General features: G+C 38.8%; 1 protein-coding gene across 1 annotated transcript; it reads right to left on the reverse strand.

Annotated features, from left to right (window-relative positions):
* Positions 1-18135: 18135 nt before the first annotated feature.
* PLPPR4 (phospholipid phosphatase related 4) lies at positions 18136-49146 on the reverse strand (the record flags this gene model as incomplete). The annotated part of the gene is made up of 7 exons (XM_082483936.1): positions 18136-19473; positions 21470-21643; positions 22942-22999; positions 27577-27772; positions 29487-29616; positions 34465-34650; positions 49069-49146. The coding sequence occupies 7 exons, from the start codon at positions 49144-49146 to the stop codon at positions 18136-18138; spliced, it is 2160 nt and encodes a 719-aa protein (XP_082340062.1).
* Between the last annotated feature and the right edge of the window lie 22943 nt (positions 49147-72089).

The raw sequence follows: 72089 nt of genomic DNA on the forward strand, positions 1-72089 counted from the left end.
CAGACCTTCTTTGATACTGATTTACTTATATTTTGAAATCTGAGGATTTCCACATGGTCTCTCAGTACTCACGATTTCAATCTTACAGCTGGAATGGTTGGTGTTGATTTAGCACAGCCAAATTATCATGAATCATGAGTCAAACCAGGACACATAAGAGTGGGATTAGGTTTTTAAAAGAGCAAACTCCTACCCTTCTACTTGACCAATGTAAAGTGACTCGGGCAAGAGGAAGACACATTTCGTACTCTTGGATTTTAATGTTAGATGTTTCTTTCTTGTGTGTTGGCTTTAGTATTTGCTAAATTCCATCTGATAGAAATGAAAAATAGTTTTATCTTCCAGCTGACAATTTCTTCATTGTTTCTAATTTAAAAACCTGAGTAATTTATGCATGAAAGACAATTAAGATTCGTTTCTTTAAAATGTAGTGACATCTTTAAAAGCTTCAAGAAGGTTGAAAATAGAAATATTGCAGCTGACTTCAGTAAGCATAACCCAAGAGAAGTAGAATAAAAACATAATAGCATAATGATTATTACTGCTTAGTAGATATCTATGCTACAGTAGCCCCTAGAAGTCTCAATAGACTCATGGACTCATTGTAGAAATAGAAGACAGGCTCTGTTCATGCTTGCTCAGAATCTAAGGACTTAACTGCAAAGAGATCTTTACACCAAAGTTCCTGTGCCTTTGCAGAGCCCCTGGATATGCACAGAGTTCCTCTGGTGGAAATCCAGCTGCAGGGTCAGAGTTTCATGGCTCAAAAGCAAATCCAAGTTCAAATGTAAGGTTTGACACAGACAAATCAAATGTTGGTAACTATGGAGAGTTCAGCAATGCTAATGAGCAATGCTAAAATACTGGCCCTGTGATGCACCTAGACATTATAGTTACGTGAATGGGAAATTAGTCTCTGTCCTATGCTTCAGATGCTGCTGCTGCTTGTCTTACTATACTTCAGTGCTCATTCTGTTATATTTATTTTGTCTCACTGCATAATGTTGAATGTATTTTATTTAATTTTCCTATACCATAAATGCCAGATCTAGACTTTTATTTCATGGATGTTTGCTTTTGCAGGCAACCTAGACTTTAAGACCTACAGCTTTCTCTCAAATCTATGTTCCTCCAGGGTTTTTTCTTGGTTTGTTTGTTTTTGGTTTTTTTTTTTGTGTGTGGGGTTTTTTTTTTTTCACCTTCATCCCAGTCTAGGGTTTTAAACTGGCATATGTCTTGCAAGTGTCACAGGTGGAGTGGGTAGTGAAAAGAAGAGGATGAGGCTAAGTCCAGAAGTTTCTGCCCAGTTCACTTGGTTTTTACCTCCTTATATTTTAATGATCGTTTTAAGTGAAAGGAGCTATTAATTTTAGAATTTTCATCAAAAAGGAAAATTTATTTGCAGAAAAGGTTGCACTGAGTTTCTGCTACTTTAAACTGTGCCATGTGCCAGTATCTTTCTGCACTGCCACTTCAAGCTGCCATTCTCTTCTCTGTGTAGCAGGTTATAGTGACTTCTTCAGCAGAATTCAGAACTCTGAATTAGGTAAACTGCCTAAGGCTTTTCAGTGTTAGCTGATGAGCTGCTGTGGTTATTTCTGCATGTCCTTTTTTCTTTTATTGGGAGAGTGAAAACCACCATTAAGTTGATGAGTAATGATTTGAAAAAGCGTGGCACTAAGTTCCTAAATTGTTAGGATGTAAGACAACTCAGAGTGTGGTGTTCAGTGGTAGGAAGCCACTGTGTGGCCAGTGGTACCGGATTTTTAAAAAACTTTTATATCAAGTACAGCTGACATTATACTTGTGTGAAAGGTAAGCCTCTGAACTGCAGAAGAGAAATTAAATGATCAGAGGTCTGAGAAAATCCCGTAAACATAGAAAGCCTCATAGCTCTTTCTTCCTGTTTATTATCTATATATTATGTATATAGCGGTATAATGATCCTTTTTTAGCTCACCACTGTGCTGCAAGGATCAAATAATTATGCTACACCGGTGCTTTGAAGATGCAATGTGCTATAGACATTGCTACATGGAATTAGTCTGCTTTCATATGTGACAGTGTGCTCCTCTCAGTCAGTGTGCCCTCTGTGAGCTCGGAGTGGCTTAATTTGTGTAAAGCTGTCAGTCGCAGACAGCACAGATTTTCTTTAGTGTTTTTGTTTCTAGGGTTTATCTAGAACCAGTCTAGGGATGCAGAGGAGTTTTACACTGTGATCCTCAAGGTTAGACAGATATTTAGGTAGTTACTTTGGTAAGTATTAAGCTTTCAGTCTTTTGAAGGAGGATGTAGACATTAAGATTTCTTTATTTGGGGAGGAACAGTGTGAATAGGGGAACCTTTCTGCCATCAGTGAGCAGGAACGGATATTGTGGCAGAGATCTCGGATACCAGTACCACAGTGAAGTCGTGGGTGAAGTGAGGAAATAAGCTTGAGATTGGTGCTAAAATTAGCAAATGTGGGATGGAGATGTCAAGTCTGGAGTCGCCGTACTTCTCTGTAAATAATTTAATCCTGAAGTAACGTCTTCTGTCTGAAAACAGTTAATTGGCTATTTTACAGCAGCAGACTAACCTATTCAGAAATAGAGAAGTTAGGTTTTTTTACTATAAAGTAGGTGACTATATACTCTTTATGTATGTGTGTATGCTGGAATTAAAGTATCTAGACACTTAATGAAAAGTATCCTGAATAATTTTCCACCTTTTGACTTTCTCAGAAGGAGTTTAGAAACATAAAATGGAAGAGTTGCTAATATAAGTGAAAGAACAGATGGAATTCTGTTATGTAAAACCAACTTGAGTTATCAGCTCTTACGCTAAGGGGGAAATCAGTGCCATGTAGGCCAGGCTTGGGGACCTCTTGTAGCCAGTAGATACCCAGAGTCTTGTTCACCCCATCATAGGAGGACATTCAGACAGTTGAAAAAAGCCATGCCATGAGCTGTATTTTTGTTTTGTTTTATAACCAGAGATATCAACAGAATAAAACTTCTGCTGTTGAAGGATAGTAATTGCAATAACTGCAATAAACTTATATGAAAGTCTAGGACTGAGCACTAAATAGGAAATTGGCTTTGGAATGGGGAATTTGGAACAGAGATAAAACAGCCTTTGAGCTGCTTATGAAGAAACTGATAGGATATCTATTTCAGCTTCTATTTCAGCTATTTCAGTTATAGATGTCAACATTCTCCATCACATTAGAATAAACCTTACTGCAGATCTACATGAAATAAGTCCTGTTTTGAGTTTGATATTGTATTTAAGAAATAATTGGTTACCTGCTTCTCTCTTCATAGAATCATAGAATAGTTTGGGTTGGAAGGGACCTTTAAAGGTCATCTAGTCCAACCCCCCTGCAATGAGCAGGGACATCTTCAACTAGACCAGCGTGCTCAGAGCCCATTCACACAGGCCCACTTCTCGAGCTTGTCCAGGTCCCTCTGGATGGCACCCTGTCCCTCTGGTGTGTCAGCTGCAGCACTCAGCTTGTCATCTGCAAACTTGCTGAGGTTGCACTTGATCCCACTATGTCATTGATGAAGATATTAAGCAGTAGTGGTCCCAATACAGACCCCTGAGGGACACCACTTGTCACTGATCTCTCTTTTTTTGGCAAAAGCATGCTTGTGACCTTAACAGTAATATACTCATGGCTGAAGTATTCCTCTGCCTTTGTCTGTACAAAGCCCTCTGCACATCAAAGTGATTGTGCCAATGTAAACAAGAGTAGAGTCTACTTCATTCTTGATTTAATAGGAAATGCTCATTGCTTAACAGGAATTTTTTTCTGTTTCTCCTTTGCCACTACTCTGCTAGTAAATGAAGAAATTTGTATAAACGAATATAAAGAGTAGCCTTATCAGCTGTAGTGAAATAAGGTACTCTGAGATTTCCTATATTGCTGGAAGAAAAAATTGTTAAACTAGACTTTATAGACTCTTTGCACTGGAAAACAAAATACCATTATGAAAACTCGTAATGAATAAAAAGACAGAACTAACAAGTTATAGGTAGTAATATGTCACCCAAGAACAGGTCTATGTCAGGAGTAAAATTACAGAATCTTGGTCACATTATTGTGGGCATAATTGTATAAGAATTCCCATGGATAGCAACAATGTTACTTCTACATGCAAATATTTGGTCTATTGGGCTGCTAGTGAAGTGGTTCCTGTACAAAGATTGCATCTGAGCTTTTGGCTTTGTGGTAAGACAATAATGGGGTTTTTAACAAAAGCCACCTCTTTTGCATAAGATCTGTATGTTTGGTCTAGTGCTGTAAGAATACAGTTTTGTGGGTCCTGAGAGCATTAGCATTCAGCTGTGCCTTTCCATTACTGGTGGAACAAAGTGAGGTTGTTTGTATTCAATGGGATTTTCCCATTTTTCATGTTCTCCCTCTCAAAAAAACCCACAGAGTTATGGCCTAAGGCCCTAGGACCAGGAAGTATTAGCCAAATAATTAATAAATAGCAGCCATCAATGATACAAAAATAAAGTTGGTAAATAATGCTCTCAAGGACAATACCTTTTAGTTTTGAGAGTAAATTGAGCCAGTTTGTTGTCTTATCCTTGTTGCTTTCTTTGTATTTATGTGGAAACACAGACCAATTTACAACTGAATTTGCTTTGCAGTGTCTACCTCATCCTGAGCACTGGCACTTGGACTTCACTCACATTACTTCATCCCATGAAGCAGCTTCCCTTTCTGCATTTTTGATGAGCCAGTTCTCCAAACCAATTGAGCTCTTTCCTCCATCAGCCAGCTGTGTATTTTTCGTCATTCTGGGATGCCATATGTTACCTGTGCTTACCACCTGTCATCATGTTTCTTCCACAAGGTAAAGTCCAGACTATGATGTGCCTTGCAAGTTTCCCCTGAAATCAACTATAATGTCTCCTTCTCTGATCTTTTCTAGAATTGCCTCAATTGAAGTCTATTCTTGTTTCTAGTCTGTAGCTTTAAAGGACAAGGGAGCAAAAATGGGCAAGACTCCTCTTAAAAACGCCCATGCAAAAGCTCCTGTTGCTGAATTCACAGTAGCCACACAGTGAAGCTTAGCTACCTGTATTCTGTTGACAGGTTATATGTTATTTCAGCTCAAACTGATTTCTTCACAAACATGGAACAGAAGCCACTAAAATGTGAAAGGAGGAAATTCTGGAACACAGATTTTTTTTCTTCAGTGTAGTTGGAGCCTGTTTCCATTTATTTCAGTGGCTTTAGATCAGGCCCTATTGCTAATTTCTGTTCCATTCAGTTTCCCTGGTAACGTTTTATTTTTAGCATCATTATTCTTCAGAGATCTGGCATGAAGGGTTCATTTTGAATATGAACTATTGTAATTTTATTTCAAATGTTGAATTTCATAGGCAAAAATGGACTTCCCCCCCCAGCTGTTCCATAAAATAAATAAAATATCTGTAAATATCTGAAAAATGTGGCCATATCACATGGTTAAAACCTTTATTACTTCCTCCCCCACCCCCTGGCTTCAGTGGAAGATTTCTGGAAGACAGGTTGTTATGCATTCATGTATTTTTAAATCTTTTAAAAAAATCATTATCCTTTTGTACTCTAGAGGTGTGTTATTCTGATTTTTCAGATCTGCTATCATAGCAGGCCCCAAACTGTCAGCAGCACAGTAATTCTAAAAATAATTGGTCTGGCGGAAAAGAAATACTTCTCTCATTCGTCTTCAGCACTAGTCACCTTCTCTCCCTGCAAACTGGCAGGACAGAAGTAAAGAATCTCTGGTGATTGTATCTGTTTCCATTTCTAGGTTCTATTTAATGACAAATACTTGCATAGTCATGGAAGTGCCTTGCCTAAAAATTTCTTCAGTCTCTGTAAGGAATGAGACTAACTGAAATTCTTAGTTCAGAGACTCCAGCAATTATTACATAATGGGATTATAGTGGGAGGTTGCAGATTTTTTTCTTTTTTCTCCAGTATTACCTACTTGTTCATTTGAAATCGTCACAATGACTCTGAGTAAAGAGCAAGTGTAGCAGTTGTTAAGAAATGTTCGCTCTCATATATTGGTTTAATGAATTAACTGTGGTTCATTTTAACCCTTTTTCTCCACTAAGAGAGTGGCCAGCCTCCCTGACAAAAAGCAAACCTTGAGAACTTAGGCTGAATTTAGTGGGAATGAAAATAACTCTACTAAACATTAACAGGGTGAAAAAGTAAAAAAACATACAAACAAATAAAACCCCCACAGTTCCATGTCAATACAATGTTTAGAGTTCAGTGATACTACCTTACTGACAAAGAGAAAAATGTAAATTAACATTTTAAAGCTTTCAGTAGTTTTCAAGGTAGTTTGGATTTAGAGTGCTATTTGCCATTAACAGATAAAGGACTTTCTGATTATGTCTTTCACTTAAATTGCGTAGGAAAGATGATCTGTCAGAATTTATCAGCAGATGAATAATTATTTATCCTCTTATGTAGGTTCCTATTTATAGTATTTGTCAAGCAAGTTCTCTCCTAGGGAGGGATTATAATATGAGGACTACATGGTGTGATGAAAGCCTTCCCATACCTCAGGCTTTGTAATTTCCTTTTATCTGAAATAATTGCCATAATAAGGCATAAGGTCTAAAAAGCTCTTAGGGTTTTAACTGAAAGTCCTGTGCTATTCAGAAGGTGCCTTGGTTACAAGCAGATGCTTCTATTTTCCAGCAATCCTGAAATCAAGGCTCTTCTATAAATGAAAAAGAACCCCTCATTTTCTCTGTTGCTAGGGAAATGGTAAGAGAGAAATAATCCTTCCTCTTCCTTGAAGAAATGACCAATTCATGTCATAAAATGTGTCATTCTCAGTATTTTTTAGCTCCATAGCTTCATCTGTCCAAACAATCTCGACTAAGTCTGAGATAACATAGTCTGACAAGACTTAGATGCTAATTGGGCCAATAAGATCCCATCACTGTCTCTTAAGAGGTTAAGTAAAATGATGAAAGAGGGGCTAGTTATGGCCATTGGCCCATCCCAGCTGCCATACCCAAGAGTAGTGCTAATGGAGTTGATGGGATGCTTTCTGCCAAATTTACTTGTTCTCTTCACACAGACACATTTTTTTTTGCCTCTTACAGTGACCAGGAGTGAAAGGCTTTCTAAAAGACGGAATTACTGGAGCTTACATAGTACAAAGGCTCATACAAATTGCCTGTCAGTCAATTGGATTTGATGGGCAGCAAAGACAGATTGGTGAGAGGGAGGGTTAAGACATTTGTTAGGTTCCAGCTAGAATATTCCTCATTTCAAGGTTTTGAATTTTAACACTAAGAGGAGAGCGGAAATGCTGCTGCTCTCATTTGTTAGTGTGGGTTAATAATTAGCCCCTGCTCACATTGATGGTTCTGTTAGTGCTAATTATTTGATCTGCTTTGGAAGACACTCCTGTTTTGAAAGCTACACGTGATGGGTCTGCACATTGTTTGCACTTCCCTTCTGTAGAATCTTTTTGTCCTTTCTTAGTAGGGAGAGAGGAAAGGAGGGTATTAAAAACAGGTATCTTGAAGCAGTATCAGCCTGCCAGAACTGTGTGTCAGTCAGCTTTTGTTTTTGTAGACAAAGGGGTGTAACACTCCCAGTGATTCATACTGCCAATAGAGTAGGGCTCAACACTGTCTCAATGGGCTGTGGTATAGCAGTTTATGTTGGGTTATGCAATACCTTTCCTGGTGTCCTGACTGCTAGCACTTAAATACCTAGTAGACATTAGCTTTTAGGGTCACTTTTTAACATATATATTATGGCCATCTATATAGGTTACAATCACTATCTTTCTTACTGTGTAATGACAAACACAGGGATAGATTGTGCTTCCCAGAACAAGGGCAACCTAAGGAAAAAGAAAAGTAATGATAGGGAAGGAAGAAATGGGTAAACAGAACCTATTGTATGGAGTTGTAGTTTTTGTGAAAAAAGAAGGGTGAGTAGTAGGACATGGCATCAGTACTATGGTGAGGAGTGCTAGATATTATAAAATGTAAAAAATACCTGGATTTCCACTTTTCTAAGAGCATTAAAGGAGAATGGAAGAAACTGGAGACAGCAAAGGTTTCCAGACTTTGTTGTCTTCCCCTCTTGTCCTTGTTCTGTTGCTTGTTAGCAGTTTCCATGCTGGTTAATCACCCCTGCTACTAGTACCCCAGGTTTGTCATTTCCCAGGCTCTTATTGCTAACAATTTTCAAAGCCCAAAGCCTCACACAGACTACTTATGCTGGAACAAGGAGAGCCAGGGCTGCACTGAGCCTGTGTGAATCCACATGTTCTACGTAGTCATACATACATATATAGCGCATCTAGTTTCTTAGTGGCAGTTATCAAATAATTCTGGTCATTTCAAGGGAATGTTTATTTTCATTTTTTTAATATTTTAGAAATTAATTTAATACACCTATCAACCATATAAGTGTCCATGTTTGTGCTATATTTTGACATTAAGTCATGTCAGAATTGCTTACCTGGGCAGAGCTGTAAGTGCTAGAATATTCCCTGTTAGATTTCAACATATAAGGTTATTTAATCTTGGGTTGAATTGACAGTATGCATTTTCCCCATATTTATCTGTTTCGAGTCAACTCAGTGGAATTCAGATCCTGGAAACACTGAGTGATGACGTTAGCTAACACAGAGTTGCAGAAATTTTTAACATTCGCTATGATAGCCAAAGGATCTTTTTCATTGTAACTAGGTCTTCCCTGTTCCAAGAGTCACTACATTTTTTTTTAAGGTGGTGCAGATGACAGTTTGAAAAGAAACAGCATACAATACCCAAACTTTCTGTCCTTTTGTCTCACATTCTTAATTAGCACTCATTACTCTTATATATACAAAGCACTCTCAGGCAGTTAGGAGCAGAAGACTTACAGATTTGAACTTTGCATTTAGTGCAGAGACAATACAGTCAACAGAGATATGCCATGATACATTCCTAGAGACCAACACTGCAGAGGCAGAAGGCAGTCCTTTTCTCAGCAAGGTGAAGAGTCACCAGAATCAACTGGATGCTCAGCAAAACATCTAAAAATGTGTATTGCTTCCATATTTGGAAAGTACCTGTCTTCTTAAAAAGACATAGATTGAAAATACTTTCAGCATTTTTATGCTTAACGTAATAGATCTGTGATATTCATATCCAGAGGCTTCTGCTTGCACAGGCTCTTCTATGTTATTGGTACCAGAGATGTGTAAACATTGCAAATATCTGAACTTTTGGATTAACAGCCTCTTAATTCAATTAAACTTCCTGTGCTGGAAAGATGAAAGATCTTTTCATTTATGCAGGAAGCAGTTACTGCAGTTTATATAAGGTTAATTCATGCTTTTTAATACAAAGCAGCATTACTGTGTAAGCTGCTGCCACTGAGTACCATTACGCAGTGAAATCCATGTAGGAGTGCATTTAAATGGAACACCTTATTTTGGTCTCACAGAAGACAGCAAAACTGAATAATTTTGAAACATATCATTTTTTTCCCATTTAAGTGATATCATCAGAATTCTACCAGGAACTGGCAGCACTTAGTAAAGATTAATACAGTTGCAGGAGATGATAACATCTGCCAAATATCATCTTTGTGCCCTAAATATAATGCACATAACAGATATTACATCTCTCCCTGTAAGTTCTTATACTATTAATTTGTTTGATGTAGTAAAATGCTTTCAAGGAAGTGAGAATCAGGTGAACTCAGATTTCAATGTATCAGCTATATATCAATGCTAAACTCTCTCTGGATAATCTAATGCTGCATGGTACCATAATTTTAAAGTAGAAATACATTTACACTTCCCTATAGGATTATGAATTAATGAGGTACTGACTACACAGAAAGAACATTTCAGCCTTGAACTGTTGTCATTATAATTTTTTCTAAAAGTAAACTTTAAAGTCCAGTTTCTGCAGTGATTTAGACAGCGGCTTATTTTTATTTGTTTATTGATTCTACATAAAGTAATTGGACTTTAGGTGAAACAGGCTGATTAGTCTTTACAAGACTGGTACCAGGCTGGCTATGATAGAAGATGAGATGTGCAGTGTTGTGGTGTATGGTTCTGGCAGTTGGATTCCTTATGTACAAGAAAGTAACATCAATTGAAATAGGACAGATGGTCTTGCATTAGAAAAATCTAATTTGAACTTCATTCTGTGGGAAATAGGTGCAAAAACTGCACAAGTAAACTACCCTGTAACTGGCACTATAGATTTTTTCTTTTTCTGAAGATGCAAAGTGCTCTGGACATCAGACTAAAACATCTGAATGATATTTAATCCTTAATTTTTTAGGGTTTTCATCTCCAGTTTTCCACTAGTTTTTAGGTCCTGTTAGAAAGTATGTCAAGTCTGTGCAGCTGTGCTGTATTACATAGAATAATTGATCATCATGTAACTGTGTCAGATTTTAAATTCTTATTGAACAAAGCAAGTTAGATGCAGTTCGTGGTATACTGCTGATCCATGGTTTGTCCTTAGTGTAGCAATGATGCAGTATATCTAGCAGCTACATTTGTTTCTGTGGCAGCATACCTCATGCCATGTCTCTCTACAGGTTTTTCTTTATAACAACAGACCATTTATGCAGTCTAATACTGCTTAGTGGCACACAACTGCTACTGCCCAACTCACCATCCTTGCTAAGAATCCACTCTGTGAGCTTGACCTAGCAATATGCCCCTCTCGTGTGTTCTGAAGTATTTTAGTTGTTAGTTCCATGTCCAGTGTTGAATTAGCTACTCTTCTTCCTTGTTGTCATTTACCAAATTTTTAATCTTAAATCTCATAAAGTGCCCATGCAGCTCTTGTATCACTTCACAGATTAAAATATGCACTCATCAGTTCCTTTGGTTCCTCCCTTACCCTGTCCCAATGACAAGAGCTTGGGGGGGGTTGCAAACTAGGCACATTTTGTATCTTAACTATGGAGGAAATTAATTGTTTTACAGTGACCCAGTCCTCAATTATTTGATGTATAATTGAAGAGGGATTAAGAAAACATTGTATTAAGTATTAAGGATTAAGAAAACATTGATTATCTGCCTACTCTGCTTGATAAACATCATGTACAAATTTACAAATGATGATATTGTGCTTTGTTAAGTGTTGCTTAATCTTAATCTTGCCCTGATCCCGGTGCAGGACCTTGCACTTGGCCTTGTTGAACCTCATGAGGTTCACCCAGGCCCACTTCTCAAGCTTGTCCAGGTCCCTCTGGATGGCACCCTGTCCCTCAGGTGTGTCAGCTGCAGCACTCAGCTTGTCATCTGCAAACTTGCTGAGGTTGCACTTGATCCCACTATGTCATTGATGAAGATATTAAGCAGTAGTGGTCCCAATACAGACCCCTGAGGGACACCACTTGTCACTGATCTCCATCTGGACATAACTGTTGACCACTACTCTCTGGCTGTGAACTCCCAACTAATCCCTCATCCATTGAACGGTCCACGCATCAAATCCATACCTCTCCAATTTAGAGAGAAGGATGTTGTGGGGGACTGTGTCAAAGGCCTTACAGAAGTCCAGATAGATGACATCTGTAGCTCTTCCTGTGTCCACTGGTGTAGTCACTCCATCATAGAAGGCCACAAGGTTGTCAGGCAGGACTTGCCTTTGGACTTGCCCTTGCATCATAAAAATGGTTAGTGAAAGGAGGACTGTGTCATAAGTCTCATTAAAAGTTAAATCATTTTGAGGAACCTCTTCCAGTAGTCTGCCTTGGTTTAGCAGATTAGATAAGTCTGCAATCTGTTAAGCTCAGCACTTTTGTTTTGTAATATGAAGCAGAATGTGATATATAAAGCCTAAGTTATCCTGATCATTTAAACCACATGCTTTTCTTCCATTTTACTGTTCATTATTAAAAGGTGGAAACCTGGTCTCTGGTAGTAAATCAAGGCATTAATTTGGCATCAGACCCGTGGTAGTTCTCAGGAAACTAAAACCTAGAAGTGGGCAAAGCCTATGCTGTTCCCCTGCCAGGCTGGCACACTCTCAGTGTTGGGAGATACAGGTTGCTGGAACCACTTCTATGAAAACTCTCCTCTCTGATGAGTGAATATAACTGTCTCATACTATACAGAAAGATAAGAGGTACCAGAGGAGACGGCAACTGATAATGTGCATGGGTTTTAGCTAATATTTCTTTTGGGCCTGGGAACAGATTTTCAGCCCCTGATGATGCTCTGCTAAAAAAAGTGCACACTTGGCACTCTGCTAAGTATCCATACCTATTCTGGTCTAAAACAAACAAGTCCCAGGGTGACTGGCCCTCATGGTGAATTACATAGCTCAGGTAGTCAACATCACATTAATCTGTATATGAAAGTACACAAAAAGAATGAATACTCAAGACTTTGATAAACATAGGCTGTACTAATTGAAAAAACATTTTAGCTAGTTTTAGGGAAAATTCAAATATGGCTATTTTTTGCAAAGCATTGATTATATTGCCATATACGTTACAGATTAAAATGAGAAAAGCTATTGCTCCCAATTGTGTGATGTTATTCTCTTAGCAGAGCTAGTTTTCTGGCCCCAGTACAGTTCAGGAACAGTCATAATCAACAAGCTCAGCTTGAAGCAGGAACAGAAATAGGAAAAGAATCACATCGCTCCCAGATATGCTCCGGTCTCCTGTGTATGATACGGTGAGAGAGCAGAGCTTTCCCTTATGCATCATTTAGCAGCTGCAGAGAGTGGACAGATCCACAAATCCCCATGACTCTCATTCCTGTCTGAACATCACTGGAAAAGTAATATAGTTGGAAAAAGCTGAATGACAGTTGGCCTTTGAAAGAAGGGAGATTTTTTTGGGGGGGAGGGAGAAAAAAAAAAAAAAAAAAGTTGTATTTTTCTTTTCTTTTTTTCCTCAAACATAAGAAGTGCTTTCTAGGTCTGAGCAGACTTGCCTGAGTTCTGGATGACTTCTCATCTTAGCTGTTTTTTTTTAGCAGGGCTATGCTGGTAAAGCCATGGGATGTGCAAGTTTCCTATTATCCTTTATGGCAAATAGCTGGAAGAACATATTTCTGCTATGGGAGGTATAACCAAATCATGCCTTTCTGCATATTTGGAATGCAGATTACTGCAGGCAAAGCAGAAAAATTTTAGAAACATTATTTGCAGCCTTGTCACAATTTGTTCCTCAATTTAAATTATCTGTTTAGCTTTCCCTTTCTAAAGCCTGGCTTGAATACGTTAACTTTGTGTTACTAGTGCCTGTGTATGCACATGTGTTCAACTGGAGTTGCCTTACTTCCATTTTGAATGTGCAGTATGTAGACACTTGATAGTTTTGTCCAATGCTTGATACACTCTGTGCTATAAGGTTTGTTAAGAGATTTTATTCATGATTTTATGAAAAGGGGTTGTAATGCCTTTAAAATATTCCTGCCAAATTAGCTGTGCACTGCTCTGTCATATACAAGGTCTTCATAAATTTGTATCAAACTGATTACGGTACAGTCTTGTCTTATGTGGGTTCTTATTTCAAGACCTCTGAAGCTCTTTAAAATCCAGCATGAAATGGATTTAAGTTTCAGTTTGATCACTCATACCTTTGAAAACTCCTTTGCATGGTTAGATACAGTTATCAATCTGGATCACAAGCAGAGCTCCTTCAGTCACCACAGAGGGAGCAGTATCACAACTGTATGTACATTTCCCTTTCTCTGAGAGACAACATGCTGCTTTCTGATTGTCTTTTGCCAGAGGGCCCCCATCTTAAATTGTCATGAAAGTCCTGGGAGAGGTATTGCCAAGTGACCCAGATCTGCACCACAGCTTGGGGTGACAACAGCCAACCTCAGTACAGCAGTGCCATCAGCTGCCCAGAGCCGAGGCAGGTCACCTGCTAGGACATGCAACTACAAAGTGGCAGCCTACACAAAGGCCCAGGCACGCATGAGAAAGCTTCTCCTTATCAGTTTGATTTGTTGGTGTGTATTGCAGGGCCCCTTCTAGTCCCTGTGGTCCTTGTTATGCCATTGGCAATGTCCATGCATGCTTCAGTTACAGCAGTGTCATCCATTCCAGGCACTTAGGGCCCTGCCTTTGCCCTGTTTCAGGGTGTTTCAAGACAGGCTTGGAAACACTGTTTGCTGTTAGATACCTTGTGCGGCTTCTCGATAAGGCAGTGTTTTTGATGGTGTGCTGCTATACATAATGTTTTTCACTGTTGCCAGCAAAGGGTGTATGTCACCTGATGACTCCTGCATCCTAACTTGTTCTCCTGGGGAGAGCCCTCTCTCTCAGGTTTGCTCCTTACATCTGCCCTGTTCTAGTTCACAAATCCAAGGTGGGCCTCACTGTGTCCAGCAGCTCTACCCAACTCTAGCAAAGTGGTTAAGAGGCATTAGGAGCTTAGCAACGTAGCTGGTCCTGCTGAATGATCTAACGGACATGTCCTCACAGGGCCTAAAGTTCCCAATTCACTTTCTTTTTTTGTTAAATCATTTTTGGATGGAGACAAGCTTGGTTGGACACTGTTCCTCACAACTTCTTACAACTATGCAAGGTTTTGAGGTTTCCCACTGAAACCACTTTTACGTGTCATGAGATACCTGATAATGAAAAACAATTTGGGGTGAATGAGACTTTGATTCACCACAGAAATGACTGAACTTTAATGAGGAATTTTATCTTTATTTTCATGATGTTAGCACAATAAACTCACACAGTAGCATTTATCTGTACTTATTTAACAAAATACATTTATAGCAATTTACAAATTCTTTTCCATTTGAAAACATTGCATAACATTTTATTAAACACAATACTTTATATAGAGAATTCTCATTTAAAAACATATTTTAGAGTATTTTGTTTTTTCAGTAAAGCACAGCCTAACAAAGAAATTCGTGCCTGTTAGCAAGTAAGAAAATCAGAACACTAAGAAGATGTCACCTGTCAATTTATTTGATTAATTTTAAATTAAGGTATCAGTGGAATGTAAACAAAGAGTAATTTTACAAAAGGCTCCTTATCAAATATACATGCAGAGGTCTGAGTTCCAATGTATATATTATTATATTTCTGCTCTCTAACGTAATATAATTTGATAAGCCATTATTAAAAACAGTAGCCTTTGGCACTTTGAGTAAAAAAGAATATATCAATATTTATGTAAAGAACACAATTTCAATGATTACACAAGAGCTTTAAAATCTTTTGTTAAGAAATAGGAAACCTTAGGAAAAATATCACACTGCACTTGAAATAGTGCAGCAAGTTTTAGAGTAATAAAAGCAACACATATGCCAAGTTATATCAGACTAAAACCAAGGAATAAAGAACAAACACTCCCACCAGGAATCCTGCTGTTTCCAAAACAGCTAAATTGCCAGAGGGAACATTTTCTAATCTTTGCTTTATTGCCATTATTCTTCATTTCAATTTTCCATTATTTCCAGGTTCATCTACTTACGTTCTTTCCCCCTGCACTTACAAACTAACAAATGATTGCGTCTTATTTCCCTGCATTGATAGGCCAACAGTGATTGTGTCTTACCCATTCCTTTAAAGCTAATGCTACCTGCTTTATCATGTATCTAGACTAAACTTAATCCAAAGGGCTTTGTTCATGACAATCCAAGTGTTCATAATTCCTAGGAACCTTGTACAAAATTTGATATTAAATACCAAGGACTAAAGATTCATCCTTTTCAAAGGAAAAAAAACAAATCCTGACTTGTAAATACTAGAGTCTGAGAAGATATTTCTAAAAAATTACTCTTTTTTTTCTCCCTGGCATCTATGATTATTTTTTCCCAGCGAACGTACCTTAAAGTGTGTCTTCAACATACTGTATCTTTAAAATACACGATATTCTGCAACCCTACTGGTTAGTTTCTTTCGTGTAACCTGCAAAATACTTCCTCCCAATCATCAAAATGTATGATTGGGTCATCTTCTATGACTAGCAGGAAAAGTGTTGCCATTTTCTTAAGGACCAATACTCTTCCACAACACTGGGTGATGGGCAGGTGAGGGAAGCATTGCTTGACAGGATTGGCTGACAGCACTCACCTGAGCCTGGAGCACCTGCATAACTGAGAAAGTATATAGAGCTTTCCATTGACTCTTAATCCCTTCTTGTATACAAATTAGCAAACACCATCCTCATACTTCTGAAATTATTTAGGATGGGGGTTGGGTTTGGGATTTTGTTTTGGTTAGATATTTTTTTGTGGATTTTCTTTTTTTTTTTTTCTTCCTTTTTTTGGTCTGTATGTGTGTTGTGCTATTTATCATCTTGGGATGGGATGATTCTTCCTTCTGCCTCCTACTTGGCTGGTGTAGGGTGGGCTTTTCCTCAGAGTTCTGTGGGGTAGAGTCTGTAGACAGGTTCTGGCTATGTAGTATTTATCTGGTTCTCTGATACCCTAAACCAGAAGGGGACTTAGAGCAAAACAATTCTTTCAAGAAGCCAGAGAACAGACCTGATCTGCTACTACTTATTCAGTGAGGGGACTGCTAAACTATTCCCTCCCCCTCCTAGCAGAGGAGCTGGGAAGTGTCTGATACTAGTTCTCTTTCAGGTGGAAATAATCTAGGAGAGAATGAGGAGCTGTACTGGGCAAGCACGGCCCCTGGCTTACTTTTATGGTTTAAGTTATTTAAGTCAGAGCCAAATGTAATGAGGCATTTCTTCTAGCACGCCCAGGATATGCTATGCTTATTCTTTTCTGAGCTTATCCTTTCAACAATTTTTGGCCATGGAGATATAAGTTCTTTCGTTATATTCAAAGCTCAATTTACTAAAATAATCTGTGTTCTCTCAGGTGCAGAGACCCTACGTATTCTTAGGTACAGAGACCCTCCGTATTCTTAAGTGGCAGTGCTGGGAAAAATATAATGCTTAAGAAGGCTCTGGAGGGTGTTTCAAGGGAGGTGAACAGTAGTAGTGGCACAGTGCAACACTCATTCAGTGATTCTGCAATACCAAGGCATTCCATTTTGAAAGCGAAGCATAAATCCCTTAAATGATGGCGACTGGGGTGAAACTTGTGACTGTTCTTGTGGCATGCTAAGCAAGTGAGGTGAATGACTGCTTCTAAGTGTGAGCTATGGTATTAATTACTGTCTCCTTGGAAGCTGGTCAGGAAAGTGACCATTTATTTTTATTTACTGATGGCTCACCTTTCACATTTGCACGTCTTGCAGTTATTGGTGTCCTGCATTATACGGTTAAAAACTAATAGAAAAATGGAAGGGTTGCCGTTTTAAAGAGGTTTAAAAATGTAAAATCTGAATTACTTGTAGTACTTTAAAAGACCCCTTAAAAAACATAATTTAAAACAATCTACAAGTTAGCTCACTAAGAAGCAGCCTCTTCATTAGTAGCACCTGTTCTTAAACAAAAGTTGAGCAGTAGCAGCAAAACTATTGAAAATAGATAGTTATTCCATTCTAATGGAATGTCACCCACACATTTTTTGTTGCAGTAGACATCTTAAAGAACTACACAAAACCTTTGCAATCTTTGAATGTGACAGATCCACTATAACAAAGCTGTAAATATTTCCTACACTAAATGAATGCAGCCAGCATCATCATAGTATTAGCAATATTACTTTTAAAGTAACTGCACATCAATATGTCATGTGTTTGTAGAGTCTAATAAGTATGCCATTTTTCAAAACATCTAAAGTTATCATCAGCACCATCCTGTATTAAAGATTTGGTGCAAATTCTGCAAAGGTGAATATATACCACTGATACAGCCTTTGCTGAGAAAAATTCAGTCAATTTTGGACACAAATATAAATAAAATAAAAAGTTGGCACATTCAGGAAATAAATTGTCTATGTTCAAGACCATTGTTTTCATTGACATCATCACCCTCAGAAAAACGTTTTGAGTCTGAAGAAACAAGTTCCATGAAAATGTTTCACATTAGTTAGGTTCTGGCATTGTGCTTTTCCCCCACCACATGCTTTTCACAGGCTCATGCACATTGCACATCAGCAGTGTTCAACAACAGTTGGGCTGCTGGTCAATAATTTGGCACATCAAAGGTAAATATCAACTCAAACCAAAGAGAGCAGAACCTGTGTCAAGATGTGTTTCCTTTGTGGTGGTACGCACCAACTGATATGTCTCCTCTCATTCCTTGTATGCTCTTGTGGGGGATGTGCCTTTATAGAAGATGTTTCTGGTGTTCTCTGGACTGCTCCCTCTCTCGGGGATTAAAATGATGTTACCTTTTCTTCGAAGTGTTGAGTCCCGGCTAGAAGAAATGGACAGAGTCTCTGAGCCAATCTCACTTCCCTCCACTGGTGTGACTCTTATCGTAGTGATTCCATGATGGTGATGCTCACTGTTATCTATGTTGCTCCTTTTCCTGTCACCTGACCCGTAACTGTCTTTTAAGGAGTCACAGCTCTCAGAGTCTCTGTTAAGATCGTTTAGCTCATATGTCTGACGAAGGGTGACTTTTTCAGGACCTTTCCATTTCCATGACCCACTTCCTTCACCTTCTGATGGCATCTGAATTACAGGTCTGTTATTTTCTGGATGGGCCTCAACTCTGACAATGCTGCTTGGCTCATGGTCTGTCAAGGTTTTATATCTGATGGCTCCTGTGCAGGTGACTGTGCTTCCCTCTGAACTCTTTGGACTGCCCTGAAGCACTCCTTGCTGTTTAGACATGGCTATTACTTGCATGATTCTTGGCTGGCTATTGCTTCTACATGCAACACTCTTCTCAGCAGCTTTCAGCCATTTAGCTCTAGCTGAAGTACTTTTGGGTGACGTGTTCACGTTTTCCTGAGTCTCTTCAGGAATATGCACTAGCTGGGATGAGCCAGGACGTGACTGAATAGAGACCCTTGGCCCACCAGAAAGACCCGAATTGTTACAACCTGGTACGCTGCCAGGTTGAATTTTCAGGTATTGGCTAGTTGGGCCATGATGATCACCATTTACACCCACTCTGGAGGGTTCTGAGCTTGATCTCATTTCGATAGCCCTTGGTGGTGACTGGCCAGAGTCAGTCTCTATTACTTGCAGTGACAACTTTCGACTTTCATTCTTGTTTTTCCACTGGGAAAGCAGCTGCTTGGAACGGGCAGAATCCATCGATGCATGTATTGTTGCATTTCGTCTTGCCGGATCTTCCAAGGATGGTGTGTTGACTCTTGGCAACGTGTTGCTGAAAGTAACCATATTTTCCTTTCCCATTGGGCTTCGTGGTGTTATTATTTCTACATCAGCATTTGCTCTCTTGATATTGGTCAGAGACCCTGAATCTCTGTGGTTTCTATTCAGGATACCTTCTGTACGGTGAGAGACAATGCCATCACTGCTGCTACCATTTTTACCTGGCAGGATTCTGTTGGCATCTTGACTGAGGTCTGTCAAAGACCTCAGAGGTTCTCTGTGAAAACTTGGGTGAAACACATTCTCGTCACTTGGTAAGAAGTTGCCCACAGCATACAGTCCCTGATATTTGAACAGAAGCATCAACAATCAGTTATGGAGAAAAGATATGTTTTAAAGTATTTTAATTATATTCTTCTGTCTTTAAATTAATATTGACTGACAGAATTAGTCCAGCTTAACTGACAAGGTATGCTCACTTTCCTTTCCTCACCAGTATATCCTTATTCCAAATTCTGTGCTCAATCTGGTACATCTAGATATGTATGAAGTATTCTCAGTAGGATAACTAGGGCACATAGTTCATGGCAATAAATAGTTGAGGAAAAGATTTAGCCTCCTTCAGTTTTCTTCATTTTATAAAGCAACAGATACAACTGAAGAAAGAATGTTGTGTTACAAAAATAAAAAAATAAATGTTTGTAGTCTTCTAGGCAAAGCTATTTTACAGCTACACTGCTGTCTCCTCTGATTTACTGAATCTTGTTACAGCTTGAATTGTTCTCTGCCCTGTGATTCTGCCCTTTCTACTGCATAATAACCACGTAATACAATATCTACATGATAGAACAATTTATCAACTTTAAATCAATTGCTTTCCAAGCTGCACAGAACTGTAACAAGATTTAGTTATACAACATTTTTGTATTCAGCAGACTCACTGTAAAATGCTGTAATTTTAAAAAGACTCCACTGAGAATATTCCATGAAAGGGTCAAATGCCTGACTCAATCACTTAGGTCACTTGTTCTTTACACTCCTTTCAGAGTTATTTGTAGTATCATGTTATTTCCCCTGCCATCCCTCTTATTGGCATGTAGTTTTCAGGGCAGATTTACTGACTACTGGGTATCCAGGACAATGTACTCTCTGATGTATGTTGTCATGCAACAGTACATGGAGAAGACCTAACAAAGAACATACTTGTTTGTGGATTTCAAACATGGGAACAACAGCTCCATTTATGACAGTCTATAACAGCTTAATCATTTGAAATAATATTCTACAGAGTGCCTTTCTGCTCACAGTGCAATCATAGAAACTGACTTTAGTAGCTTATGGGGTTTCTATTATCTACACTGGCTGCTGTTTCTTCTGCCACTGTGAAAGCTGTTTTTCCCCCTATCACCTCTGTAGACCATCTGCATGTACCTTAGATTATTTTATCACAGATAAAAGGGGGACAGGAGATGAACTTATTTTAGTATTATACTGAAACTCATCGGTGACTTCTTGGGAGTCTTGGGAGTCTGTTAAGACTCTCATGTTCACCTGCCCACACTGGAGCAAAAATGTTGTCAGTACAAGTTTCTGATTGCTCACAGGCAGCTGGGTTGACACTGTGATGAACAGCTATGGCAGCAACAGTCATGTTGGAGACATACTGAGAGTAGCAAGCAAAAGCAAATACTGACAGATACAACAGGCCTATCCTACATATTCCCTTACAGGACCCTTCCAAGGTGCTCCATCTGTCTCAATGCAGTACAGAGAAAAAGCATGAGAATAACCTGGCTTGGGCATCCTATTTCCCCTGCATAATTTCCCAAGAGCTCCAAAGAATCACCAGGGTGTAATAGTGCTTTTAATTTCTTGCAGGTTCAGCAATTTACTCATCTGAGTTGCTACATATTAATTCAAGCATTTTTTTTGAGATCATAAAGCTAATGTTGGCAATATAAACTCAGGCTGGCAACAAATACCAATGAATCCAGTATTTTTCTTGCATTATGCTTGTAAGTGTGGAGTAGAAAAGATGAGTATCTTTAAGTACTTAATGAAGCACATAATGTTAGAGCTGTTTCTGTATACAATACCAGATGATTATACACCACTTTGTGCACTGTTATGGCACTTTAAATAGAAATACATTATTTTCTTTTTCCTGTTTATTTTTAGTGATTACAACACATTTTTAGTGATTACAACACATTTTCACTATATTTTTATTTATGGCATGTAACCATGATGAAAGGTTATAATAAAAAATACCAGTATTCTTATTATAGCCTTATCAGTTTTATTTGCTAAAACTTAACTACATGAATATTATATTTACCAAATAGAGAGCAATTCCTCCTCCTATGAGAAAGCCACAGTAAACATCAACTGGATGATTCTTATACTGGGTGATACGCGTCAGACCACAAATAATTCCACAGATGATAAAAGCAAAGACTAAGAGTGGTTTCAGAAGTTTTGAGGAGTCTGTTAATGTAGAATTGAAGTACATCTTGAAAAAAGAAAGAAAAGTAGAAGCAGTTGAAGAAACTTAAATTTACCTAAGAGGATATTAATTTCTCATATTCAATGTTTCTTTCACATATAGATCACTATTACACAGTGACACTGAAAATAATGAGTTTAATTTTAATTTACAGCCCTGTTAAAATTTGTTCACTTACTGTAGGAAGATCTGAAATCATAAGGAATGCATTTCCAAAAACATAGGCAGTATTATTTATTGACATCAATTAGGATAAGGATTTTATGCCTAAATACTGTTCACAGTCAGAGCCTAAATGTTCTGTAAATGTGACTAAGGAGCCACTGCTTCTGAAATAGAGAAGCCAGATGTCGTGCCAGATGAAAGCATTAACCTGTTCTAACAAAAGCTACCACCAGATGCTTTAGAGATCCATTTCTCAACTGGGGGCCGTGATGTCAGGGAGTTCACAAAAATTAAGTGGAGATGGTTCATCAGTATCATTGCAAATTTTGGCCTTACTCTGGGCAGAATAAATACTGGCAAGCTCCCAGTACATGCACAATTCCATTATCTAATTTGATTAACTGGTTGCTATTGTTTTCCTCTGATTTTTACAGCATGAGTGATGGAATTACTTTTTTGTTTTTTGTTTGTTTTGGTTTTTGTTTTTTGTTTTTTTTAAACTTCACATCAGTGGTCACTCATACAAACATTGTAGACCATACTGAAGAAATGTCATTGGTCAGATGTGGAAAATCAGCTGGGATTGCTGCAGCGTGTCCTACAATTTCCTGCTAGTTACTGATAGGTTTTATTCACTTGCTTTGCAGTAGCACCTTGAAGGCCCCTGGGAGTGATTGTGCTAGTTCATCCATGTTGCAGTTCTATGGAGGTCAAATGAAACCACATCAAATAAATGTTTGTTCCTTAATGCCTCAAGTTTAAAAGCAGCGAGTCAAGTGAAGACAGCAACAAAGAAAAGGCAGAGCACGTAAAGGTTAATTTGGATGGTAAGTTAAAATATCACCCTGTAAGACAGATAAGCACTGCATTTTATGTGCATAATATGAGGCATCAAATATACTTCAATGTTATACTTTTTGTTGCTTGTTAACAAAGGATATGAAGCAGTTGAATCCTTTCTGTATTCTTAATAGAGCTGATTTTATTTTAGCTGTTAGTAGTTTTATTTTGCTTTCAGACTGGGAGGATAAAAACTTACATCCATCCAGGATATCCAGGCAACACGTCACTTTACAATATACAGCAAAGGATTTTCTGACTTTTGTCTTGTATAAATGAAAATGAACAGAGTTACTCACCGAAATGTACACTGCTGCAAAGGCGGCCAGGGTGGCATGTTGAGAAGGGAATGACTTTCTGCCAAGGAAGGAGACTCAAATTATGCTTCTCAGTTCAAATACACTATGCTAGCATTCGCTTGAAAAAAAAACACTGGGTGGTACAGTCATTTTCAGCTTACACTTCCTAAGCAATACATGATGGATCAGTAACATTTAATTTCTAAATTTCTTTTCTATAATCTGGAGAAAGGACCAATGTAATGAAGCGCCTTTGTTTTGAATTAAATATTTAGCATGAAATTCTTTTTGTGTACTAAGAAAATATGTACTGCGACAACAGTGGGAACGAGCTAAAGACTGAATGTTTGATTGAGAGAAATACCTACAAGTTTATTCCTATAAATAAATTTCCATAATAACTTTTCAGTAAGTACCTAATTATACAATTTATTTAATGCATGAACCTTGACTTTATGATTATTCTCACTGATTTCACTTGGACTCTACAGAGGCCCTGCTTTGTTGCTCTAATAATGGGGGGATGACAGGGTGAACTTCTTCTCAGAGAGGCAAACTACATCTTTATTTGCTATGTCTTCACGTTTATTTTTAAAATTTCAGCACCTTGTAAGATGACAGAAATAAATGGAGCACAAGAACACGGAGAGGGCATTTTAAGTTACCAGGCCCCTTTGTGAATCCCAGAACAAGAGGGTAAAAGAAAATAGGTCCAAACTGTGTGAGACAGTAGGCAATACCAGGTGTATTCTTGAAATTGCTGAGGGCCTTCTGCTTCCATTGGAAATTACTTGAATGATGTGGACTGGGTCTTGAGTCAGAAACTACAGATATGAAAATTGAAAGTGACAGCTTAGCTCCTATTTCTCTGACCAAGAAAAGGAGGGTTTGTGTTAGTAGCAGCTACACAGAACCATCACATGAGGCCCTCTGACATTTTAACATTATTCTTCTTATAGACCCATTTCATTCCTCTAAAAACAACAAAAGAAAAGTGATGTGAACATGAAGGAGACATTTTTACACAGTAGAAGGAAAAACTTAGCTGGGGGTGGATTCAGTAACACCTGTTCCATTACAGACAGCTAGTTCATAGCTTGTAGAAGCCCTAAAAAACTTTTATGACCTCTGAGCTCTAGAATTGAGTAAGATGCAGTGAAGATATATAACAGTTTATATCTGTACATTTATCTCCTTAAAATGGCATGGACATGTAATGTGCTGGCTGTCTTGGTGAAGAAGGGTATGTCTCTCTCGCAGCCACAGCAGCCCCTTTCATCTGAGAAAGCTCAGCTTGGGATAAATACTTGAACAATCATTCAGCTTGCCACCCTAACCGGGCTGCACGTGTAGCCATTTTCCTAGCAACACCTGGGTTAGCTACTTTAAAATAGCAAAGACTGAAACATAGTCCTTTACCTTTAGACAAAGACATTTTTTCTGCAAAGCAGCAGAATCTAGTTTCTAAATTTCTTTCCTATGCATTTTGCCTTGTCTGTTCTAAATAATTCATTGGCAATTAAATGTGAGCATGTAGTTCAGTGTGAATGCCACACTGCTGACCTGAATTCCCCTCCCCCCCCCGTCCCGCCCTTGAACAAATCTTTCACAAATAGTATCCCTAGGGAACAAGTTCAAGGTTGAGGGCAGGAGGATAAAGACATGAAAAAAATTTAAATGTTTATAATGGCTAATCAACTACTTTACTGTGCAGATTTTAGTGGAAGCATAAATCTACTTACAGTACCACTCAGAACTTAACCTTAATTTGATAGCATTTTTATAGTATATAAGGTGTGTCACTGTGCTACAGTCAATTTTCTCTTTATTCTATTTTCTATTCATATGCTTTCAAGGCAAGCACAGCATGCTACAGACTAAAGGCACTCTGTTTACTCTCTCATGGTGACACTGCTTTTGTTCCTCTATTTGTTATCTTTTAATCTAAAATGAAAATGATTCAAGCTCAAAATCCGTAGCCTTTTTGTGTGGCTCTGTATTGAAAAGGTGATGAACAAAGGTCTCAAAGAAAACATGTCCTGAACTCAGATGACAGTGTATCACTCTAAATGCTCATGCACGAGGATGTGTAGAGGGGGAACAATGATGAGGAAAAAGTCATACCGAGACAGAGAGTTGTACTGAGTCAGAACATTAGAAATGATAGATGGTAGAGAACTCACTGGAGATCTGAACAGAAATGACTGAAAAAGCTCTTTGAAGATAAATAGAGGAAAAGATGGATAAAGGAAACTGCTGGATATTTGGGGATGTTGCAGAAAATGACTTCATATAATCAGCTGGATAATTATGTGTTCCTCTCTGTCCTTTTCGTAGGGGAGTCTAGAGGCAAATTTCTGGAGCCAAAGTTTCTGGAAAGTACAAATAAAAAATGAAGGCAATCTCAGAAGAACAAGTCCCTTACAAGCTGAAATTACTGAAGTCAAATTAACCTCCTGGGCTGGAGAAGTTATGCCATAACTTCTACAGCAGATGACTGAAGGAACTATTGAACCAGTAGCAAGTGCTGATTGCTTTGGTAAAGGTGAGACAGGCATAAAGAAGCAACAATTTAATAAAGGAAAAATGCAACAAAATTGAATTAAGGATAAACTGAGGGTTGTGCCAGAATACCAGAACATGAAATCTATCCTCTATGATGGGAATAAATTTGAGATATCAATATATGGTCATCTTCCTAAAGAAACATAAAAGCTGACTGCTTAGTCTTAATATCTTACAACTAGTTTTGCTGGTTTTTGGAAGTGATCATATTTAAACTTAGGAGTGATCAGCATTTTTGGAATGTCTACAGGCAGTAGGCATCATATTTGAGATGATAATGAAATGAACGAGATATAATAATGAAAAGCTACACCAGTTTCCCTGGGACACCATGTAGGTGCAAGACACTGCTTGCAAGCACCAGGCTTCAATGGCAGTATCCCAGTAACAGCAAATGGTTACGGGAAACGAGACAGTGAGGTGAAGGCTGATATAGTGATTCTGGTTATGCCTTTCACCAGAATTATTGTCACCAAATTATTTGGGCCAAATAGAGCTACAATCCTTCATTCCAGCTCTGGATCATGCCCACATATATAAATTGAAAAGATATGGCAAATTAATCAATGCTAATTATGAATCTTAGCCAACTAGAAAGTTTTAATCAAATAACTGAAGGTCTTTAAACATCAGTGAAATTGGTTTGTCCCAGTGAAAGGAGATAGATAACGAGATTTGCTGGAAGATACAAAGTGAATGATTTCATGATTCCCAAGTGTGTTGACCATTGAAATAAATAGAAAAGCAAAGAAACTAGGGGAGAGGTGCCTTAATATATAGACAGAACATTTTAATTATATCACTGTGACAAAAATGTAATGCCACGAGGCATAAAGTTAAAACAGAAGCTAGCTTCTCGGGCTGCATACAGAAGAAAGGAGTTCAAAGCTTTAGTGAAGTGGATGTGACAGAAGTAACACAGCTTCACGTCTACTAATCAGGTACACAGAGAAATTATGCAGCTGAGTCAGACACAGAAATTGTAGTCACTTCAAGCATTCTATAATTTTGCTGTAACTTTTTTGAAGAGCAGGAGATTTAAAAAAGCACCAAAATTTTGAAGGACTGCCAAATATTCAAACATTCAATGACTAACAGGCAATAAAGATTAACCTGGTGTGGAAAAGATACAGAAGACTACTATTGTATTCAGTGAAGAGCTTAATGATTTCTCGGTAGTGTAGTGCTTATATTTAGGACACTTCATGCTAATGAAGTCCTTGAACTAATGAGTAACAGATGTATCGGAACAGTAAAACTTACTGACTTATACCCTCAGATTCCCTGTTTAAATCTATGACCTGTCATCAGTAATTGAATTATCACTATTTGTCACATTAATCTTGTTTAAAGTAAGATATATAGTCTGGTTTATATCTCAACTTGACTGATATGCATGTCCAAAACCTGCTACTATAAACAAATTATCTCCTGGCTATGTATGTAGGGAGGAGGCTAAAGACTGAATGACCAGGGAGGATAAACCACCAGTTAGAAATACCATGAAAGAATAGGCATGTGTTTGGGAACACACAGATTTGCACTGTTGTGGTCTTTCCTCTAATAAAGGGATTTTTTTCAATGCTGTCAATATAAAAAACTTAACTAGAGAAACAGCAAACAAATAAACTCCTCCAAGAAATCCCAAAACCAAGCCTCACAAACAAAGACCAAAATGCTGGAACAGTAATATATGTTATACTGAGGTCTCAGACGAAGTATTTGTGTGACGACTTCTCCTGCCAGTTATGGAGAACTCACCCAGATCCCACTGGGAAAAGCAGTAGAAGCTATACATATTAGTAATTGTATAGGGAATTGTCTCCTTTGAAGGAGGGAAAATAACTAGCTACTAACAGCTGTGCTTTGGAATCTGACAAAGTCTTCCAAAGCCCACTGTTGGCCTAGTATCTTTATACAGAACATTGAACATCACTAACTCACTTTTGTTACAAGAAAACTGACAAAACTCATTCAGACTTTAACTAGAAAAAAAATCTTGAAACTGGGACAAAAAATAAAAAATAAAATGAATACTTAAAAATGTACACAATGAAGGATAGAACCAACCTTCCAGCATTGATAATATTGAGATCAGATCCTGAGCAAATATCTTCCACAACATATGAATTCTCTGAGCAGGATACATTTAAGGATGTATAGTTAGGCTTGCAAACAGTCAGGAAATATGGTGCCTGATATCCTGTTGATAGCTGTATAATATCAGTAACAAGAGCAGTAGAACAAAGACCAAACACATGAACACCTAGGAAAGAAATCAACAGAGCTTGTTAACTTTATTGTATGCATAAATTAGATTAATTCATTGTGACAAAATATATTCAACAGAATTCTGGGGCTTGTGCCATTGAACTTGACAGTATTTAACTGAAGAATAAGATGTATTTCTTCAATGAAAACCTTGCAAAGTTTAATTATTTATTGTAAAAAAAATAAGATAATTTATGCTTGTTTTCTTCCTGTTGATACTTAACATTTCATTTTGATAGCTTGATGTCCTCCAACATCTTTTCATAAAGGTGAACTATGCTGGAGCTGCTTCAGTTGGAAAGCAGGTTTCTGAACTAAAGGACAGCCAACTATTTGAGGAGAGCATATGTGCTCATTCAGTCCTTGGACTTGCCCACTGGGATACAGGCTTTTAATAACATGGACAGCTGCCCATTAGATCACTGCTCTGAGGACCTGTTCTCTTTTTACCACCAGGGACTCATCAGCTGGCAATAACTTTGCCTACCTTCGCACCTCTGATATTTCTTGAATACCAGGTCCTTGCCATGAGTCCAAGTATTTGTCTTTTTGGTAATTGATCAATGTTTTTGTCTGGTTAATAATGCCAAATTCACAAGGCAGTTGAAGTAAATGCAATTGTTTTACTGAGCATTTTTAACTGCTTTTCCCCTATTTACCTCTAATTCCCTGCTTGTATTCATATAAATACATTTATTTTTCATCTTAAAATGGAAAGAATGCTAAAGTCATAAAAATATGAAAGAAACTGCAAATTCAGAGTATGAATCAAGAATGAAATGAATGTATCTTTGAGCTTGTCTTTTTTGGTGATGGAATGTGATGCCATACAGGAGAAGTAGAGAGCATGGGGTATCTTTACAGTCCTGTTTGCTGACGTTGTAATCTACCATCCCCTCTGCTCACTTCCTCACTGCTACTCTTAAGAGGTTGCTTTACTGGTCATAGACTGTATAACCTCTCCTTTCATGACTTTCCTGCTTGCCAAACTACAGAAACCTAGTGCATAGTCCTCCTACCAGGTTTTCAGTCTGCTGTCCTGCAGGTTGTCTTTTCCTAGGCTGGCCTCTCTAATGAAAGAGTTCTGGAACAGAGAAAACCTTTCCTTTAGCCACTCATTGGTAGAGGAAATTAACTGTTAAGGAGGGGAACAAAGTCCAGTTGACTTTTCAAGCTCAGTTTTCATAAATGACAATTAAAAAAAAGTAAAATAAAACAATTCAGCATGTTCCTCTCTAAGTTGCCAGATTCTACCCCTTTTTCAAGAGTTAGATAAACACAACCCAGAAAAAGAATGTCAAATCTACTGACAGTTTCTGACAAATTTTTACTGTCATGCTGAATACTGTGTCAGGTAGGTTGAATCCTTATGATGCACTGAAGACAGGCAGGGGAAACTATACACTGAAACCATTAAAAGGAAGCCAGCTCAAGGTGGGCAGAGAAGGAAAAACAAATTATTCTTTTAGAAACACTGACAATAGTACAGGAGAGGAAAGGGAAAACGGAGAGTGTAGATGCTGCATTACTGAGTATGGGGCTGCTCCATTGCTCCATTCGACAGTTTCGTCTCACGTTTTCTGGCCAAAGATCTATGCCAGTGACAGCCCTGCACTGTTCTGAAAGGCTGTTTCAGAGAAGGAAACCTGCACGGTGAAAACTGAATGTATATGGAAAGCTCTTCTTTGTGACTAACATTTGAAACCCACCAACAAATCTGACAGCTCTTCTAAGAAAAGAATTGAAGTTACATCCTCCTGCATTAATATTGGCCTCTGTTCCAATCCCATTTCTTCTTTTGGACAGGCAACAGTAGAGAATTCCTTCTCCTATCATTATCTGCAATGACAAAGGAGCCGTTAAATTAAATGTAGCAGTTACTCAGAAGACACTGATTGAATTTAAAGGGCTGAAATATAACTATACCAGAACCATTGTAATCCACTGACATGTACTTGCCTTTAAAAGATTTCTATCAATATGTAAACGTTCAGTAATGCAACTTAAACTGAGTGAGGGCAGGCAAGAAGGTGACACTGAAATTAAGTGCAAGTGGCATTACAGTATACAGTGCTCAGTGGAATCGGGGTCTTGATCCACAGCTGAAATTTGATGCTTCTACAATAAAAAAAGTAATAATTAGAAAATCTCACCTCTAAAATAACCCAGGGCTACTGCAATATCTTACTGCTCATGAGGTGGTTTTAGCAGTCAGTCTTGGCCTCAAGCCTAGCAATCCCTAACAGCTTCTAATTACATCGCAGCCTGCTCTTCTGTGTTTGTTTAATTTGGCTTGGGTTTTAACCAGATCCACAGCAGTAGAAAAAGTTCTGTCCTTATGGTCCCTCTGAACATACCAAGCAAAACAGATTATGACTGAAACCCTAGACAAAAATTTATAACAAAAATGAAGAGAAGAATATAAATTAAAAATGGTGCTACTTGCTGGAAAATCCACATCCATTTATACATTTGCAGTCTCAGGTTTGGTTGCTTTCCTTGTTAAATAGTGCAACAACTTGGAAATCTGTAAATGGCTTGTACAGCATTCAGAATAAGGGTTGGGTTGAAAAATTTAAATTAATGAAGCAGTTCTCACCACTAAGAGGAGATCCACCCTGTCTATCTGCAGTTGCATTGAAAACTAATATATGCAATGCACAAAGCTTATAATGCAACAAGATGCTAAAGCATCTGAATTATGCTGAATCTGCTGTAATTACCAGTGAAGTTTGTGCATGTTAAGACCCCTCACGTTAGGAGAAGGGAAATAAAGTGAACAAGCTTAATCTAACTCTTTCTTAGCTAAGAGTGTAATAAATTGAAATTTCCTTTGCCAGAAAAACTGAAGTAGTGAAGGTTATCTCATTACATGGAAACATCAATGGTAAGTTTTGTTTACTTAATTTTAATTAGATGAGAACTATGGTCACTATTATCTGTCTCCATTTGATCAATTTACAGCTGAAACCTCCTGGACGAATCAGTAGTATTTCGAACTTAAAAAACAGAGAAACTCTACTAGTTTTTAGCCAAGCTCTAGGGAACATCTGGCACAGGGAAAAACACCGGAGAGATGGATTAGCTTGTGTGATAGAGGAGAAAACTGGGAAACAGAAAGGCTTATGTGAAGGAAAATTCAGAGGCTGGTATTTCCAGGGAAACAAACTCTCACAGTAGAGGAGGCAGTAGGACTGAAAATGCCAGCAGTGAATTTCTCTCCTTGCAAATAGATTTCCCAAATTAATGTGATCTAATTTCCTGGTGATCTCTGTTAGAAAGCACACTGTTACCTTTAAGTAGGTTTTTAGTCAGTGGCTGTTAAGGGTTTGAACCTACACTGATATGACTAAATGACTGGTCCTAACATTTTTGAATGAATACTTAGAGAGAAAATATGTCAGAGGATCAGACTGAGAGTTCTTTGAAGCAAATGGAAGTCATGTTGCAATTCAGGTATATCCATATTCCAGACATAAAATATCCATGTTGGTAATTTCATACAAGTCCAGTTGTTCCACACTGAAGTCTCCTGTGCTTTATGAATACGTATGGAAAATTTCAGATATGCCACAAGCTATAAGACATATGTCAATAATACAGGTAGTAATTTTCTGTAGCACTTCAGGGCTACAGAAAAGACCTGGTTAAAAGCAGTTGCTGCTCCCTAATAATGAGCAAAAAAACCCAAAGGAAAAAACAACAAACATAAAGCCTCAAATCCACACAGATCCTTCTGTAATAATGGCTTGGGAAAATAAATTACAAAATGCTAGATTTGTTGTAAAAAAAAATTACTTTAAAGTGAATAGATCTAATAAGTTCTCCAGTCTTTGGAAAAACTGAAATAAAAGAAATATAATATAGAAAAAAAAAAAAGTCCTATTCTAACATTTAAATAAGGCTTTATTGAGGGATTGACACTCGAATTTGCTTGTCTTCTCTCCCCATCCACCCTTGTTTTAACATTTTTTTCTTATTTACAATCTTTGGTAATATTTAAAATGTGGGTTAATCACAGCTGTATTTTATTGAGTCTTGATGACCTTCTGTCTCATACTGCAGTAAGTACCTGAACTGCAGACAGAGGCTAGCATATGCTGTGTTACTGGAGAACCTTAATTCCTCACATAGCTCAGGCTTTCTTTTCTATATTTTACAGATTTTATAAAGTGTTTAATGAATTGAAATGTTAATGAAAACTAAATTATAAAATGCTAAACTCTACAAGATGACAATTGCACAATTGTAAGCTTTTTACATTGAGCTTTATTGGCCTTTCCAAAGAAAAAGGGAAGAATTGGAAAAAAACCCCACCCTAGTTTTTCACTTTAGAAGTGGTATTGAGAGCTGATGCTTTACACCATCTTCAGCGCCTTTCATTAAAGGAGGTTGTGTATTTCCCACTATCAGAGCCCATTCTCCAATCAATACAAGCACCACATTCATGTCCACACTAATACAAATGAACTACACCTTCCTAAGGCTTGCAGCTTTTAAGCAGTTGTACTTTGAAGCTTCAGGATTTACTTTCTTTACCAATCACCAGTTTGATAAGCATGCTCAAGTGTGGGTTTTTGTTCCTTACATGGCATGGTTTTGATTAGTTGTCTGTACTGCTGGTAGGAGAATTATTCAAGTAATAAGAACATTTTCTATAGCAAATTTTCATGCAATGCTGAAATAATTTAGCTGTAATCAAAGCCCTTAACAAACACTTCATAATGAAATGGGCATCCTTCATCTCAGTTGAAGGTGTTTGATATTACCTAGGCTTAACATAAACTCTGAAGTAAAAATCAGCTTTTACGCCTCTGCTGTGGCCCAAGTGAGCCTATATAGATACCTCCTATGGTTGTTTCAGGGAAGTCCACTTTTTTGTTATCAGAAACACTGTCTAAACTTAAAAAACCTAGCCAAACTGCAATACCAACAACTTTTGTTTTTATCACAGTATTTGGTGTTTGCTGCAAGTGACTGCACCAGGAACATTGGGAGTCTTAGCTCCCAGTTCCTAAATGAGTACAATCTTCAGCCTGATGGTTGTGCAAAATCCTTCAAAAATGGTTTCTAAAGCAACCAAAATCAAACACAGTAAGAACAGTTCCGTTTAAAAAAAGAGAAATAAACAAAAAACATCCTGGAAAGCAAAGAGAGAACAGCACTTGATGATTTTTATATAGGCTTCATATTTTATACATTTTGTAATTGCAAATTGGCTAGTATTATAAAACAAATGAACTGGTTGAATTTAAGGCAATTCAGAGGAGCTGGCAGCAGATACATTTGCAGCTGGCCTTAGAGAAGTGCCTAACCAAGATGCACAGTCATTGCTGTCACGGGAGAGAAGAGACCCTTTCAGAAGGTTGATTCAGCTTTTTAGGTGCATGGAATTACCCACTTAAGGTGAATTTCTCTCTCCATTTGCCAAACAGGAGTGGTGTGAGAATAAGGCTCCTATCTGCGCTGCCTAAAATCAGACAAAATGAATTCTCTTTAGTATATATATATAAAGGTAAAGTCTTTAGATTTCATTTTAATTTGACAAAGCAATTCAACCAGGGACAACACTCACCTGTATGAGACAATTTGTATTTTTTTCTGTAAAATAGTGTCCTGGTTTCAGCTGGGAAATAGTTAATTTTCCTTCTAGGGATTGCTGTGAAAGGAATGTCAATAATACCTATTGGGTTTAGTTGTTGCTAAGTGACGTTTATACTATCCAAGGACTTTTTTAGAGCTTCCCATAGAAGCATACACTGAATGACAGGATGGCCAATGAAATATTCCACACCATAGATGTCACGCTCAGTATACAAACGGGGTTAGCCAGGGGGCAGGAATCTGCAATCACTGCTCTGGACAGTGCCAATTCACTGGGCAGTGAGAGTTACCCGTGTCATCATTATTATTTTTTTTCCTTTTCTGTTATTGTTTTTATTAACCTATCTTTAACTCAACCCAGGAGGGTTTTTTTCTCCCTTTCCCCTTCTTTTTTTCCTTCTTCTCCCCACCCTTCCTGAGGGGGGAAAAGAGGGTGTGGTAAGTGAGCGTCTGTGTGGTTCTAGTTGCCGGCTGAGGTTAAACCACGACATATAGCAACCAAACAGCTCATACTCTGACAGGATATTTCTGTTCTGCTGAAATCATCTCCTTCCTTTGGGTGAATGATTAAACCAGCCTCCTTTTGCCTGCTCTTTATGACTAACAGTGCTATTTGGGAAAATGTAATTGATTTCACTGATACAGTTGATATACCTTCTCACTGAATAAAGCCAGTTCTAACAATAGTGGCATGTTCAGGGCTGTAAATGAAAGGCTTTTGTTTCCAACAAAATCTTGAATTTTGGTGTACCTCAGAGTAGGGAGATGTCCTGTCTGTAAAAGTTCAAATATTTGTACAGCATAACAGAATGATTCAAGCTATTCTCACCCAACTGTAGATGCTGTTTCTTAACATTAATGCCCACAATCAGGACAGCACAAGTAGATGAAATGCTACAGGGAATGTTTTAAAGAGTGTGTCTCCTTCTGTTACAGAAGAATAAAAGATGAATTTAAAATCCTAAGGTAATTAGCCTGGATGACACTCTGCAGCCTAAATGAAACCAAAGGAGCTATTTTCTTTCTGCCAACTGAGACTCTGTTCAAAATCTTTAATAAATGACAGTGGCACCTCAAACTTACCGTAATTGATGGTCCAGCAAAAACCAGACTAAGCAACATCAAGAAGGGAACAGACTCTTGTGTAGGTTCAATGTATGGCATACTCAGACTCTTGTCATAGCAATTAAATCCAGAGTGAACTGGCTTGAAGACATCAGTAAGTTCAAGAAAATAGAGGCTAACAACAGAAGATGCCAATATGGGCAACTAGAAGAGAAGAAAGCAACAAATTACTGTTTGGAAATGGAAAAGCAATGCTTTTGCAAAGACAACATAGTATGTTAATAAATCTCTGTGATGTTTGCTATTTACAATTCATTGCTCCTTGTCATATCCATTTTACCATCTTTAAATAATTAATTCTCTAGAGATATGATACTATTCAGATGATATCAAATAACCCTGTTGTCTACCAGGCTAGTCAAAACACCCAATCCAATCTCCAGCCCACATAATTTAGCATTTTCATCTATGAATGGTTAATAGACAAACTTGGATTTTTTTTTTTTTTTAAAGGAAGTAGCAGGACTTCAGTCTCCCATGTGGGGCCTCAGCATTCTGCTGTTCATCATCACCCTTTCTGGTACTTCAGCAACTCTCTGTCACGTATATGACAGTGTTTATATCAAAGCCAGTTTGCATTAAGTTTCAAAGTAACAGTTAATGAAAAACAGTATCCAGTGCTGCCCTAGAATCTAAATATGTGATAATACAGAGTTCTGCCTTCACATATTCAGTTTGTAATTCTATCAAAAAAAGCCATTAACTTTGGCAAGACTCAGTCTGTTTAGAACCATGATTACTATGGTTCATAATTCTTTTATCCTCTAGCTATTTAGCGATTTTACCCTTCGCAATTACTTCCAGTAATTTATTAAGAGCAAAGTTGGCCCCTCTGGGGATAACTTCACTCCAGCTTGCCACCAGCTCCTGAAAGCACAGATTCAACCAGTAAGCCTCTGTGGAAGGAAAGAAGTTGTTCCAGAGAAGAAAGAGCAAAAAGGCATTTTGAAGCCATTGGTTTTTAAGTGAACAGAGAGGGCAGCTATGCACCCAGCGTGGGCATCAGAGCAATCAGAGGTGACCAGCAGCATGTGATTATTCTCTTTATCCATCTAGTAAATGCTAAGAAATGTTTTTTGTTTGTTGTTTTCCAGAGTCCTCATTGAACAAGGCAACATTAGAACAACTGCCCGCTCCTCCACTGAGATGCAATGACTCCTTCTCTGTGTCTCCACTGCAATGAAGGTACCTATGGATAATATGACGTGAACTGCCTATCTGCTTCCTTTTCTTTCTTCTTTTTAAATGGCTATCACATTAACTTTTCCTCACTGTTAGCTGCAGCTGAAAAGTAAAACCTTGCAACTACTAAATGGATACACTTAGACATATAAAAATCATAAAAATCTGATAAGGCTGTATCAAATCTCTTGAGATCTCTTTTACATATCCTTTGATATGCCTTGGATTGGACTAGATTATCTTTTGAGGTCCCTTCCAATCCCTAGCATACTGTGATACTGTGATACTGTGATACATCTAGCACCTCACATTATGAGAAATAGGGATTGTCCTAACATAATCTCAGGCATAATTGGATTATATTTTTCTTGCAGTACACATTTACAAAAATAATTGACTGATTAACATCAGTGTCATTCATCCCATTCTACAATGGAATAAAAAAGCAGAGGTAGAACTGGATAAATATGTATATTGGAAAAATGATGAATAAAACCTGCTATATATGGCAGACAGACAATGGTTTCTTGCATTAACTGGCCATTTCCAGATTTTTAAACATTGGGCTTTTAAAATGTAGGCTTTTTGTGCATAAAATGTAATTCTGGGTGGTTAAAGAAGGAGGGTTCTAGCTAAATTTCAATGAAACATTTTTTAATACAGCTTAGTTTTTGTTTAAAAAGAACAACTTATCTTTGATGTGCTGAAGGACAGATCTGAAGAAGGTATGTTTTACCTTCAAAGCGTTCTAAGCAAAATCTGCAGAACGTGGAGAATGGAAGAATTTTGCCTGTCTGGTTATCTGAGTTCAAGTTGATTGCGTTGTAATGTCACATAGTATAGAGGCTGTGATGGTGTAGAAAGGGAGGGAATGTGTATTGGCATCCCTAAGTGCTATGAGCATTACAAAAATAACACCAGGCATCTAGTAAGTTTGCTTCAGCAAGTAGTGAATGTGTATATATATACAACCCAACCATATAGGTATATCTGCACTCACATACTCTATTACACATACATACTACATATAGTATATAACATACACAGTATGTAATACAAATTATGTGAATACATAATATATAGTAGAACTATTATATAATCTGACATATAATATGTATGGAATAATTATATACAATGTAACTAAATTGCGTCCTGCTTCCTGCTCATCCCACAAAGAAGTCCAATTCTTTAGCTGGATGCATTATATACTACTTCTCACTTCCTGCTGGATGCAGTCCCTGATTGGCTATAATACAAGCATTCATGATTTGTCAACATGGGCTACACTGTTTCTAGTCATTATAGATATGTGCAGGGATGAAAGAGGACTTCCCTCAAGTCTTCATACTCTGGGAATAATTAAGATGGTTGTGGGACTGAGTGCCTTTCTCTCCATACCTGCCTGCACAGAGACTGTGGAGCTCTTTGGGATAAGGGGCCTCCTGACCAGGGGGCTGGCACAGTGCACGCTGCCCTGCTGTGCAGGGAGCTTGCACCAAGTCTCTGCTGCTCTTGCACAGATACTGAAATTCTGTACAGTACTTGAACTCACACGTATTGCAACTTCACTTCTGCATAGCATTTACCACTCAAAATATTTGCAATGTCTTTTGTTATTATTAACTATTTGAAAGTCATACCTAATGACTTAGCCAGGATCTAGGTCCCATGGCACAAAGCATCTTATAACAGGACACAAGCCTGTAACAACGAGCTAAATGGACAAAAAAGGCAAATTGCTTATTGCCCTTCTTTTCAGAAATCATGCCCTTTTATCTATATGTCCCCAAAGGCTCATTTCTTAGAATGGAAACACAGAGCAGGCAGACTCATGGAACCCATTGCATGCAGAGTTTCATCTTCACTGTGTATTTTTCCATTTCTGTAATGTCAAGAAAAGGAAAGCCTCTCCTTGAAACCCACAAGTCCACCTCTAATTTAATTATGGTATTCTTAGGCATAACTGTTTTAAATGGCAATATTGAACTATCAAAAATAGGTGATATATGAAGTGATATTTTATTGTGAGACACTAAAATAAAAGATATGGGTAACTTTTTTTAAAAGCTACTGTACGTAAGCTATAATTTTATTGTTAATTACAAAATCAAGGAATTGTAAGAATTGCATTTTACTGTCTTATGACTTCACTACAGGAATCCTATATTATTTCTGACCGTAATTACCTAGTCTGCTAAAAGAAAAGAAATAATTCTAAAGCTTATGAATCTCCAATGTGACTGCTTACAATACTAATGAATAGGTTTATAGTCAATTTGCTAAATACAGTATGTCAGATCCCACAGGACATTTTTCTTCCTATCTTTTTAAAAATACAAATATAAAAAGCATCTTCTACAAGTCTAACATTTCTAAAAAAAAAAGCAAACGTTTCTAAAATCTTCTAAACAGTATAACTGGCTATTTAATATATGAATATTTATGGAGTGTTCTGCTTAAGGCAGCAGTAGTTCCATAATTATAGACTTCAGCTCCCAACACCTTGAAAATGTCAAATATAATTAGATGGTAGAATGTGTATTGTTTTAATTACAAAATGGAATAGGAATTTTCCTGTTCCTAATTAGAATAATAAAACCCCCAACCTCAGTTCCCGTATCTCGACTAATAAGTCTTTATACTCTTATTTCCTTGGTTGGCTAATGGAGAGAGATCCCTTTTTAGCTTGTAACTTAGACCTGTAAATGTAGAGTTTGACCCAAGGGGTCAAATTCTGTTTGGCTTCAAGTCAGGACCATAATCAGCATAGCTGCTAAAAAGGTTTGATTTGGGTTCTATTTATTTTTTCTAAAAAATATTTTTTTTCTTATTTCTCCTGTTATTTTCTTAAAATGTAAGTTAAGAGCCTTTATTAAGCCATAGAACTTTGCTATTAATAATAATTAATGTTACTAATATTTAAAAAGATTTTGCTGTGTTGAGCTAGGAATTGTCCAAGCATGAGAAAAGATGATCTCTATTCCTAAGAGCTCAACAAGGATGTAAATACCAAGAGATCTTGTAAAGAGAAAAAAGGTGAAACCCTCCTGTTTGTTACATAGTGCAGGACAAACCAAAAAAGCATTCAGTAGCACAATAACTTATCTGAACTGATGTGATATGTAACAAATCTTCGTTCTGGCCAAGAGTCACAAGACATATTACACATTGCAGAGAACTGAAAGAAGAGGTGGCTGTGAGAGGAGTTCAGAGGTGGGAGATAACAGCTCTTCAGGTTGCCCATCACTCTTCTGTGGCATGTGCTGTGATTGCTTCTGGGCCTGTTTTGGGTTACTCCTGGTTTACTTGTGAGGATTAAGATTATCCAGGACCCACAGTGCCAGCACAATTTGTTACTAGTTATGTGATATAGCCTACGCATGGAAGCCACACTGGTCCTGCCCAAACCCCGCAAGTTGGCTATCCCGTAGGCACCAGGCCCAAGCTTCCTGGGGTACCCCTGGGTAGATGAAAACGCTTCTGTTAAATTTCCCTATGATTATTTTTCCATGGCTTCAAATGCATGAAAAGAGGAACCTGTAGAACTGTAGTCCACTAAATACATTATTGTCATTGCTACTAACAAGCCACAGATTTTGTACTGAGTTTGCAAGGACTCAGGACTGGTGCTTGTCAAACATACTTTGTCTGTACCTGTCTTGACCTGCCTGGAACTTTGTTTTTATTTGGTTTAATTGTAACAGCAGTTTTTCTAATGACCTTAGAAATTAGGCTATGCCTAGTTTGTTTTACTTCCATGTATCTTTGTATGGTACACCTGTACATGATTTTATGTCTGTATCTAGTAGTAACAAATAGTTATTCTGTATAAAACAAACTATTTATCACTCTAATGTAGCACATCCCAAACCCTTTTTCAGGAGCAATATGTTGTTGATTGTGATTCTTCCTCACTCTAGGAATTGTTTGGGTTCTTTTTTATGTTTGCTAATGCACTTTTACACCTTGCTCTTTCTCTTACGGTCTGTCTTTTCACATTACATTCCAATTTACTATATGTGGCACAGTTTACATATGTTGGACGCTTGTTCTTTGTACTCTTTGTTACCCCTAAAATCAGTTTTGCCAGCTGCAGTTCTGCATTTCTTTATCTGACCATTGCGTGAGTTGTTTATAGCCTTGAAGCCTCCAGTACCGGCATATGCCCCATCTCTTATCCTACACCTGTACCTCCTCCACATTGCACCCTGTGTAATGCAGGAATACAGGTCTGGTATGACAGCAGCGGTTTTGCAAATGGGGCAGTGGAAGGCCAAGCCTTAGTAGGAAAATCTTATCGGAATGGATGGAACCCTACACAGCACAAGGTTGTCCTTTGGATAGCTCATCATCTGGGGCGCTGACTTTTGTCTCCGGCCTTCTACCAGGCACACACCCTGTTGTTCTGAAGGAAACACTGAACTGCTTGCTCTTGAGTTAAAATGCAGGACCTTTATTATTCCACAGGGTCTCTGCAGAGCCCTAAATTTCCAATTCAAGGTGCTCCCCCCGCCTTGGTGAATTTCCAAATAGTCAAAGCTTCACTAAAACCACATTCTCTCTGCAAGCGTTACAGGCAAGTCAGTAGCAATCAGATATTATTGATGGTTTCTTAAATGACACCATGGAGATAGTGAGGCTCAACCCCCCCCCAAAAAAAGCAACAAGTAAGCATGCACCCATTGCCCCCCCAAGGTTTCTCTCTTACCTTGAAAGAATATGCAACTGGATACATACATAATTCAAAACTCTCTGGGAATTAGTAGCTTCTATAAATTCCCTTTCTCTAAAACTGTACACTGATAGTTATATATCTAACTCTTATATTTGACAGCACTTAACTATGTGAAGAGTCCATATTTATCTTCAGAATAACATCTTAAAATCCATGGGCTTTGCGAGAGCGTCACACACTCAAATATGTGAACCTGTTTTGTAGGTTGCAGTTCTGTGACCTGTCCTTGCTTTGCTAAAATGCACTTACAGGCATTATCTCTTATTGTGAACTCATATCCAGATCCTGTGGTGGTATTGTATTGGGCTGCGTTGGCAGCCCAGCAGACACTCTTTAAATATGGGTTACAAAAGCGATTAGCCTGGGCTATATTTCAGTGAGACTAAGGGGGGGCAGGGGGGGAATGAAATGCGTCTCTTGTAATTATAGTTCAATATTGAAGTCACTGCTCAGTGTACTGGCCAGAATGACTTGAGTGATTTTCCTTGAGACTGGATGCAAACACAAAGGCTGTAGAATTGATTAGTTTTACCTGCCTGTATAAAGATAGGCAGAAAAGAGAGAAGCAGTATGTATATAGCTTTCCGAGGAAGCCAAGACACGATTAGCCAGATGCAGGATAAAGATAATATGACTAGCCCACCTGTGAAAAAGGGTTAATGGTTGCCTGATATGCTACTTGGATCTTTTATGTTTTGCAAATAATTTTTAGACTTGGATGGCTCAGAAATTCTTAGATCCTTAGGTCACTCTGCAACCCTTTTATAGAAAGCAAGAAGTTCCTCAGCACAGGAGCTGCCTCCTGGTTTTTCTGTTTTCTGGGAATTGGGAAATCTTTGTAAGCTATCTAGTAAATAAACAGGATTGCCTTAGAACGATAGCTAATGGATACCATCGGTTTCTCCTCATGGAAAAAATACCAGCCAAGTGCTTGGGAGAAGGATGGTCTATTTAAAAACTGTGTTGTGTTAGCACTGCAAGGCTGTGGCATTGTGGCATTCTATTAAAATGTATCATAAATGTCAGTCTTTGTGCCAAAGAATTCATGGTCTAAATGACGAGGCACAACAGATGGATGAGACAAAAAAAAGGGCTGTGGTGGGTTGGAGTAGACAAGGTATTCCTATTCTTAGCCAACTACTAACAGCAATTGCAGCCTTTAACCGGCCTGGCTGTTGTCCTGTTGTCCTTTGCTGTGAGATTCACAAAAGACAGGAGGAGAGAATGGAAGGCAGACAGGTCTCTCTTGTCCTGACAGGAATGAATACTGAGGTCATGACTATAACTGAATACCTTCCAGAAGTAGGTCAGGAAGAAGAAATGGTATCAGCCCAAATTCTGCCATTTTCTCTTGTTTTTAAGAACCCATGGGCTCCTCACCATGGCTCCTGCTTACCTACACCAGTGCTGTAGCTTCACCCTCAGTGAGACTGCTGTGTAGGGCTGAGATTACAACCAAGCAGAAGCTCAAATGCATTGCAAAGTGGACTGTCATGAGGACTTTAGGAGAGATGCTACTAAGCACAGTATGGCTGTAGAGCAGGGGACTTGCTTGACCCAAAAGTCAGGTTTGTAGTTTTTTTTATATGCTAAACTTAATTCTTAAATCCCTCAGGCTTATAAGAAAAAGCATTCAGGCTTTTCAGAAGTCTAATATTTGCATCTGTATAAAGGCTTTTTGCTTTTCTCTCTGAACTCGAGGTTCTGCTGCTTCGCGTCCCCTTTTTTGGATGCAGGTTTCATCTGGCCCAAAGCTGTAAGGAACTGGTCTTTTCTCTAAAGGATTTTTACTTCATCATTGTCTAAGTTTTGTGGAAACTAATTGTAGAGGCATGATATGATGGTCTTTTTCCTCCTAGATTTAACACTATCGGATTTAATTTCAGCTCACAGTTTAATTTCAAATCCCAGGTGTCATTGAAATCTATTATCATTACCATTTTGGAAAATTAAGTTATCCTTATTTCCAGCATTGATTTTAGAATTTAATTGAATTGTCCAGTGACTGCCAATTAGAGTCTAGCTTTAGAAATACAACAGATATCTTCGTGCAGCTCTTTAAACCTCTTGATCTTTTGCCAAATCTTAATAGAAAACCTCAGTGTGTGTAAGACCAAAAATAGAGGTGGTACCTCAGTGATAAAATTCCTATTCATTTCAGAAATCTCAAAGTCATGCTGAATGCATGATAATCCTAAAAGTGCTTTCTTCTTTTCTTTATAAATGTACATGAAGCAGCAATTACCCAGGGAGAAGCCAACAAAATAAAAATTGTTTAACAAAAATATTCTCAGACAGGAATAATCTAAAAATACTTTTTACATGTTTCAATTTAACACAAGACAAAACCCACCATTAATGCATTTCTTTCAAATGTGACTTCAAACGTAATTGATTATTATGATTACAGTTAATTATGATTATTTATGAATTACATCAGTGCTTAGTTATAACCAATGAATAACTACAAGCAATGAGATTTAGGATATTGCACGTACTGTTGATTATGAAACTTCTTTTATGCTCCTGCTGCAAAGTTATGGTAAATCAAGAACAGCAACACTTCAAAACAAGTTGGTTGTTTTCGAGTCAGTGTTACCAAACTTCAGCTAGAAGTTTCCTTGAGAACCCCATCTCTAGGGGACAAAGTTGCCAATCCCTACACAATACTACAATTCATTCTACTCTCTAAAACACACTGGTTGCCATACATACACCAAGAAAAAAAAAAAAATCTGCGGGTGCCAACCCTTCTCCAGTGGCTTACTCCCATGCTGTTTTGCCACTTCTGAACTCTCCACAAACTGAACTTTTAAGTGACAACATCATCAGGCAAGATACAACACTTGTAACAGCTCAGCTCCTGTGTACGTAAAGTTCTACTATAGGCTGGGGCATTAGGTCAGGAGGATGGTGCAGGACTGAAAGGGGAGCAGGGCCTTCCTTCTTTTACTATGAACTACTCAAACTCTACACTTGGCAAGCAAGTAGCCAAACACAGAGGGAGATCTAACGTGTGGCATGTGCATTTTTTTTTTTCCCCAGGACAGCCTTGTCACAGACAGGCCTGATACCTCCCTTTTTGTTCCCCTTTTCTGCTCATCTGCTAAAAGCTGGTAGTATGCAGGCTGTACGGCTCTTCTATAAGCACAGAAGTGATGTAGAGGATGTAACATTGATGACTTGGCCAATGCATTATATAGCTGCTTTGAATGTGTAGCAGCCTCCTCAGGCCTCAGATAGCCTCTTAATATTTTGGGGATGCTGGTCTCTAATGCACCGTTATAAACAAATCCACCATCTAGCCTCTCTGAGTCAGCCACGTGACAAGGTCAGGTCAACGAGCAGACTGTTAAGTGTATTTCTGCTTCTTCCTCTCCCCTCACACATGGTTGACTCTTTTGAGAGAAAAAGCAATGTATTTGGAAAGTATTATGCTACTTCCACAGCACGGGGATAATTTCATCTTCTACAGTTGGGGGTTTTCGTTGGTTCCCCCTTTGGCTAATCTAAGCATAACAAAAAACCTATCTAGAGAGAAATGCGACTACTACACTGTGCCTCCAAGACAGAGCGATGTAGTTTAACTCCTACACTAGGCCCTAACATCCTGTCCTTTGGAAGAACGATTTAGCCCTATAGCCTACTCTCCCTCTATTCTTATTCTCATCACTCTTGGCTTTTTGTGTCTCTTGCAGTCACACACACTTGCAGGTGACAAAGTGCATAATTTAAATGTGGTGGGTCATGCATGGCTGAATAGCTGAAAAAAATTCCAGATATGACTGAGAAGTGGCACTGAGCTACCAAGTGATGTTTACAAACATTTGATGTTTCAAACATAGCTCTGTCAGTGTATGTTAGAAACAAAAGGAAATAAAGCATCTGGTACTGACACACAGCGAACGTTCTCTACATGCATTTATTTCAATGGAAGCTGATGGCCTCCTCTGTTCTGCAGCCTTGAGTCCTACAGATCTTTGTGCTTTCTGCTGGTGAGAATTCCAGCTCCTTTGGGGAAGAAGAAAAGTAAGTGGTCTTCAAGTACTGAAAGAAGCATTTCCAAACAATTCTGGCATGATTAACTCCTGGCTGTGCTCTGGAAAAAGAGGCTACCTGTATCTGTATGCACGCATCATACGCAAGAGTCTAGAAGACAACATAAGGAAAAAAAAAACCAATTGTGCAAGGGAAATTGTCTAAACATCTCCAATTTTAGTCCCTGGAAGTTAAGCAACCAACAGATGAAGACTGTGCCATAGGAACACAATTTAGTTGGAGAATAAGTGCATCAAGTCACTCAGATTGACAACACCTTGGCCTTTTGCATTGCCACGTTTGGGGGACAGGATGAAGCAGTAGTGCCACTGAAGTCAACGGCAAAATTCAAGTCACTTCTGTGAAACCAGAATTTAAACCAGGAGTTTTTGAAGTGGGATAGAATGGGGAAAGACAGCCGTTTTCTTTTATCAAGAAGAAATCTATCTGTCTGTCCTGCCTCTAAAGTGTGACCATTCTGCCAGGAACAGGAACTACATAACCCCGGAACTTTTCCAGATTCATATTAAAATGCAAGACATCTGTATTTCTTCTGTAAGTGAATATGCTTATGATATACTATGAATATGCTGAAAAGAAACTCAGTTAACAAAAAGCAAAACTTATTCCAGGAATACTAATTTTCAATATCCCCCAGAGGCATGTAGACTTTTTTACCATGAAAATGAATTCTCACTAGACCAGGGGTACTATGAGTTTTCATAGCAAGTTTTGTCTTTCTCAGTTATGCAAATAAAGCTCAGATAACCCATACAGTCTACGGAACCCTAAAATGACATAAGCATAATTAGGACTAAAACAGGCCAAACTGCCTGGCAGTGCTGATTACCATGTGCTCCAGGTGAGCATGATGCACAAGGCAATCTAAAACTATTCAGCTCTCAGGAGCCTCAGATCAAAGGCTCCCCTAAGCAGAAGTATTACCAGTGTTTTAAAATAACCTCTAAAGCATTCCTATGATAAATATGATAAATCATCAAGTTATTTCATTTTATGAATCATGAAACTTGAAAATGTGTTAAGATTTATTTAATAATGCTCATTTGTTTGCCTCTGATGTTTTTAGAGAATGACCCATTCACATTTTTCAGAAGCTCAGTCTCTTCATTTTATTTCTTTTTCATTCCTGTGCCTTCCAAAGCTCTAGCCTGATTCTCTTTTTGCTTTTCCTGTGTAAATGAAGAACAGATCTAGTGATAACAATGATCTTAAGAGTGGCATATTGGTTTTACATTTTAATTCTGTCACTGGTAAAATCTGCTGATTTGAATTATTCTTAAATTAGACTGAAACCAAAACCAGGCCCAGAGTATTTCTTTTGAAGTTAACCATCAGTTGGCGTGCACACATTCTACATAATCATATTTTATCCAATCCTGAAAGTTGCTACCACCAAACACATTTCTTTACAGGAGTTAGTCTCATTCATAACACATGCTTAAGGATCCTAATAGGAGAAAACCCTCAGTGTCAGAACCGTATTTGTTTGCTGCTATTTCTAAAGATAAGGTCCTTCTGAAGCAGAGAATCTATCTTTATTTGTTCTGCATGCCTGAATTATAATCGTCGTTACAGATATTTTTTCACTCTTTAACTGTATATTTCATTTGTATAACATGAAAGCATCCCTTTCCTACAGCTTTGGAATCTTAACCTTCTCCTTGGCCCAACATCCTTCTTTCCATCTCTTTCCTTCTGAGCAGCACTTTTTTGTAATGTATTTTCTGAACAATCTGCTTTTCCTTTGGCCTACACCTCCTAGGTCTTCATACAAAGTGGATGACAGCAAACCCTAATTTTCTTGTTTGAAGGTGCTACCTTTTTTTTTATTGTCATTCAAGGTGGAGACGGACTGTCTGCTATGAATGGGACAGGGAAAATTAAAGTGAATGAGTGGCAGAAGGAAAAAAAAAACATAAAAGAATTGACAGCATTCAGAGAGAGGCTGAAAGCCTGTTTCCCATCATCCAGTCAACCACCATTCTTGAAATTAAAAGCTTTAAAAATCAGAGCACCTTAATTAAATTGGGTAAGTTTTGTTTTTAAACAGTTGGCTGTTGTTGGATGGCATTAGGAACTTTCCTCATGCCCAGAAAGGAAATCCATATTAGGCAGTAATGCCACTCAACCACACTGGGTGACTCTTCTGTCCCTCACACATGCAAACTTCTCATTGCAATTAAATTATCTTTGATTAAATCCCTCTTTATGAGGTACAACTCAAATCTTTGGTTCTCCTTGAGCCAATCACAGCAAAAGAATCTAAGCCATCACATCCTTTTTCTGATGCTGTTGAAGTGCTGGCATCTGCCTGTGCTACAAAGCTCTAGAAAGGCATTCTCATTAGTCTGATTAGAATTAGTACATGTGTGGGTAAATACAGGGTGGGTGTACACAAGTAATACAATGTGTTTCTTTCTAAATATCATACAAATTTTTGTCACTCAAGTGACTTGAGTACTCAAGTAAAATGTGGGAAATGGGTTCAAATCCTCCTGCTGTGTAATGGGATAAGGCTATAATAACTCACCAAAGAGTTTCCTAATCAATGTTTAGGCTCAGGTGCATTGTAGTCAGTTTTTTCTCTTGATGTTCCTTTTACTCGTATGGACCTACATGTTCATCGGTTCAAGAGGGGCCATAAGTCTGCTGTTCAATAATTAGAACTCGCTCCTGGGAGAGAATTGCTCTCGCAGGCTCTAGATTCTGCTCCTGTGACTGAATAACATAGAAATCCTAAAAGTTCATTAGGAGACCATTCTCTTAAGTGAGGACTCTGACTCCCTCTCAGAGCAGCTGGCTGTTGAAGAGATCTCCACCTCTTTTTAGATCTAGCTGTAAATGACTTGCTGAAGGTCTTAGGCCGAGTTCTGTGTACAGGTCCCACAGGAAGCAGGCAAGTTCTCCACTCTGGTGTGGACTCCTAAGTTCTTCATTCCTCGCAGAATCCTTTGCCTTATTCCTTTAACAGCTACAGGGAGCTTCTGGGGGAACTATAAGCATGCAATTAATATTATACAAGGCAACTCTTGAGCAGCAGGCACAAATTTTGTGTTGCTGCTCTGTATTTCATCCCATCTTGCTGCAGGCCAAAGCAGAGCCCACGAAACAGCACAGTTCTGTTGAGTCTTGCAGGATCTCTACATCATCTTCCTGCCCAAGCTGAGGTCCAGCAATCTCCCTTCCTGTTTGGATTCCTGAAGATAGCACAGAGAGTGAGGAAGCCCCCACCTGGTTTTAGGGGGTTCTCCAAGCTTGACCTCTCCCTCCTATACCAAGCTAATGTAAGATATATGGCACAGTAAGCACCTTCCATCAACGGGTTTCTCTTGAGCAGGCCTAATTACATTGATGCTTCCATATAACCAGCCTCTGCAAAGCTTCCCAGTTGGTCCAGCTTGCTTTGGGTTGGCTCCTGACCACATCCAGGTGCTTAGGGAGCACAAGGGACAGAGACACTCCACTATTACCTAAAATTCCTTCTCAATCTGGCCCCTTCTACCTCCCAGAGAACCTCCAAAGCCCTTCAAGTGCACCTGAAAGACAATAATATTTCACCCAATATTTATATTTTAATATTTTATAAATTAGGTACTGTATAAGTTTTTATGCTTTTATTTAGCATACCGATTATAGTTAACTTACACCATATTTTACCATTAAGTCCTTCACGTTATTTTCAGTCTCTCTCTGAGGTAAGTTACATGGTGCCTCAAAGTGCCTCAATTGCTTCCCTCTGAGTGGGGTCACCTGAAATACTTGGCTAAATCCATAAAACATTTTTACCTCCCTCTTACTGCTTTGCCATCAAATAATTTCACATCACACCAACTCTTTAAGCTTAAACTGTGTCTACTCATGACCTTACAGAAGTCCATACATGACTGTACTTTCCGGGGGGGCTAAATGCCTCCAAGTGACACACCAAGCAGCGAATGCCTCTGCAACTCCACCTGCTACCAGCTGAGCAGCCATAGCAGGTTCTGCTCTTTAAGATGTGCTGAGAACCTCATTCTGTTTTCAAAACAGGCATTTTTAGCTCTGTTAGAGGAAGCACATAATCCAGGGGTCAGTAAAAAACATACCACTGCTTACCATTTTGAGAACATTTCCATTTTCCTAAGCATTCCCTTACGAACGTGATTTTTATTCTACCAAAGCAACGTGAGCAGCGTTTGCCTAGAAGCCAGCCCTTCTTGAAATATGTCTTCCTCCCTAGAGGTTCCTGTGCACACAGCATGCTTTCCTTGAGCGACCCTTTCATTTTCTGAATAATTCGTAGAAATAATTCCCACTTGAAAAGACTGCAAAGAAGAGGTTAATTTGTGCCTGCTCCTTACGGGGGGAGGGGGGGACACGAGGGGAACGGGACACGACTTCGATGCCGATTTCGCTACAGCAAAGCGTCACGTAGGGATTTTGCATCAGACGGTGCGGAAAGAGTGCCGAGGCCAGTTCCCTCTCCGCGGCGTTCCCCGCGGAGGGGCTCCGGATCGCGCCGCTGCCCGCCCCCGCCGCCAGCCCCGCCGCCCCCGCCGCCGCCGGTCCGGAGGGGTTGGTGGTGGGGTTGGGTGGCCGCCACTCACCTCTACGAAGTAGAAGCAGGGCAGGAGGGTGACGCTGTCCTTGGTCACTTTGCCCTTTTGCCGCTCCTTGGCGGACATGCTGGCGGGGGCTGCGGGCGGCGGCCCCGCGCTCCCCCGGCCGCTGGCAGCCGCCCGCCGCGGGTCTCCTCCGGCCGCCGCCGCCGCCCGCTCGCGCGTCCTCTGCGCCGTGCGCGGGGCTGACGTCAGGAGGCTGCTCGGCGGCGGGGGTGCGGGCGGCGGGGGTCCCGGCAGCCTTAACTCCTTCGCGCCGGGGCTCCGCCGAGCGTCAGAGCAATCGGGGATGAAGGGGGGAGCCCCGAGGCCGGCGCCCTCAATCCGACGAAAGCTTTGGCTGCAGTAGGCGATCGGCAGATGTGCACCTACGGGCCTGAGACGGCTGCAGGGGATCCCTGCAGGCGTGAGGGTGCACAGGGCGGTCCGTGGGGAGTTTGGGGCTTTTATCATCTTTCTGGGAAGTCTTTCTCTGAAACGGAGCAGTAGAATGGCCCTAGGAATACCATTCCTGTATGGCCAATGTGTACCAATGGCAGGTGTACTCTTTTTGAGCTCAAATTGCTGATGACAGCTCACCCCAGCCGCAGCACCAGGCTGGGGGGGAGGTGTGTGACTGGCACTGGGCAAAACTGAGCTCTTCAACCCAGTGTGCAATACCGAGGCATGTGCAGTTCCTGCTCCAGTCTTAAAGAGAACAGAATTAACCTGAACAATTGTTTCCATGGTGAAGTGTGTTATTTTGAGATCCTATTTATGGATCAAAGTTTGCAGCCTTTTCTCAGGCAAGCTCCTGTCGATGTCAATGAGCGGTACCCTGGTTAAGGCCTGCTGGAGTTCTCTGTATGAGATAGCATTTTCATTCTTTTGTGGCACATTAATGGTGTCTGCAAAGGTTGTCTGGTGCCTGTAAACTTATTCTTGCATTGTGATGTTTAGCTTTAATGTTCAAGGAGAGAAGTGTGACTCAAGCAGTTATAGTTTATTTCCTGTCCCTCCTTTTTTGGGGGAAGCATGGGAAATTAACTGCTGTTCTTCTTGAGATGGTTGCTGGTATTTTGGCTCCTGTAGCCTCCTGTAGTAAAACACAGGGTAGTAACCAGTCCCTACTCTACAAAGTCTTACTATCAATAATAGATTTTTGCAAGGCTTTTGACACCGTTTCCCATAGCATTCTCCTGGAGAAACTGGCTGCTCATGGCCTGGACAGGTATACTCTTCGCTGGGTAAAAAACTGGCTGGATGGCCGTGTCCAGAGAGTGGTGGTAAATGGAGTTGGTGTCCAGTCACGAGTGGTGTCCCCCAGGGATCGGTGCTGGGGCCAGTTCTCTTTAATATCTTTATCAATGATCTGGATGAGGGGATCGAATGCACCCTCAGTAAGTTCTCAGACGACACTAAACTAGGGGGGCGTGTTGATCTGCTTGAGGGTAGATTGGCTCTGCAGAGGGATCTGGACAGGCTGGACAGATGGGCTGAGGCCAATGGTATGAGGTTCAACAAGGCCAAGTGTCGGGTCCTGCACTTGGGTCACAACAACCCCATGCAGCGCTACAGACTGGGGGCGGAGTGGCTCGAAAGCTGCCTGGCAGAAAAGGACCTGGGGGTGTTGGTGGACAGCCAGCTGAGCATGAGCCAGCAGTGTGCCCAGGCGGCCAAGAAGGCCAACACCATCCTGGCCTGTATCAGGAATAGTGTGGTGAGCCGGACTAGGGAAGTAATCATCCCCCTGTACTCGGCACTGGTGAGGCCTCACCTCGAGTACTGTGTTCAGTTTTGGGCCCCTCACTACAAGAAGGACATTGAGGTGTTGGAGCGTGTCCAGAGAAGGGCTACAAAGCTGGTGAAGGGTCTGGAGGACAAACCTTATGAGGAACGACTGAGGGATCTGGGGTTGTTTAGCCTGGAGAAGAGGAGGCTGAGGGGAGACCTTATCACCCTCTACAACTACCTGAAAGGAGGTTTTAGAGAGATGGGAGCTGACCTCTTCTCCCTGGTGACAAGTGATAGGACAAGAGGAAACGGGTTCAAGTTATGTCAGGGCAGGTTTAGATTGGATATTAGGAAGCATTTTTTCACTGAAAGGGTTATTAAACATTGGAATAAGCTGCCCAGAGAGGTGGTGGATTCACCATCCCTGGAGGTGTTTAAGAAAAGGGTAGATGAGGTGCTTAGGGACATGGTTTAGAAGTGGTGGTGTTTTTATCAGGGTAGGTTAATGGTTGGACTTGATGATCTTAAAGGTCCCTTCCAACCTCACTGATTCTATGATTCTATGATTCTAAGTGTCTGGTGGGAAGGATGCAATGCAAGTTGTATGACTGCTGTAAGGGCAGGAAGAGTTTTGTAATTCTCTGGTTTAGTTTCTCACTATTTTGTGGATATATGGGTAGAGGGAGTTAGGAGAGGGGTTATATGTGATTTAGCTGAAATGAAGCAATTAATTTTTTGCCAGTGATAGACCTTGACAAGAACTTCTGCCCTTTATCTAGTCAAATAGAGGGGGGAAGGGATCAGCGATGGTTGGGTCCCAGGGTGTGGCAGGTCTGCCTCGCGCTAGTCTAAAGTGTAAAGGTGATACTGATAGGCAAGTATGGACATGGCTAGGGTGCATTTCCCACTCTTCTCTCTGGGCTTTCACTTGTTCTCTGTTGAGGCTCAGCTATAGCAACCACTTTCTCAAGAGTAAATAGCCAAGGTACAGCTAAGGTGCCACCTCATCATTTCACCCTTGCTGTGCTGCCAGCAATGCATTCCCAGCTTCCACCTTACCTGCCCAAGCCCCAGAGTGTAGCACCTGACATCTGTGCAGAGGCTCTGTATCTCTCTTCATCTTGCGGTATTCAGAGAGGGATGCAATCATTTGGACCTTATGTCCTGAACTAACACAGTGGAGTAAAAATATTTCTTCTCTACTTCTCAAAACTGACATTTAGGTTCCTGCGTGTCCTCTTTCAAGCACATAAATATTGATGGAAAAAGAGAAAAATCCCTTGCTGGGTGTAATAGTATGGCTTTTGGACTAAGGGATTCATCTATATGTTAACACCTGGAAACACACAAGTTCCCCCAATGCTGTTGCATTCAGCTCTTTTGACAGTTAGTTATTAGAAATTATGGGATTGATTCCCGTTTCCATAAAAACTCGTTGGAGTGCTTTAGAAGTATAAGCATCCTTCAAATGGTTATAACACACATTTATATCCTTATTAAATTCCCTTACTGTTGATAGAACCATGTGAAATGGCTTTTGTATAAATGAGTATCTCATCTATATGGTCTCCTAAAGAAAGATGTGTTGGTGGTAAAAAATTCAGAAAATGCCTCCTGTCCATTTCAATCAAGATAGTCTTACAAGAAAGTGTGGTGATGCATGACTTACGAATGCCTATTATCTATGTGCAGGATAGTCGTATGTACAGGATCTGCACTAATGCTGATAGCTTTTTGTACCCACCTTCAAGCAATCTCTGTAACAGGAAAGTGTCATGGAAACATAGAATCATAGAATCATAGAATGGTTTAGGTTGGAAAGGACCTTGAAGATGGTGGAGTTCCAGCCCCCCTGCCATAGGCAGGGACACCTCTCACTAGACCAGGTTGCCCAAGGCCATGTCCAGCCTGGCCTTGAACACATCCAGGGATGGGGCCTCAACAACCTCTCTGGGCAACCTGTTCCAGTGCCTTACCACCCTTAAATTTTATGCTTTGCTTCAGCAAAACCAATTGAGTTTACAGAAAAATTTAAAGTTGGAGATAAAATTCCTAGATCTGGACCATAGGTCTCTTCTGACTCATCTGGAATAGGATTTTAAGAAGAGAGATTTATTTTTCCTTCAACAAAAAGAAAACCTGGCCATCAGTGACTGCACCTGGTGATTCCAAGCTGATTTTTCAGAGCTCAGCTTGACACAAAATGTTACCCCACCCTAAAGAAGTGTTATTGGTGGAGCTTCTTTAGGTGAAGAAAGCACCTTTCTTTCCAGTTATCAGGCAGACAGCAGCTGAGCTGCCACAGTTATTAGAAACATAATTTGAAATTATTTTCCAGCATAGTCTAGTGTATTGGCAAAGCTGCACTGTATAAAACGTGACTGCAGGTCATCATCTCTTTATCCAGGTGCTCTCTTCCCTCTGCAGGAAAATCTGCTTTTATTCCCAGGCTTTGGTAGGTGCTGGACACAGGCAATGGCTGTGGTTTCACTGCTTCCATGGGAACAAAGCACACTGCATAAGCGGGGACCTGTGCTTTATCACTGAAACCCCTTGCAAAAGCAGGATGAAATAATTTGGGAAAGAATAAGAACTGGCTGAGAGATGGTGGGTCTGTCGCTGTGCAGATCCACTGGTCAGACAGTGGCACTGGGGGGTTTGTAGCAAGCAGAAGCTTGGCCAGAGGCTGCAGCAGCAGCTGCAGTTGCAGTTACTGTTGCTTAGTAGCCTAAGAAAACCTGCTTTCCCCTGGTTGCCACACAATTTCTCTGCGCAGAGGTGATTTCTGGGACTGCGTGCATGGATCAGGGTTAACTCTTTCGTATTATAGAGAGGGATTTTTTGCTTTTGTTTTGGCCACTAAGCATGGAATAGATGATGTGAACTCAGCATATTAAAACGGTAATCCTCTTCTGGAGAAAAAGTGGCATATGGGAACTGGGCTCTGCTGTGTGGAACTGACAGATGATTTTTGTTCTGCTTTACTTGCCATATGAGAATTCAGAAATGCAGCGGTGTGTGTATGTGAATATATATTCTTTTTTTTTCCTCCAGTCCCTCAGGAAAATGTCTGGTTGGAGGCATTTGCTGTGTGTATTGAACACACATGTTATTCCATAAGTAAATTTGCCTTAACCAAGTGAGAGGACATTGCTTGTTTTACAGTCATCCATTTAAATGATTGTTGTGGTCATAAGACAGGTACATTTTTACAAATATTTCATGAACAGGCTTTCTAGTCTTTGATGCAACTACTTTAATACAGTCTGTTACTTGGAGAAAAGAAAATGGTGGCTCTCAGGACAAAGTCCATGTCAGTATCTTTTCTAGCATCTTAGCAAAGTACCCTACATATAAACCTGGTAAATGTGATGAAAGCGAAAAATGATAGGATATAGCAAAATTGGATAGCTGAATGATATCAAGGGCATCCCCTTAATTATTAACGTATGCATTAGCTTTTTGCAAGTGCAAGATTATTTTTTCCTTACTTTCTCATGTTAGGGCAAAATTTTCCTCTCTGACCCATCTGTAGCTCCCCTGTGAGCAGCACATTAGCACTCTTGGATAGATGGCATGTGACAGCGCTGGGAGATTAATAGTGGAACAAGTTCAAAACACACAAAAGACATCCACAGCGCAGATGGGAGAGTTAAATTCTGCTTTGAAGTTGTAATTACATCAAGCGATTGTTTCTCCACTATGTCTAATAATCTGTTGCTGTAAAGCTCTGTCTTCTAATGTCTTTTCTTTGGCTACTAGATATAGGTCACAGCTTTAAAGTAGCAGATGATTCTGAATGTTTCCTGGCTTTCCTGCTGCCTTGTACACTGCAGTGTTTGGTCTAGAAAATGAATTTTGAATGTTTTGCATGAGTCATGCTAGGATCATTCTTCTGAATCCATGGCTTTAAATACTACCTATGAACACATCTGCACAGTATTTTGCAGACATATATGCCTGTGCTTTCTGGTCTTAGGTGAGTTTGGGGTTGCAAGCTATGTGGCTGTGGAAGCTCAATGCTGTACTGTGGTTTGTACGAACTGCTTCCCCTTAAGTTAGATTTAGCACTGGGCTGAGTGGTTATGTGGCTTTTAGCGAAGCTGCCGTGTGGCTGGCTGATATGGAATATGGGAAGAGGAGTTTATGTATGTTATATTTTATGCCCAATATGCTTTTCTTTTGATGCTAATTTATATGGCATATTCTTGGTTACCTGCATATATCTGGATTTAAGATCTTGGCTACAGGCATGAAGGCATGAAAATGTCAGAATGTGAAAATTCCAGACTGTTTCTGGGATGTCAATGGCTCTTTAAAGCAACTTTGTCTAGATATCAATAAAAGCACAAATCTGGACTTTTATGCAGTGACCTGTCACAGGGATTTTGCTTGAAGCTGGGCAAGTTACTTATCACCAGCTAATTAAACATCAGCCATTTGGTACATGAGCTGAGGCAGAGGTTGAGTGAGAAACTGCAATCATGCAATTGACAGTAGTACCCATTTGTCTAAATGGAAATGCAGAAGTCCTAGCAGGAATCCTGTTTGCCCTGCAGTTTCTATGAAATACAGTGTCAGAAAAGGGCTGATACACGTCTGACATTTTGAGGAATATTGCTACAATAGCCTGTTGATATTAATCCATCCCTTTCTAACCAGTGCACATATTTGCATCTGAACTTAGTTTTGCCATTTCCAAGACTCTGACATCATGTTTTTCCAACTTAAATAACCTCCTTCTCAAAAATATTTTTCTTAAAGTAATGTGCATAAACACAATATTATTTATACATTTTAATGAAAAATGTATGCTTCAAATTCTGTGAACAAGACAAACTGCATGCATGGCTTTGAGAAGGAAATTTAGCAAGTGAATTGTAAAAACACAAGATGGTGACTTATAGGAGCTGACAGGAAAAGTGTCTAAAATACTAAAATATGTATTTTTCAAAGTGTTCTTAGATGTTCCGAATTCACAAGAGACAAAAATGTTTTAGTTTTGCAATATTGAAGTCCAATGTTAACTTTCCCACAAGAACATCAATTATTTTGGAAGTCTATAGTCATAGTGCTGTTGATTGTCAAGGGCACAATTTAGGTGGCCTCGGGACTGAAAAAAACTCCTGTCCCCAACCATTAAATGCTGATTTTCACTGCTAGTTATTAAAACCAAGGCATAAGAACCTACCTTATGCGTACGTATGCACATAAATATGTTTTTTGTTCTTATGAGGTCTTAAGGGTTAGATGCAATGTGGCAATTGAATGAAAGGATGTCAGCTAAAAATGACTGCAATTCCACAATAGTACCCAATATATATTGACATTATTTATACTGTATAGCACCAAAGAACTCTATCACTGAACTAACAGAAAAGGGGAAACCATGAAATGTGTCTTTTATTATTTGTATAACATTTTCCTTGAAAAATTTCTACATCATCAGGCAGCAGAAAAACTCATTATCAATAAATGTTATACAGAAATAGCACAGCTCAAGAATCAGTCTATCATCTTATTAGACTAAAAGTGGAAAAACTGATCTGTGAATAAGCTGAGTAGAAATAGCTTGATTGTAAAAACTAGTTGAATATTCACAGAGAGAAGTTCTTTATAAAATTAACACTTGGGCAAAAATCTAAGAGGCTATGCAATCATTTTGTATCTTGGTTGTGTAACGTGAGTCTGAAGAGCTCTCACGTGGCTTTCAGCCCTTTTCTGATCATACTTAGAAAGCTATTAAAATCAACCATTACTGAATTAAATGGGGAAGTTTGTTAACAGTGGGAATGTATATGAAAGCAGTCAATAGATGTTCGCCATAGAAAGGGAACAGTAACTGAGTAATTATTCCTTGATATAGATAAAGACATAACTGTACGGTTTGCATTATCACTAGTGAAAATAACTGAGGATTTAGCACTTGATGTTAAAAAATTATGTCTAGCAACAGTAGGCATGCTTCTTAGACATACCCTGATGCTCTGGATAGTTTCTAGCACAGAACATAAAATGGCAGTGACAGAAATGGATATTTAGGTCTCCCAATAGTTAAAGCTATAGTGCTTGATCTCCTTCCAATGACATGAGAAGTTGCAAATTGCAGTCCTCCTCCTGTCATATGATGGAATCCACTGTACGTATATTTTACCATCTGTCTGCAGACGTCCAGAAGCTGCAGTGCTTCCCAGGAGTGTGGATTTACCACACACATGGAGGTCAATAATACTGCCCATGTGCAGCAGGTGTAATCTTATGGACCATAGTTGTGCACACAGTTAATTGCATGCACCCCAGTTTCCATACATTCCCAATGAATAAAGGCCTGTGCAGGTAGAATCTTTATTCTATACCAAGTAATTTGTTTCTATGTGACAAGTTCATTGTTTGTAGAAACTTCTGGACTTCTGTCTGACAGAAGCATATTGCTGAAGTTCAGAGTGCAAACTCTGAACAGAGGTGTTACACCCATGCACGTGCTGTTCCAAACACTGTAAGCCCATATTTTCTGCTGCTTTGATTTTTCTAATACAGCTGCTCCTGACTTTGAACCTGAAAGGAACATGTTTTTCAAGATATAATAATGATTCCCTGTATTAGCGTTGATTGCTGATGTTTTGGTTTCTGAAATAGTTGAGCTTTTTTTTTCTCCTTTTTTCTATTATTCAAATTATCTATTCTATTATTTAAAATATTTTAGGAAAAGCAACAAATGAGGCCTTACATAAAAAAGGAGCTGCATACAGTTAGCAAAATATTACTTGGCAGTAAGGAATGAGTTTCCATTAGTGTTCAGACAAAAAGTTAGTACTTTGCTTATGTAGGGGACACAAAGTGGAGGGGTTGATAGGCATTCAAAATTATGCAAATTCAAATGTAGTCATTCTGAACCAGTTCTTCACAACAACATCTGTGTGACATTGTTATAGTCAAACAGGTTCTAGAGGAAATTATTTGGCTCCATGGGTTTGAATTTGGGATTTCCTTAAAGTGATTAAAAATGTCCTTTTGTTGATCTGAACATTCCCAGGGTGGGCAGGCCAATACCAAGCTTTGCTCTCTATTCCTATGTATACACTTGCCCATGTAGAATTATGCTTCTGCAGAGAAGCACGTGAACTCGTAACACACATACAGTTTGATTATTTTTACCTAAAATGTGGTGTCAGTGGAAATACTGTATAGTTCACAATAATACATGGTTGAAATTCTCTGCAATATTGTGATCACTCTCAGCCTACTGAAGTCAACTGGAAGACTTTAGTGACAAGTATACTGGGCTTGCTTTCGATCTGGGTAAGCAGAGAACTCTGGTATTTCATATTCAGTATTGGGGTTATTATGATTATTCATCTAAATTACTGATTTAGCTTATCACAGTAAATGAGTAACTCCTGACTTAAGATATTTATCCTTAAAGTATCCCTATTTTGTAACTGAGGAAATAAAATATGAAAGACTAAGACGTAAGAAGATCTTAGCTTTGCTGGAATAGCTGTTTGATTAGATGTACCTGGCATAGTTAGACTGGAAAGAGCACAATCAGGATTCAGTGATATTGACAGAAAAATTCTCTTTATGGCTTTTCACTTGGAAAATAGGAATATATTATCCTAGTTGTAATACTTACTTTGTTGCAGTATAAAATACCACTGTCTTTAAGGCTTCTGAATTGAAAAATCACACTTTCCTCAACATAGTTACACAATCAAATTTTGTAAGCTGTGCCATGGCAGTTTGCCTGAAGGGAAGCTGAGAGTTGAACTGGTATGTTTTGAGTCTTGCCAGTGCCTTAAACCACTCACCAAGCTTCCATTTCTTCATGTGCCAAAAACTAAGGTCAAAGAATAATAAAACACAGACCGAACGAATTAGCTTAATAACTGAAGGAAAATTGTCATAAGTAATGGCAACAGTAATAATGAGAAGATATCCATCATGTAAGGCGGTGATTTGACTTGATGCAATTCTTCATTTTCCCAGACTGGAATATCTTAAACACATTCAAGCCATTACGACTTTTCACTGAGTTTTAAAGATTGTAACTATTAGGCATAACTTGCAGAAAAAAATTGAGATGCTTGTTTGTAACTTGAGTGTTGTGGGCCTGTTCTGATTTCAGCTGAGATAACTTTTTTTCTAATGGGTGCTGTGCTTTCAGATTTGGTGTTAAAGGACTGACAATAATGCATATTTTTTTAGTTGTTGCTAAGTGATGTTTATACTACTCAAGGAATTTATTTTGCTTCCCATAGAAGATGGAAAGGAGCATAGACAGAACAGTAGAATGACCAATGGAATATTCTGTACCATAGACATCATGCTCGGTATACAAATGGGGGCTGGGCAGGGAGGGGACATCCATGATCTCTGCTCAGGCTGGGCTGGGCAACCAATTCACCATGCGGTGAGAGTGACTTGTGTCATGTATTCTTTTACCATTATTATTATTATTATTATTTTCCTTTTCTGTCATTGTTCTATTAAACTCTCTATCTCAACCCATGAAGTTTTTTTCCCTTTCCCCTCCTTTTCTCCCTCTTCTCCCCACCCTTTGGGGCGGGAGGGTGGGTAGTGGAGGTGAGCAAGAGGCTGCGTGGTCCTAGTTGCTGTCTGGGGTTAAACCGCAACAGGGCCATATTGTGCTACAGGCATGCCTGTACGTTATGTGCTTGAAAGTTAAATGGGTGGCATTTTCTATGGTTATACTCCTTTAGTGGCTTGGTGTTTGTTTTTTTTTTTTTTTTTTCCGTTGTTTTTGTTTTAAAAATTCAATTACTGGTAATTAATTCCTTTAAGTGAATGGACTGCTTTAATAAATAGATATTTCTACACATGCTTGGGAGCATATGCATATTAGGATATATAATTTCCAAGTTGTCAACTCTGCATCTAAATTCAATCTGTCTTCTGGTACATACCTACAAAAATCTGCAGATTTTTCAGATGGCATTTGGGAGTAGGCAGTTATTGCTGATGGTCCCAGATTCAGTCCCCAGATAACTGTCCTGCAACAGCTTGTTATGTTTGCAGAACATGTGTAAAATATAAGATGATTTTGCGATAGGGCAAGCAGAAATGGAGGCTGTGTATCTGCTTGAGCTGTGTGCAGCTCTGCATAGTGTGGCAGGAAGTTCTTGTTCTTCCAGTAAACACCAATGTTATGATAAAAAGAAATGGGGAAGAACAGAGAATTAGACATATTTGATGACTTAATGAATGCTTTTAGCTTCATGTTCTTCCATTCAGCACCTGGCTTTCCCTGGGTGGTTGTTCCTGAATTTGACATAATCTAGAAAGAAAATGGTTACATATAAAATCTGGGGAAATTAGGGCTTGAAGTGCTACCTAAGATAAATTGAATTAGGGCTTGAAGATAAATTGAAGAGTACCTCAACTTTGTTGCCTGCAACAATACCCTGTGGAAGCATTCAGGAACACTAAATACATGAAGTGCTCTAGTAACCATAGCTTCTGCAGGCCTCTGCCTTGTTGACTGGCTGGTGGAGAGTTCTGCTGGTCTTATATGTGTGCCCCTTAGTGTGTCCCTCAGACTACTGACATGTTTTCAGAGGGCGTTCTGACATCTTTATGGCTTCTGTATAATATTAGAGAACTATAAGAAAGTCCCAAATGTGGGCCAAAGGCTTTACTCCTATAACTTGAAAGGAGTTAAGTCTTTATCTTTGATTTTGTAGATGTATATACTGAATATAACACCTGCATTGACTACATGGGGCCAGCATCATTTCATGGAGTTGTAAACTTTGCCTAAGTGGAAGGGTTGAGGACAGACTCTGTTGATGTTATGGTCTGTTCTTTCTGGAATGACAATAAACAATGTAATTTGTATGGAAAGCGAATACTATATAATTGCATACATAGTTACAGATAAATACTGCCAGAAGATTTGATATATTATATATTTGCATGAAAAAAACGCAGGCCAAACTCGTCGCCTTTCACATCCCACAGTTGAGCTGTAAGAGAATACAACTTGCCCGATGCATAATTAAATGCATTATAAGGCATATACTGTCTCGCTTGCCTCCTTACAGTGTGGTACCTGGGTAGTTTTAAATAATTATGTGCAAGTATGTAATACAAACCCACATTGATTTGTTTATTCTTTGGGCAGCTCAAATTCCTCATGTTGGCTTCTGCCTGTAGCCTGACTAGATACATGGATTTGCTTACAGGATTTTTATTTTGTTTAATTGAAACAAAGATCGAAAGGCGAAAACAGGATTCCTACTCTGAACTTAGAAATCTAGATAGTTTTTCCAGGCAAACTCAAGTCTCACAATAGCTTTAAATAATTCAACTTTGATAACTTTAATCATTATGTAAAAAAAAAAAATAAATCCATTCATGCTTTAATAATTCAATAACATAAATGGTGATGTTTTCCACATTTTTTGAAGATCCTGATCTGTTTGTATTACAACCCTTTTAATTAACGTTTTATCCATAAATTCTTCAATGACTTAGTCATTCAGATTTGATTGAAACTTATACCTCATTTGCTTCATAGCTGAAGTTTAGCAGCTTGGATATTTTAATGCCTCAGCAACTCTAAATAAATCAGCTTTTCCAGGTTCTCTGTGGTCTAGTGATTACAGAAAAGCTTAAAGCTAAATTAAATCACATTCACTTACTGTTTCTTCACCTGGTAGAATAGCTCAAAGTGTCTCTACAACCTCAAAACCTCAGAAAAAAATCTTTTGTGACTTGGACATATGAAGATGCTCAGCACAGGCTCTCCAGTCAGCCTTGGTATAATTGTATCCAAATGGGAACAGAGAAGAAAGCAGAAAGCCTTAATTCTATTCCTACCCAACTCTGTCTAGAATGGAAATTAAATTGAACGTAGATATACACAATCAAGTGACAAACAAGAGCACAATCAAGAGCAAACAAGTCTACATCCAGGAATTTTCTGCAGTGCATCTCTAAGGCCAACCAGATGGAAAGTGCTGAAAGTCTTTCAGGTACCTGAAGGAAACAGGTGTGTAACAGAGATGTTGCTTTTCTGAATGCTTTCAGTTACAAGAATCTTGTCCTGCAGTATTTTCTAAAAGAAACTCAATTCCTCCAAGTAAATAATGTCTTCTTAAAACCATAAGAATTCTTTGTTTTCTGGAAATTCATTCATTACTTCATTTCTTGTCAGCAGTGGGAGTAAAATGGAGGCAACTTCCTTGATGAATTTGAATGAATGAATGCCTCATCTACCCTGTTAGGCCTGCTGAAGGCTTCATCCTGTACCATGTGAGCTTCTCCCCTCTACCTGACCTTTCACTCTGTTTAGAAGGGCTTGAAGGCATTAAGCAATTTGGGAACTTGGACTTGATGTCTCTTGATCTCAAGAGTTTTTATCATGGAGAAGTACAGGATGGCACCCATTTCAGCATACATGAGGCATTAACAGTGTAAGGAAGACAGATATACTTAGGAAAGCTGCATAGCCCAGCAAAATTCAGCTGCCATTCCTAGGGAGTTCCAACCTGAGGAGAGGCTTTATGAATTAGATGGTGAGATCTACAAAGGGGGAGAAGCTCCTTTTGAACTACATGGAAGAAAAGAAGAAAATGTCTTCCGTGGAAGGCATTACTTTAAATTTTACTGAAATATTACTTTAAAAAGCCCATAGCGTTTTACACACTAGGATCTGAAATTAATATGCAGCTTAATTAGACACCAGAAATTGTTTAAAATCTCTTCTCACTGTGAACAAATGTATGTCACCCTGCTGAATTTTCAGCAGTACCCCTGAATTGCACTGAAATAGAATTATTTGTATCTTCAATCTAACTCAAATTAAAAACCCAACTGTTGGATTTTGAAAGAAGCAAAAGCCTTACAAATATTTTCTTAATTCCAGATTTATCCAAATATAAAATAGCATAGTTTTCTTAATCTTTCCCAAGATTCCATTTCTGTTGATTGAGGGATTTATTTGTTTGGGATTTAAAAGACTTTGATAACAGACCATCAATATAAGCACTTATTTAGTAGAATGTAATTTTCATGTGTTTTTCATTACTATTATTTGCCTTCCTGCCCTGGCAGAATGCTTTCCAGACACAAATTCTAATGATAAATAGAGAACTGCGACCAGTGACAAATTGGACATGTCTAAAAAGAGGGGAAATATATGAAGGAGGTGATATTTTTGTTACTGCTTAATACTTAATTTTACTGTTCTTTGAATGGGCTCATCTGTCTCTCTAATGTCAATAACTTATTTATACTGTTTTTTTCTGCATCTAATACCCCACTTTGGCAACAGAAAAGTTCACCATTTTGATGTAAAATTCTACACTTAATAGATAATAGCTAAATAAGATTGTGAGAATGTTTTCTTTCATTCACCATCGAATCAAGTTCAGATAGTCTGACCTGCTGGTAGAAGATCCTTATGCTTATGAATTTCACTATAGTAGAAGTAGGGCAAGTAATCAGCAAAACTTTTTTATTTACGTGTATGCCACTTGATGAATATGCAGATGAACCATATCACTAACTTGGATACCAGATGGAAATTTTTTATGACTCTTAGATATGATCAGCTACTTTATTTATGGTGCAAAATCAAAATTAAAAGCAATGACTGCACCTATCATCTTAATTAAACAGGTTGAAATGCTACATTGCTACTAAATGCTACTGTGATGTCAAGATTATGACCACTGTTAAGACTATAGAAAGTATTAACACCTTCCCAGGAGTTAAAGTGTATCCATTAATCTGTTAATGGGTTGGTGGCTGAACCAGTGGACATTGATTTGTCTTGGGATATAGTTGTAAGGTTTGGAGATTTGAGAAAGGATGTGATATTCCAGAAGCAGGTATCGCTGCCCATAATATGGGCTATGTGTTTCTGTATGTTCTTGCTACACATTTTTGTATGTTGTCCTTTTATTTTATGCTCTCCAGATGCTTGTGCATCTCTTGTTCATGTCTCTTTCATATCATGTCCCCATTTTCCTTGCATTTCACTGTCCCAGTTCTATCACTCCATTTTCTACACACCTTTTCTTTCTTTTCTTCTCTCTTCATGTCTTGTTCACTCCCTCCTACATAGTTTCTTACTTTTCTTGCCTCCTCCCCCATCCTCCCTTTATTATCCTTTTCTCTCATTCAGGTCTTTCAGTCTTTCAGCCTAAACCACGACAGTCTTACATTTTAATCTTCTCACCCTCTTTTGTTTACCTTTGCCATGTCTGTTTCTAAACTCCTTGCCTCTTTCTCTACAGTGTTGCACTTCTTCGCTTTTCCCTGTCATACTGTCTCCAGGGTATTGCCAGCCAACCAGCCTTGCTTTGGGCAATAGGTAATTGAGACAGTAAGCAGAAACCAGCTGACTAAGCCCTGAAGTGAAGAGCAATACGACACCCTTCTCTTAACTTGTGTCTGTGCCCTGTGCTTACCATACCCCTCTAAATATTACCACCAAGGCCATCGCTGCCCAGTGGGACACCGTCCCATTTTTGCAGGCAGAAGTGACGCTGAGGAGCTGTCCAAGGTATGGCTGGCGGTCCTGTCTGTCCTGTCCTGTCCTTCCATCTCTTTCTCCTTCAGTATTTTAGCGCTGAGCTTTTCAAGAAAGTGGTTGCAGGCATAGTCAGGAAGCCTTGCTTTCTCTCACCCTGGTGACTCTACTGCAGTCTGGGGGAAAGTATCTGTTGAACTGTGAGCAGCTAATAAAATCCAGGATAGCAATCTCAAGATGCTGGATGTTGTGGTGCAGGCAGCTCAGGCACCACTTTAGCTGAAGAAGATAATGAACACAATGGAAAGCAGTACCTCTTGTTGCAAATTTTGGCAGAAAGAGCATGTGGTTTCTACACGGAGATGGAATTACAGACGAATCACCAGTGCCCTGCTTCCCTAATCACCTTCCTAGCCAGAGTTCTCAGATATGCAAATATGTTGGGTTTTTTTTCTATATGGAATTCATACCATCCAATTTGATTGTTTTCAAATGTTTGAGAAAATGCATTTAAAGTGTGCTTCTGTGCACTGGTATCAGTATTATGAACTGACACCTGAGGACACTTTTCCAGTCTGTTGGCCTAACCTTTCATTTAGAATATATGTAACGGATATCTGGTGTATCAAAGATGTGGTGAGAGACATTAACAGGAACAAAGGGTCAACCTTTACCTCTCCTTGCTCCAAACAATACTTTGTTTTCATGGGCATTCTCAACTAAATAATCATATCTCTTGCCTAGAATATTTTCATCTTTTTTAGGAAGTAATGTCACTGCACAGAGGATTAGAGAAAGTTTGTCTATTTTTTAGTTTGCTTAATGTGTGCATCTGAGAGTTCTTTGTGTGTCATTGATTTATTTCTCCAATGACTCAGTTTTCCCACCTGTTTATGTGAGTCTTTCCAAGAGTGATTGAAGAGAGACTATTCCTGAAACCCAGAAAAATGGGGTTATAAAATCACCCTCCAAAAAGCAGGAGGGTGGCATTGGCACAGTCCATAAAACTTTTGTTGTTTCTTTCATTCACTTTGTTCCACTTTTTTTTTTTTTTTTTATCTCTCATAAGCTGTCTATGCTGAAATTTACGCTTTTGTAAAATGGGGACAATGTCCTTTTCAGTCTCAGGAGATGATACGTGGGTTATGTAAACCGTAATTAAATTCAGTACTGTGAGATCGTTAGAAGAAAGTCTCTTGTTGTTACTATAGCTCTAATCTTTAAAGATACTTGGGTACAATTTCTGACAATGTTGATGGGAGTTAGAATTTTTCAGAAACTTCTAAAGATGTTGGAGACCTAGAATGAATACTTATAATCTTTGCGTCTCTATACATTTAGATTTTAGACTCGGTCCTCTTCCCAGAGGAGCTATAGAGACAGCTATACTATCCCTGGTATTTTTACAATCAGGTGTGATAACAAGAGGTTCACTCCCTACTCCGTCTAACCTCTTCCAACCGTGCTGTCACAAAATGGCAATACAGCAGTTGTTACCTACTTCTGTGTCTCCAGAAGAATATCCGTATAATATATAAAGTTCCTCTAGGAGACAGTGAACTTGAGGTTGTGCCTTCAAATGGGTATTTTCCATGGCTAGTATCATTTTTAATGCAATGACACTTTTTTAATGACACAAGGGATGACTTTTCATGTAGAAATTTCAGAGAAGGCAAGAAACATGGGTTATTATTAATACTGTTCTATGAATTAGATGTCACAGATTTTCCTTTTAAATATAACGCATAAGATTATATAAATGTAATAATTTATCATTTTTTACTATACTTTAATTCTTTTTTCCTCAATCTTTTCTGGGTTTCCAAGGAGTGTTTTAAAATGTGAAATGGGAAAGAAAAGAAATAACAGTTGGCAAAGCATGGCTGAGATTTTTTTCAAATGTAGTAGCTCTTTTTCCAATTTGTTCCCATTATGGAAATGTGGTGAAACAGTAGTGTTAGCAGTGTAATGATCAAATGTCATGGAAATCAGTTCTGAGTAAGATCAGCTTTTGTATTTTGGAAAACTGTATTGAATATGGGAGAAATGAAAGCTGACTCTTGCAGTTTTGTAACAAAAATTATAATAATTTGTGATTTATAAAGACTTTGTCTAAAACCATACCTCTAGCATGTGCAGGAGGGCAAAAAAGAAGCACATGTATTTGAAGAGAATTTTGCCAGGTTAAGTATAATATTCCTCTGTGTTTTTATTACTTCAGGAGTTCTGTGGACTCTAGGGATAGGAAGGAGGAGAATCCCCACATGGCTCTGTAGGTGCAAGTTGCATAGATTTTCAGGTCACCCTTCCTACCGGAAGATCTATATTGAATAGGTTACTTCATAAAAAAAGAGAGCATTTTTTGGAGATATTTGCTGCTAGTTTATCTACCCCTAGAAAGAAGATTTGCAATAAGATACAAAGCAGAGAGGTGCAGATTATACCTGGTATAATGTGGCATGCATTAATTTTGCATTAAATGCAAAAATTAAAAGGAAGCATTCATAGCTATTTCTCACCCCTGCCCTCTCCCACCTCCTTCAAATAGCCTACTCAACCTCCTGAGAGTGAAACACTAATGTAAGTGCCACTTTTATCTGGAATGGATTTTTCAGTAATCAGCATAGCAGGACAACATCATTCCCTTCAATAGTTTTCCTGTAAAAACTGTTGAAAACCAGAAGCAATTGTTTGTCCTCACTTCCAGCCTTGAGTGCTTAACCTTGGATGGGAGAATCATGCTGAGTCCTTTCCTCCAGTGAATCCTCAGCTGCAATTAAAATGCTGCAGATTTTATTAGTTACTCACTTATACCTGGTAACATCAATGCCTTCAAATTATATTGAGCTGACCCCTGTACTGTGCTGTTTGCCTTCTGCTGGTTTGTGAGAGAGTTATTGATGAGAGTTAGGCTCAAGCAACTTGTTCTGTAAAAGTGCCCAGTAGGGTGTATGTGGAAATGCTGGTTCTTGCTCAGCTGTGCCCTCTGCTGAGTCTGGTTTGTCGTGGCTCCTGGCTAGTCCTGCTCAACTGGGTTACAACTTCCATGGCTTAATGGCTTCAGGAAGGCAAAAATGAAGCTTATGTACCTGTGTGTTCTGGCCTTGCTCCTTTGACCAGTTGCATTAAGTTATCTTCATTGAGATGGCAGAGGTTTCACTGAGACATCTGAGAGAAACCTTCATATCTTCAGTCTGTCACCCTGCCCCCAGAATTTTCAGGTGAGTATGCTATATTTAGGGCCTGGGGAGACTAATGGTATTTAGCAAAACAGCCAAAATCCCTTAAAAAATGTGTTGCTTAGTAAATGATCATGCTGATCAAAACCAAACAAAACAACGAACAGACAGAGTCCTCCTCAGATGTCAGCCATGGAAGAAAGAGGGATGACCCTTTGATCCCTCAGCTTTTATACTGAACATGAGGCAGATGGGATGGAATACCCTGTTGGTCTGTTTTGGGTCACCTGTCCCGTCTGCTTCTCCCCGCAGGTGCGACCCCTCTATGCTTTTCTGCTTCCGACGCTCTAACGGGGCAAATAACAAAGTTAGCTGCCCTTGGGTGTTATAGCAATAAGTATAAGCAAGAGCCTCTCTGCATACCATGCCTGGGCATCAACTGTAAACACAGGTCTTACCGCTCTGAGAGCGAACAGTGTCTGAAAAATATGCTGCCAATTTCAGTAGTTAGAAGAGGCCCAGCTAAAAAGTAAAATTACTGGACAAAATTGGTCCTGTTTTACCTCAAACCAGGACACTACAGTCAACAGAAGTTACCTGATATTTCGATAGAGGTGATCCACTATGTGAAAACTGACTATTTTAACATAATCAATTTTCACTTAAAGTGGATAAAAAAAGTGCACTTTTATTGCACTTGAGAGGGAAAAATCCAGTCCCAATTGTAGTTAATGACTTCAGCTAAACTGAAAATTAAAGTATTTCATGAGGACCTGCACTCCTTTGTCTCTCTAAGGAAAGAGCTTACTGAAATGAGTCTACATTCCTTTTTTTTAAGCTGAAAAAAGGATAAAAGGGAGGGAAAAATTTAACTCATGCATCCGTAAAGCTCACATTTACTTGTTATACATACAGGGCAGTTTTGTTTAGAGTCGCCTGAGATTTTTTAAGGTATCTTTTAAATGTTCTTTCTGAAAATTTGATTCATCTTTCAAAGCATCAAACTTTGCTATAATAATATTGATAGTTCTTGCCCTGCTGTTATGGCTTACATCATTTTGGTACCGTATAATGTCAGATCATTACTATAGAACATATCTTTGTGAGCAGAAAGAGAAAGAAAAACTCAAGAGTGGCATAGCCAGGAGAAAATGATTTTGTCTCTCTGCACAAATGAAGGGAAATGTCATCATAGATCAGACATTATACACTACACATGCATAATGTATGTATTTTTTCCTCCCATTTTCTCTCAGTCAAGTCTGATTATGAAGGGAAACTAAAAAAATAATGGACAACTGGAAATTGCTAGAATATGTTGTTGTAGAATGCTTTGAATATTATTAAATGAATTAGTTATGCCATCGGGGGAGAACAGCTGCGTTCTGAACCAGGAAATAGCCTAATTCTGCCTTCATTTTTATTTTAAGCCACTGAAACTAGCATATGACTGAAGTCAATGGATCTAATGAATCTTTCAAAATATCTTCCTGGTAGGAACTACTCAGAACATAACCACCTTGTGTGCAAAAACCTTTAGAACCAAATATCCAAATATTGCTTCCTAGTGTTTCAGAGTAGCTCCTTTCGTTTTCAGTAGGATTTGGGAACATAGTTTTATGCTTTGTTTTTATGTCTATCCAAACTATATATTACAGAAAGAAAAGGTTATCAATTCAGCACATTTGTAGAGCTCCATTGAGTGAAGGAGCTGACTTAGTATAGTTGTAATACAGAAAGTCCATTTGGAACACTTTAAAGGAAAAAAATATGCATTCCCTCACAATGTGTATTTTGGACATTTATTTACTTTATATTTTATGTCATGTTGTCTCATATTAATTTTAAAATTTGAAGTAGACCGAGGGCCCTGTAAGGGCATATTTCTCTGAATGTCCTGTGTATTTGCCCCAAACTTGAGGTGTGGGGAAACTGGGACAATCGATCTGAAGATGCAGCACCAAAGGGAATATGTACTTTAAAATATATATAGTTGTCTACACCTTCCTCTGTCAGGGTTTTCCCCCTCCTACTTGGAAAGGCAAGGCTATCTTGGCACCTATAACACAAAGATCATTGTAGTTCTCAGGGATATGTACTGTGGTGAATATAGATGAGGTGGCATGGGGAATAACTGCATGTTATCATTTATCTAAAGTCCATTAATGCTAGAAACAAAAATTGTCATTATGGGGTGTTCTATGGTCAATGGATAATTTTTTCATGTTATCAGCCCAGCAGTGCAGTGATCTGTGTTTAATGAAAATAGCTGTATAAGGAAAAAGGGACTCACGGTAAAGCTGTATTAAATGCTTTTCACAGAAGAAAAGAGGGGTAATTTTGCTCCATCCCAAGTGAGGTGGGTAGTGTGTAAGCTGCTTTGTTCTTGGATGCCTCGTGGGGACTGTGATCTGTCTGTTCTGTCATTCTTTGTACGACAATACTCTCCGTTAGTGCTGTATTCTTCCATGTCACATGGAGGCCACATCTGCGCCAGATATCTGGGCACAGATTAATTCTGCCCAAGTTTAGGCACTCAGCGCACAGGTTTTCCATATAGTCAATGGAGAAGAGTGTTTTGTGAGAGTGAGGCATCTCCAGAGGGCGATTCAGGTTTTAGGAGGATCGGATACACTCCCTGAGGTTCAGGTCACTTTTGGTGTTGTTGGAAGCTCCTAGCTGAGGTACTTTAGTTAACTAAATTTGTACGAATCCAGGCCTTGATATGTATTTTATCCCCCAGGCTATGCCGGAGAAAATCTGTCTCTTAGAGTGTCAGGATTAATTTGAAAAGAATACATCTTACATATATAGCAGTAAACTAAGACCCACTGTGAGTAGCAATCTTCAGAATGTATCTTCAATTAACGTCATGCCGAATTATGTTTGTGGTGGAAACACACATATATGACATTTCATAGGAAATATGAAATCATAACCTCATATTTCACAGAGTGGAGTCCTCCTTGTTACAGCAGCTTGTGTTTGTACAAAGGTCTATCTGCGCTCCAATTGCAAAAGCACACCAGGTAGCACTGATTTCATGGCTCAGCCATGGCTCATGGCACAGTCTTTGCTCCACTGTGGTAACTGGTAAATTCAGCTCAATGCAAAGACTTTATTCTTCCTTTCTTTTTGTTCCCCATAGACTTCACTGGCATAAGAGGCATGATAAACCTGTAGGGGTTAAGCTTTCTGTCCTCATAAAATAGTTATTTTAACTGCACCCTAACATTAAACTCCCAGGTACTAAATCCTACATTCTATGATGCAGGGTTTCAGTGCAGAGCTACATTTGCTCTGAAATATTTAATAAACTGTTAAATTTCTTTCTCAGTAATGGGATAATGGACCCCTTGAAAATTACTAACTTGGTCCTGATATTTTTCTATTATTTAAAAATGAGAAGAAAAAATTTACTCCCATCATCACAGAAACAAAGCAAACCAAAGAAGAAAATCTGCATGATATGGCACTGGGTGTTTTTAACACCTCTTGCCCTTAGCTCTAAAATGATGTCTAAAATGCACTTTTTCTATTTCAAATTGCTGGTGGTGTAATTAAAATAGATATTTTTACTGAGATTACATACTCTTTCTTTTTACAGTGCTAAGGTACTTTAGCATATGACAGTCTTAAGTCCTGAATGTACTACCTTGTAAAAAGCTGTTATGACTGTGTTCACTCAAAATCTCATTTGTGCATGCATAACTCACTATGTACACTTTTCATGGTCTGCTCCAAATCTCCCTCTTTTCTTAATAAAAACCACTCAGAGAAGGTTAGGGATGTTCATTTTAAGAATGGTGTGTTTCAAATCTTTTTATTTCAAATCTCGTTTAATTTAAATAGGTTTCTTGAAATAAATGGAAGTTTCCAGCAAAAGACTGAGGAATCTCTGTTTATGCTAGGTTAGAAATATGCAAGACTTGCAGCATTGCCTTAACTTCACTCCCACCCAAATACTGCATTTTCCCCTGCCTGGATTTTCTTCTTTTTGATCTTTCAAATTCAGCAGGAAAATAAATGTACAATTGTCTTCTATGTGTAGTCCAAAAGAAAAAGGATGATAACAAGACCAGGCATTGCATGGATACATAACATGGGTGGCCATCATGAGAAAGTCTGCTATGTCTGGCCTGTTCTGAATTGCAGTTTCCCTGCAGTTGTGGTTGTGAGATCAGGGCATCTTCTGTCGACACGTTCATGCTTTACAACACCAACAGTACAGTGGTCTGTCATATTACATGGCAATTCTCTTTCCCTTTGAATGTTTTTACCTAGTGAACAAATGAATTTGCCACGTGTTACTGAATATCACGAGTAAAATCTCAGTATTTTGGACAATACCTGTACCAGAGAAAACCTCTCCAGGGTACTGGTCATAAATTGAGAGTTTCTGAGTGTGATTTCAGCCTTGCTAGAAATTCTGTTGAGGGAGGGAAGGTTGTTTTTTTTTCAATAAATACCGATGAAAAAACATCTTATTGATAATATGAGATATCCCATATGCAAAATTCTCTAAATTTGGGTAAAGCTGAAAACACTGACTTATCAAGAGGAAAATCTTATAGAGAAATGCCATAAAGATCTTAAAGAACTGAAAAACCCAAATCATG

This window comes from Vanellus vanellus (assembly GCF_965231255.1).
Source record: "Vanellus vanellus genome assembly, chromosome: 5".
NCBI classification, from domain to species: Eukaryota; Metazoa; Chordata; class Aves; order Charadriiformes; family Charadriidae; genus Vanellus; species Vanellus vanellus.